This window comes from Triticum aestivum, chromosome 5B (assembly GCF_018294505.1).
Source record: "Triticum aestivum cultivar Chinese Spring chromosome 5B, IWGSC CS RefSeq v2.1, whole genome shotgun sequence".
NCBI lineage: Eukaryota > Viridiplantae > Streptophyta > Magnoliopsida > Poales > Poaceae > Triticum > Triticum aestivum.
In genome coordinates, this window is record NC_057807.1 from 424,675,366 (window position 1) to 424,747,454 (window position 72,089).

Consider the following 72,089-nt stretch of genomic DNA (forward strand, 5'->3'; position numbering starts at 1 on the left):
ACATGGTACCAAGCCAAGTTTCATTATTTTCATGAGTGTTTTGGATTTACAGGAATTAAAAAACTAAGTTTCTCAATGTTTCCAGCCCAGCCACGACGCCCATAATTTTGAATTTCATTCCCATTTCTTGCATGGAACCTAGAAATTTACCCGAGGGCACACATGTGATTTTTCAACCAACTTTGGTGCACTGGAACATGTGCTTGTATTTCAAATTTGAATTATGCACACAAAGGTGACACGTTCCCTCTCAGAACCACGAGCCTTCTTGAGAGAAGCTCCGATTTGCAAGAAGCTTATACCCAAATTTGTTCCTATTCGGCCAATTTTTTTACCACCGCATGGTACTACCATGACATGACACCATGCCAAGTATCATGATTTTAAAACCAAGTTTCTCAATGTTCTCGACCGAGCCACGATGCCCAGATGTTTGAATTTTATTCTCATTTTTTGCATGGGACCTAGAAATTCACCCGAGGACACAAATGTGATTTTTCAACCAACTTTGGTGCACGGGAGCATGTGCTTGTAGTTCAAATTTGAATTATGCACATTAAATGACCAAAAACTCAATTAATGTGTAAAAAAGGCCAAACGAAGCCGGAATGATTTCCAAAATTTAACAGGGCACTCATGTAGTTCTATGTTGCCTTTGTAAATAAACTCAAGGGGGACAACGTATATCGTTTCGCACTCAAAGGTGGCACGTTCCCTCTCAGAACCACGAGCCTTCTTGAGAGAAGCTTCGGTTTGCAAGAAGCTTATACCAAAATCTGTTCCTATTCGGCCAATTCTTTTACCACAGCATGGTAGTACCATGACATGACACCCATGCCAAGTTTCATGATTTTCAGACGTGTTTTGGATTTACAAGAATTTAAAAACCAAGTTTCTCAATGTTCTCGGCCGAGCCACGATGCCCAGATGTTTGAATTTTATTCTCATTTCTTGCATGGGACCTAGAAATTCACCCGAGGACACAAATGTGATTTTTCAACCAACTTTGGTGCACGAGAGCATGTGCTTGTAGTTCAAATTTGACTTATGCACATTAAATGACCAGAAACTCAATTAATGTATAAAAAACGACAAACGAACCCGGAATAATTCCAAAATTTAACAGGGCACTCATGTAGTTCTATGTTGCCTTTGTTAAGAAACTCAAGGGTGGGGGGGCAGCGTATATCGTTTCACACTCAAAGGTGGCACGTTCCCTCTTAGAACCACGAGCTTCCAAATCGGCCCAATTTTTTACCACAACATGTTAGTGCCATGACATGACACCATGCCAAGTTTCTTGATTTCCAGACGAGTTTTGGATTTACATGAATTTAAAATCTAAGTTTCTCGATGTTCTCGGCCGAGTCACGACGCCCAGATGTTTGAATTTCATTCTCATTTCTTCCATGGGACCTAGAAATTCAACCAAGGACACACATGTGATTTTTCAACCAACTTTGGTGCACCGGAGCATGTGCATGCAGTTCATATTTAGATTATGCACTTTAAAAGTCCAGAAACTCAATTAATGTATAAAAAGGCCAAACGAACCCGAAATAATTCCAAAATTTAACAGGGCCCTCATATAGTTCTATGTTGCCTCTATAAAGAAAATCAGGGGGGAGGCAGCGTATATCGTTTCGCACACAAAGGTGACACGTTCCCTCTCGGAACCACGAGGCTTGTTGAGAGAATCTCCGGTTTTGCAAGAAGCTTATACCAAAACTTGTCCCAATTCAGCCAAAAATTATACATATGAAAACAGCGTTTAGATTATCCCGAACATCTCGCTACCTAGACCAATAATGTACTATGATTTGAATTCAACATAAAATTGATACAAATATTTGAATTGGAGAGCGTATGGTACATGTAGTTCATAGTGAAATATGATTACTGCTATATGCATGTTTTTTGTTATCAAGATAATATTTAAATTATTGTATAACTTGACAACAATCGTATTCAAATAAGGAAAATTGATTCAAATTTAGTCCATATGGTAGACGACAATATATATGTTCACATGGTGGAGTAAAATGTTCATATATGATGGAAGATCAAAATGTACGACTACATCAATTATAAACCGCAAGGTCACCTAACGATATATTCGAATTCAACATAACGTGGATTCAAAAATTGAAATTCGAGATCATGGCATCTGTAATCATATAAAAAGGGACATTACTCTTTCTTTGGTGGGAATTGATTTGTTTTTTGTTGTTGTTGAGGGAAGTGCGAATCGATTTGGTACTGTGCAGGGTAATCTTGTTCTCCCGATTTTTTTTACATTTTTCTTGTAGTTTTTTCAATGGCATCTATAGCAATATAGTAAAAGGGGACATGACTCTCTTGTGTCTTGTATGAATTGTTTTTTTACACGTTAAGTTTGTTCTGCCGAACAAGGAATCCGCACCTTGTTATCCCGAAATTTTCAAGCTCGAGTATCTTTTGTCTCACCTGCTTTGAAACTCCCGCTTCTTCAACCCGCGCCGCGCCTTGTTATCCCGAAATTTGGACGCGCGCGAGAACTCCCTCCTCATCCGAAATCGCTCCCGCAGCCCAGACACGCGAAATCCCCCTTCTACCCCTCAGCCGGAATGAAGCTCCACGTCGCGGTGTCAAAACCGGTGGGGGTACGCTGGTAACTTACCCTACATTTCGGACAAGCGCGTCCCCAAGCTTGGCTCCCCCCCCCCCCCTCGCCCCCCCCCTCATACACCGAGGCCGCCAAAACCCGCGAAACCCCACGCTCCTCCGTCGGCCTCCCGACCGCCGCCCAGCCGGAGACCCTTCCCCGACTACGTCGTCCACCACAACAGCTCGCCATCCCTCATCCACCGCACCGGATGAGGATCCGTTGTCCATCTCGTCGTCCCGCCGGATCAGCCACCCTGTCCTCCACCTCCAAGCAGCTGCCCTGATGTTCACCTCGTCTATCGCGCCACCTTAATCCCCACTGCGCCATCTTGACCTGCCCCACCGGAACCGTAGCACCCTCACCAATTCCTCCGATGAAGCCGAGGCCAACTCGGTGCCACCAAGGAGGTTCTGCACTCACCGCTGCATTTTATCTTTTATTCGATCTCACGGGGCTGCCGGTGCTCGATACCGAGCAGACATGGCGGGTCTCCATCGACGGCGTCATCGCCGGCCACATCATCCACAGCGTCTCTCTCCCGTGCAGTTCCTTCCTCGGTGGCGACTTCCACAACGGCATTAGCTACAGCTTCTCCGGCTCTCGCTCGCGCTGCGGCTCTGTTCTTGCTGTCGGTCGCGCTGCTGCACTGCACCTTCTTTCGTTCGTGCTGCTGCTCTGCTCTTGCTCTCGCTTGCGCTGCTGCTGCTGCTGCACGACCTCCGAAAGCTACAGGAGTTGCTGCCTTAGCACTCGCTCGCGGTGCTACTGCATGACTTGCTCTCTGCTAGTGCGTTTCCTACTCGAGCATCTGCTGATTTAGATCACTGCTTCTCTGCTACTAGTGCTCGAACGCCCGAAACATCTATTGCAATGCTCTGTTACTAGTTCAATCAGTTTCGACAGTAAAATTCAGTTTTGACTATGAAGTTCATTTTCTTCAGTTAAGTTCAGAATGAACAATACTTACAACATCTGTCAGAGCGGTCGTGGCGCGGCTGATGCGTTTTACATCTAGCCCTTTTTGGTGATGTATTTTACCTCATCTGTTGCACATGATATTAGGGTCCCACTTCAGATTAACGTTGTCTGTCTTGTCATGCTTCAGCCTCATCGCCGTACACCTTAGCGGAGCTGCTCCAACGACGGAACCGTCCATCACAGCGGAGCAGTACCCTCGGCGCAGTTTCCAGAGGCCTCGGATCTTCTTCCCCGCCTCCGACAGTCACACCAGCATCATCACCATCCTCCACGTCCAACCCAATGATGCTGAGGTCCACAAGGCTATGCCAAAGAGGTTGTACACTCGTCGCATCACTTTGTTTCTCCATTCCTCTGTTCTTCCAATTCATGTGAGCCAAACACCCAGGTTGACTGAAATCCTATGTTTCCAAATGCTCTGTTTTGCACGTGCATTCCTATCCTATTCCTGTGTTTTTCCTGTCCCTGCGTTTATAGAATCCTCCAATTCTAAGGAGCCCTTACAGATTTACTTCATTTTCAGATAGGCGTCAAAGAAAACTCTGTGTGTTATGTCCTGCTCCTGCCGTGCCGTCATCCACCCCACCTGAGGTGCACCATCGACAGAAGCGTTCACTGCAGCAGAGATCCCCCCTACAGACTTTCTTTCGCCGCCTCAGATCATCTTCCCCGTTGCCGGCAGCCACGCCAACTGCATTACCATCATCGACTGAGCAGATGAACCCGAGGACTACACAGTTCCGGAAGAGAGGTCGCAGTCTTTCGTGTTTGCTTACGTTATACATCGGTTATTATTACCTGCTACTTTATCGTTCAATCTTGAGTTTTGAATTGCCCATGGGTCTCATATCGAGCCAGCAACGAATAGTATCTGTCTACTATCTGGTTCATCTGGGGTCTTCTATGTGGTTCATGTTGGGTGGGCAACAAACAATAGATGATCCGTTGTCTATATTTTTAAACTGAAGCTATAATCTACCTGCTATCATTAGTTTTGGATCCATCCACTCGTTTGCTACCATCAGTCTTGATTTTTGCATGCACCCCTTAGGCCTTACAAAATCTAACTATTTTTTTATTATGCATGTCAGATATTGTACACAATCGTACTGAACATGTAGAGAAAAGAGAAGACCGTTGCGTGCGAATATAATGTCATGCAGACGCCGCTCCATGGTGGGCGAAGTGCCCCCCCTCCTGCATTTCCAGATTGTATTCCAGAGGAAGATAACTGTTCAGATGGAGATTCAGAAGGAGCCGACCACGCCTGTTTACCACCTGAGGTGTTTGCTCTAACCTGGCATGCTGATGTTGGTCATATCATGCATATGGCGCCTTGCATTGCTTACATTATACATCTTATATGTCATCAGCTTAGTTTAGATTTGCTTTGTGTGAATGCCACCTGTTTGGTTTCTATATCATACTCCCACCATTCCTAAATATTTGTCTTTTTAGAGATTTCAACAAGTGACTACATACGGAACAAAATGAGTGAATCTACACTCTAAAATATGTCTATATACATCCGTATGTGGTAGTCCATTTGAAATCTCTAAAAAGACAAATATTTAGGAACGGAGGGAGTATATGGGAATTATGCAATGCCATCTTCTTTAGCCAGGCATCATATACGTGAATCATGCAATGCCATCCTGTTTAGCCAGTCATCGTATATGTGAATTGTATCGTGCCATATTTTTTCCATAATGTATTCCATTTGTCAACAATGTTTATACATTCATCTACTCTTCCTGTGCATCAGCCATTTGAGTCGGTCATGGGAAAATCTGGAGTGAAAACAAGGTCTTCTGAGCAGTCAGTGCTACCTGTCGATGCAGATTTCTTGCTGGTTACAGATAGCTCCTCAGAGGAGGATTCAGAGAGAGATGACCAGTCGTATCCCCCCCCCGAGGTGCATGCTCTAACTTGGCTGGGTTATATTGCTCATATCATGCATATGGTGTCTTGCATTGCCATGCCATCTGCTTAGATTAGACATGCTTTGTGTGAATGCCTCCTGTTTGCTTTCTATATCAGATATGTGAATTATGCAATGCCATGTTTTTCAGCCAGTTATCATATATGTGAATTATGCACCGCCATGGAGCCAGGCATCATATATGTGAATTATCTCATGCCATATTTTTTTCATTACGTATTCCATTTGTCGACAATCTGTGTATATTGAACTACTCTTCATGTGTATCAGCCATTTGAGCCGGTTATGGAAAAATCTGGAGTGAAAACAAGGTCTTCAGAGCAGGCAATGGTACCTGTTGAAGCATATATCTCGATGGTTACAGGGAGCTCCTCAGAGGAGGATTCAGAGACAGATGACCAGTCCTATATCCCACCTGAGGTGTATGCTCTAAGTTGCAATGTTTATATTTCTCATATGATGCATATGGTGTCTTGCATTGCTTAGTTTAGACATCATATGCACAATATTGAATTCTATCTGCTTAGTTTAGAGATCATACATGCGAGTGCCAGCTGCTTAGTATATGAATCAATTATGTCAATTATATCATGCCATCCTGTATACTTAGACAACATGTATGTGAATTATTTCATCCCAACCTATTTTAGAAAGACATCATATAGTTTTGTCATGTCATCCTGTTTAGGTACTCATCATATGTTGAATTATGCCATTATATCCTGTTAAGTTATCCATCATATATCTGAAACTGTGTCATGCTATCCTGTTTAGTTAGGCATCATATATGTGAAATTGTGTCATGCTGTCCTGTTTGGTTAGACAACATATATGTGAATTACCACATCTGTCTATCATACAATGTCTGTACGTTCAATTTCTTTTCTTGTTTATCAGCCATTTGAATTGGAGGGGGTGATGGCAGTATCTAAGGGAGCAAAAACCCGTTCTTCACAAAAGACAGTGCTACCCGTCGATGCAGATAGAACCATGGTTGTACTGGCCCACAAACTAGCCCCACCACACATAATCGAGACTCTTCCAGATTGCACACTTACACCGTTGGGCAGAGAACCAGCTACAACCCATCTAACCACAACCCCAGCGGATAGTAACCCACTTATAGTTGACAAAGCACCATGTCCACCACAGAGTACCCCCACACGAGCAGTTTGTAAAGCTACTGCAGTGCCCAAAGCACGAAGACCACCACAGCTAACCCAAACTCCATGTTTAAAGCAGAAGAGCAACTGTTCTCAGGTCAGATTCCGTAGCTATGGTCCATACTCCTTTGCTGTTGCATCACTGTATTTACTCATACCAACTACTTTCGAATTTGAAGGATCCAATTGAAACTCCAATGGCACAACAGGTATGTTTTAAACCTATTTCTTTAACTGGATTGTTGTTCTAACTTCTTGCTCTATGTTGATTTCAGTTTAAGTTCTATAAACAGTTATGTTCTCATGTGATGCACATTACAAGTGCTGCCAATGTTGTGTAGTTTCTCACACTTATATTCTGTCTATGCTGTTGTGTCTTAAAAATATATGAGTTGAACTGTGTCTCTATCTTGATTAGGGAACATAAACTAGAATGATATGGACAATACAGTGACCATAGTACATAGATATATGTTTGTTTCATGATGTTATCCTGTCCACCTTACTACTGAACCGGTTTACCAAAATGAGTTTCGTATACTACAAGCTAAACCTGTGATGTGTCTGCTTGTTTCTCTTGTAGTATGCAAACAGAATATTGGAGAAGAGCACCCCACTATGCAATGGTAGAGAAAGTAATGCAGATAAGGTTCAAGATAGTGAGACAACCCTGTTGGTCTCCAAGAAAGGTGATAAAAACGATCTTGTAGACAGTGAGAAAACCCCACAGTCCTGCGTTGATGTAGTGTTCGAGTTACTGGCCAGTACCGCTGGCACAAGCTCTTCGAACTCGCTGCCTGAATCACTTCGGCTTCTTCAGTCTCAGCTACAAGCTGAAAGGCATCAGTCAGCTGTGCTGCGGCAAGAAGCCGAAGGACTGAGGAAGTCCCTGCAGAATTCAGATGCGTACTTTCTTGTGCAACAGCAAGCGCTGGAGGATTTAAGCGCCAAACAAGAGAAAGTTAATAAGCTTGCTAAGCATCTTGCCAGCATTATGGGTACCCAGGATATTGTTTCTTGAACTCTTCTGAAGTGGTTTCAGTTCTGGACTTATTTTACTGCGGCGTTTATATGCTGCTTTGTTCCCTATATTTGCACTGGTGGCGAACTTTGATGCCCAGTGGATGTAATATGTGTAATAGCCGTGATAGCCTAGCATAAGTTGCTTGCTTATTTATTTCCTTGTTGTCTTGTTTATTTGTTTGCTTGTAGTCAGTGCAGTTATTTTTTCGCGGTTTGCTAGTGGCTGCAATAACCTATTTTTTAAAACTAGGCCACAATAACCATGGGCTAATATTTACTATAGTGACACTGGGCCTCCTACGGGCCGTAGAAACAGTGGGCCTTCTACGACCGTAGAAACAGTAGGCCTTCTACGGGCCGTAGAAACAATGGGCCTTCTATGGATCATAGAAACAATGGGCCTTCTACAAGCCGTATCATCAATGGGCCTTATACAGGCCGTATGATTGATTGGCCAAGCATGGGCCAATAACAGGCCGCATTATGGCCGTAAACGGGCTAGAGTTGGAATCGTCCGTTCATGGGCTGACCATACGGGCCATAGTTAATAGGCCATATTTGATGATGCTATGAAAATGGCCCAATGTATTAACGGACCACAAACGGGCCGACTGTAACCACAGGCTGAATTTGGCCCACAAGGAGAAAATGACAGTAACGGGCCGTAAGTAAACGAATGCTGGAAATGAGCCCAAGAATAAATGGGCTCTGAGAAGGCCAAAAGATAACATGGGCTGGAAACGGGCCAACGGAATAACGGGTGGTTAATGGGTATAAAGTGATACACTGTTCATTACGGGCCAGTTTCACCACGGGTCGTTAATGGGTGTAAAGTGATACACTGTTCATTACAGGCCAGTTTAACCACGGGCCGTTAATAGGCCAAGAGTTACATAGGGCCTCATATGGGCCGAAAGACGTCATGGGCCATACATGGGCCAGAAGTGAAAACGGTCTGGAATCATATTGGATGGCCGAGATGACACTACTGGGCCTAATTCGGATAGGGCATAACGGGCCTTGGGTTAGCGGGCTGTAAATGGGCTATATGCGAACATGCCGTTAACAGGCTTTACATGGGCCGGCCCGCCATCTTTTGACCAAGTCAAATGGGTCGGCCTTTTCACAGGAATGGGCCTCTGTTGGGTCGTGCCACGTGTCGACGTATCATAGGCACCTTCTGTCCAATGAGTGGATGACATCTGTCCCAACGATGAGCCGACACGTGTTTTCTCCAGCCAATGATGATTTTACACGTGAAAAATCTCCATTGGTCGGGGCTGTTAATGGGTTATCGAATCCAAAACCCGACCCGATAGCTTAACGGTGTTCCGTTACGGTGGATGCCACGTGTCGGTCACCCTTGATGAAAGCCCTTCTGTGACGTGCGATTTATCGTCATGGAAGAGGACACTTTCGTGATGATAATTTTGATAATCTCATGAAACACTTCTACGACAGCACAAGTATGACTATCTTGATTCTGTCATAAATTTGTCATGAATGTACATGCATGACAGAAAATGCGACCTACTGTGACAAACACGTATCATCACGGAAGTGTATTTTTTTGTAGTGGAAATTATAGGTGATAGATAGTTTTATGATAAGATAAATAGTAACGAGTAACAAGTAAACAAGTAAATAAGGTGCAACAAGGTGGCCCAATCCTTTATGTAGCAAAGGATAAGCCTGGACAATTTCTAATAATAATAAAGGAGCTCCCGAGGACACATTGGGAATTATCGTCAAGCTAGTTTTCATCACGCTCATATGATTCGCGTTCAGTACTTTGATAATTTGATATGTGGGTGGACCGGTGCTTGGGTACTGCCCTTACTTGGACAAGAATCCCACTTATGATTAACCCCTATTGCAAGCATCCGCAACTACAACAAAAGTATTAAGGTAAACCTAACCATAGCATGAAACATGTGGATCCAAATCAGCCCCTAATGAAGCAATGCATAAACTAGGGTTTGAGCTTCTATCACTCTAGCAACCCATCATCTACTTATTACTTCCCTATGCCCTCCTCTAGGCCCAATAATGGTGAAGTGTCATGTAGTCTACGTTCACATGACACCACTAGAGGAGAAGACAACATACATCTCATCAAAATATTGAACGAATACCAAATTCACATGACTACTAATAGCAAGACTTCACCCATGTCCTCAGGAACTAAAGTAACTACTCACAAAGCATATTCATGTTCATATTCAGAGGTGTAATAATATGCATTAAGGATCTGAACATATGATCTTCCACCAAGTAAACCAATAAGTATCAACTACAAGGAGTAATCAACACTACTAGCAACCCACAGGTACCAATTTGTGGTTTTGGATACAAGATTGGATACAAGAGATGAACTAGGGTTTGAGAGGAGAGGGTGCTGGTGAAGATGTTGATGGAGATTGACCCCCTCCCGATGAGAGGATCGTTGGTGATGACGTTGGTGATGATTTCCCCCTCCCGGAGGGAAGTGTCCCCGGGAGAACAGCTCTGCTAGAGCCATAGATTGCTTCCGCCAAGGTTCCGCCTCGTGGCGGCGGAGTTTCGTCCCGTAAGCTTGCCCCCGATTTTTTCCAGGGTAAAAGTGATGATATAGCAGAAGATGGACGCCGGAGGCCCACCAGGGGGGCCAGGAGATAGGGGGCGCCCCCCTGTCTCCTGGACAGGGTGTGGGCCCCCTGGCCTATTTCTTTCGCTCAGAAATTCTTATTAATTCCAGAAAGTTGTTTCGTGGAGTTTCAGGACTTTTGGAGTTGTGCATAATAGGTTTCCAACGTTTCCTTCTTTTTCAGCCAGAATTCCACCTGCCGGCATCCCTCCTCTTCATGGTAAACCTTGTGAAATAAGAGAGAATAGCCATAAGTATTGAGATATAATGTGTAATAACAGCCCATAATGCAATAAATATTGATATAAAAGCATGATGCCAAATGTACATATCAACGCGCGGCGCCTCCGCCTATATAAGCCGCCCCCAGCGCACCGGTGACGCACAAACACTCCATCGCCGACGCCCGTTCCTTCCCGTTCCCCCTCTCCTCTCACCGTCTCCAGTTCAACCAGGGTCGAGCATTTCCCAGGCGATGGTGCGGCGCCGAATGGCTTCGGTCGCCGCCACCTTCACGAGGACGAAGCTCGGCTCCTCTCTGAGGCTGAGTACCCGGTCCCGCCGGACATGCGGGTGCCCGGGGTGTGAAGGATCAGCGCCGGTGGGGTCCCGGTGCCACCATCGCCCACCGGGGTGGCGCGGCGTGCGGAGATCGCGCGTATCCGCGCCTCTCTGCCACAGGCGGCGAGGGAAGGTCCACGGTACGTCCCCGACACCCCGCTGTGGGAGCCCTACTTCCGTCGCCGCCACGCCGAGCAGCTCGAGGCCACCAACGGCGCCGTGCCCTCCGGGAGGCTCAACTCTGAAAGCCGCCGCCGATGGTGGGGCGTGCCCGGCCGCATGCTGGAGGCCATCCTCGAGCACATCAAGGGCGGCAACACGCCCAGGCTGGAGTACCCCACTCCACCGTCCTTCTCCCACCGGCGTGGGAGCTCGTGGACGCCGAGGCACATGGACCCGGGGGCGTCGTCCTCCTCGTCCGGCCGCTCGACCGGCTCTCCCTGTCTCTGCCCCGTCAAGCCGGAACCCCAGGACATGCCGGTCAGCCACCGCACCCGCAGCTCCAGCGTCCGCATCGCCGACTCCCCCCTCCCCCCCACCTCTGGACACCTCGTCCTCGTCAAGCCGAAGGCGGAGCCCGTCCTCCCCACGGAGTACGAGGCCATAGCCCGACGCGGCTTCTCTGACGAGGAGGCCCTAAAGTGGGCGCGGGACGACTACCTCCGCGACGAGATGGTCCGGCAGCGCCGAGCCCTGGAGGAGATAGCCACCGCAGGCGTGGGCGCGAGGACGAGCACGGCATGGTGATCCTCGACAGCGACGAGGACGAGGACGCCCCCGGACCGTCCAACCCGCCGTGCCAACCTGGGGAGGGGTACAACAGGGACGGCGGCCGCAGAGGAGGCGGCGACGACCACGACGACGGCGGCGACGGCGACTACACACAGTTCTACGGGCTCCTCGGCATGTAGAGCTTCAAGGGCGGCGGGTGGCGAGGAGCGGCGAGGGCGATGGCGGGCCTAGTAGTGTTTTTTTTCTATAAAATATTTTAAATATGTATGAACTCACCGAAGTTTGGTTGAATTTAGCCGTGTTTAACCAAACATCGCCCAACGTTTTCTTTTTTTTTAAACAATTAGACGCACCTGGGGGCGGCCTTGGGGCCGGCGACTAGGGACCAACTCGCCTCCTGGCCGGTTTTTTGCGCCGGCTCGCCCCCAGGCTGCGATTTTAGGCACCTCCTGGGGGGCCAATGGCTCGAGATGCTCTGAGTACTATTGCCTTCCCGGACCCTGGCCGTCATGAGCCCTGCTGGGAGAGCGTCCGTCGGACACTTTTGACTACTGGACTTGACCCGATGGAGAGGTGGTCTTGCCTACTAGGCTTCTCCGCCACTGCTGCCGCCGTGATGAGGGCCAGGCGCCACCTCCGCGGAGCGGCATCCTAGCGTGCCGCCGGGCCAAGCAGAGCGGGAGCGGGCGCGACAATGACGGCCACGCCCATCAGCACCATTTTCGTCTTCATCGTCCCTCGATCGTGGCCTGGGCTGCGCGACGACGGCCGCCGAGCGGCGCGTGCCAGTCCCAGCCTTGCCATCCTCCGTGCCCTTGGCCCAACAGAACTGGTCGTCGAGAGGCCAGTCTTGGGGGGCGCCAGGGGAATGATCTTCGAGCAGCGAGTAGTCCCTAGTGCGGTTCAGATGAATCAGCATCGGGAACTGGGGGCCACAAATGCCCTCCTCCTCACGTGGATAGCCCTCCGGCAGTGTCGGCCTTCCGCGCACTTGACGGGCGATCGATGATGGAGTAGCCGTTCGCCGTGGGTATGTCGTCCGGGGACCAACGCCAACCCCACGGGTAGACGCATGACGTGTTGGAGAGCGATGTGGACTGGCGCTCGAGGCGGTAAACCTAGCAGGAGCGGCTGATGGCATCTTGTACCGCCTCCCTGGTCCAGGCCTGCACCGGGATCCCCTCCACGGCCAGGCGGCAGTAGAACCTCCACGCGCGCTAGTGGCCGTGGGCACCCGGCGACCATGGCGCCAGCGAGAGGGCCACCCCGCGACAGGTCGCGACACCGGCATCGATAGCGACGTCCCGGTGGTGAGCGTGCGCGAAACGCACTAGGAAATCCTCAGGGAAATGCTTGGAGACGTGCATTTCCTCCCAAGGGATGTTGAGGTCGCACTCTAGGGCCTTGGCGACGAGCTGAGGGTTGATGTCTCGACGCGGCTCGGACATGGTCACCAGGACGGTCGAGGCACGCAGGTGCCGCGTAGAGTCCTCCATCGCCAGGTCACCAGGCTCTCAATTTTAGCTCGAAGATCCTGAGTTTATTCCTAGTGTCCCCTCCACTTGGTAGTCATTGTTTATGCCGGTTCACAATTACTACCTCCGTCCTGGTTTATTGGTCCATTTCGCATTTTATGCTAAATTATTTACTTTAGATATTAATGCATGTAACAAAAAAATATCATCGAAAACTATGTTCAAACACGTATCCATCGATATAATTTTTGATGGCATGAATTGTTACTTTCTTAGTCAAATCTATGGTTAAAGTTTGGCACAAAATACTAAGAGGGCCAATAAACCCATGACGGAGGTAGTACATGGTTGTCTATTGTGTGGGATCTTGTTAAGTAATGGAGTCTTAAGAGATTTGGGAATATCTAGTGATGTTTGTTAGCTATGTAGTCTTTTCTTTTTGGCTTCTGTATACCGTATCTATAATCTCTAGTGTCGTTTTTCAGCGTTTCATAACTATACACGTCTAGCTAGAATCTTTTGCAATCGATTAATAGCTCGTTCTAGCTATTTCATTGCAGAAATGGTGAGACTAGTTGAACGCATGACCATAGTTTTGCCTCCGAAAGACTGTTGAGTGTTGAACGTATTTCTAGTTAGTTCGACAAGATTTCCTTTTCCTCGCGCTGCCCTGTCAAATCTTAGTACAATTATGAAGCTAATAATTAAGGAGCATCAAACAGAATATCGACATTTAGTATCCCGTCTCCTCAGGAGACCAAAGGAGCTAGATGACATATTGACATGTAAGATCTCGTTATAATAATTAAAGGCAACAACATACTACTCCCTCTGTTCCAGTTTATAATGGAGTCAAATATATTGAAGGTCTTAGAACTTGCACGCTGCGATTAGGTTGGTACATAAACTTACAAAATACGTGATATTAGCTATCAAACTTGCGAGGATGTGCAAATACGGTCATAATTTTCGTACACAGACATATTCTCTACTTCTATGGCATGCCAGTATGGCTAGGCCCACTGTTAGTGTCTGGTGGCGATTGAGGCGAGGTGCATGTGAGGTCTTTCGTTGAGACACCCTCATTTTTTTTAATTTGTGCAAAAGACCTTCCAATAGCTGTAACGTAAACATGGTCTCCCGCTGAGACCAACCCGTCGGTGTACTACGTAAATGAAATTTGGCTGGCAAAAAAAACACCATGGGATGTCCACCCCACCTAAGGCTTGCTGTTTTTTTTTAGAACGAAGGCTCAAGGAGAGCCCGGCTTTGAATTAACAAAGCCATCAACCGGCCAGGATTACAAGATCACCAACTTACAAGGAAAGCAAGACGAGAAACAAGCGGCTGATACAGGGAGCAAAGCGAAACAGACTCAAAGACAACAGCGATAGCAAGAGCACGCCATGCTGCCGCCAACACCCTGCATGACGGCCTACACCAACCGGACAGGCTACGGACTTGAGAGGATGCACCACCGTGCAAGCTTCGTGATCGTAGCCAAACTCGAAGACAACACTGACACTCCTCTGAAACTGCCACTGCAAAGGGCCCCTGCCCTCTCATCCTGGCTCGAAGGATGCCGCACCGGCAGGCGGCAGCTCGGTTCACCCTTGAACCCAAGGGAAGACGTCCAAGCTGCGCATGAAGAAAGAACTAGGAGCAGACCTGCTAGCACAGATCACACCCTTCCGAGCACCGTCGTCGTCCGCGGATAAGCCACACCGAAGGGCAAAAGCTGTCGGCCACAGTCGCAGCAACAAGGGCAACAATGATGAGCCACCGAAGAAGAGGCATTGAAGCGCCGAGCCAAGCTGCCACCCGCCACCATCACGCCCACAACCCGACTCTCTCGCCGCCCGTGCGATCCCCGGACTGCGCCTCCAAGAAGGAACACGACACGGATGTGTCGTCGCCGCCCGAATCAGGGGACCTAGGCTTTCACCTAGCAGGGAGCGGAAGGAGGGGGAGAAGGATCCTCACCACAGCCTCCAGGGAGGGGTACAGCGCCCAGGGCGTCGCCTGCGATGTGGCTGCGCCGGCCAAGGGTTTCCCCCGGAACCAACCCCACTCGACAAGATCCGCGCCGCCGACGCCCGGGAGGACCCGGATCCGGCGATGGAAGGAGCAGATCGGGGCGGAGAGGGTGAGATGCATCTGGCGACGGCCACCACGCAGGGGAGGCCGCACACCAGCGACCGTGGACCGGTGCCTCCTCGTCCCCCGTGAGACCGAGGGCGGCGCCTCACCAGCTCCGGCCGGAGTGTCCCGCTGCCCGGGCCACCCGACGCTCTCCGCCCGGGGCCGCCGCCCCGGATGCCGAACCCTTCACGCGAGGTGGAGCCGCCAGATCCCCCGCCACCACCTTCATTGGTGTCGAGCGCACGCCGGCGCACACCTCTGGCAGCGGCGGAGGGGAAGGGGAGGGGGGAAGCAGGGGTGCGGCGGCGGCGATTTAGGGTTTCCCCCGAGTCGCCTCGTTGGAGACGACGCGGGGGCGGGGGCGTCCCTCCTACCGTCAGATCGATGAGACCTGGCTTGCTGTTTCCGATAGTATACTATTTAAGATACATATCCCTTGCAATAAAAGTACAGATTAAGTAAAAACACGTGTAACGCCTGAGATGAACAGCTTGTTAACAGCTTCATACACCCGAGAAGAGGTCAAAAAAGCACTATTTCAAATTGGAGACATGAAGGCACCTGGGCCGGATGGGTTACATGTAGTCTTTTACAAGAGATTTTGACACATTTTGGGGGAGGAGCTCACTAATGAGGTCCTCAAAGCAATACAGATGAGGAAGGTACCAGCAGGATGGAATCACACAAATATTGTATTAATACCAAAGGTAGATAGCCCAGAGGCAATTACACAGTTCAGGCCAATCAGTTTATGCAATGTGGTATATAAAATTATATCCAAAATGCATGCAAACAGGTTAAAGAAAGTACTTCCTGAGATCATATCCCCCACACAGAGTGCGTTTGTGCCTGGTAGACTTATAACAGATAATGTGCTAACTGCGTATGAATGCTTTCATGCAATAAGGAAAAAAAACTCATGGCTCTAATGGGTACTGTGCTGTCAAACTAGACATAATGAAAGCATACGATCGTGTGGAGTGGAGTTTCCTGGAGCAAATGATGATAAAACTCGGCTTTGATCCAGGTTGGATTGAGATGATAATGGAGTGTGTTTCCTCAGTAAGTTATACAATAAGGTTTAATGGTGCAGAAATGGATGAGATAATACCCACTAGAGGTTTAAGGCAAGGCGACCCCTTGTCCCCTTATTTATTTCTGCTTTGTTCTGAAGGATTATCGAGCATGTTGGCCCACGAGGAAGAGGTGGGTGGCCTGGAAGGTATTAAAGTTTGTCGCAATGCACCATCCATCTCCCACCTTCTTTTCGCAGATGATTCTCTATTTCTTATGAAGGCAAATGTGCAGAATGCAAACGCTTTGAAGAGGGTTTTAGATGTAAATTGTGCAAGCTCTGGACAGCTTGTTAGTACGGCAAAATCAAGTGTTTTTTTTCAGCCCCAATACAAATGTTGCCGTGAGGGAAGAGGTTTGCAGGAACCTTGACATATTAATAGAAGCTCTATCTGACAAATACCTTGGTCTTCCTACAGTTGTAGGTGTGGACAGAAGTGATTGCTTTCAGCATTTGATTGACCGAATTTGTCAGAGAATTAAAGGGTGGAAGGAAAAAGTACTTTCAGTCCAAGGAAAGGAAATCTTGTTGAAAGCAGTGGCCCAATCAATACCCTCATATGCTATGTCAGTGTTTAAATTGCCAAAGGGAATCTGTAAACTATAACAGATGAAATGGCAAGATTTTGGTGGGGGACAGTGAGGAGAAGAAACGGATGCACTGGTTTGCATGATGAAAATTGTGCATGCCAAAGAGGAAAGGAGGACTGGGGTTTAGAGACCTTCACAGTTTTAATCTTGCTTTACTAGCAAAACAGTGTTGGTGTCTGCTCCAGAATCCAGAATCTTTGTGTGCTCGAGTTCTCAGTGCTAAATACTATTCAGATGGGAATATATTGAATGCAGGGCCGAAGAAGGGATCCTCCTTTACTTGGCAGAGTATTGTTGCTGGGATTCAAACGTTCAAACGAGGATGTATTTGGAGAGTGGGTACGGGATCACATATAAACATTTGGAAAGATCCTTGGGTACCATCAAGTGAGTCCCGAAAAGTCGTAACACCGCGAGGATCCACTATGTTGACAACAGTGGAAGAAATAATTGATCCACATACAGGACGGTGGGATGAGGTTTTGATTCGTGATGTCTTCTGGCCGGTTGATGTGTACAGAATCCTACAAATCCCACTCAGAGTGCGTATCATGGATGACTTTGTTTCATGGCATTATAACCGGACCGAAAACTTCTCAGTAAGGTCGGCTTATCACACAGAATTTAAACACCAATTTAGGCGACAGATGGATCTGTCTTGTCCACAAGGGAGCCGAGAACATGGAAGCATGTTTGGGCTCTTCGAGTGCCTGGGAAGGTCAAGCACTTTGTGTGGAAAGTTATCCGAAGAGTTCTACCTTGTTTTGGAACTCTTGCAGGGCGACATATACCAGTATCCGGGCAGTGTACGGTCTGCCGGGTTGGCTATGAAGACACGCAACACTGTCTTTTCCAATGTGCTCGAGCCTTGGAGATTTGGGAGAAACTTGGTTTAAAAACTGAGATTCAAAATGCAGCTCTACAGGACAGATCGGGCTCCTTCACGACGAGCACTCTAATGTATAAATCCGAAAACACAGAGGGCTTACCGATGGCAGAAGTAATGGCAGTGGCTAGCTGGTACATATGGTGACAAAGGAGACAGATAGTAAAGGAGATACATATCCCACGATCGGATCGGACAGCTGTTTCAATCCGAGTCCTTGCCACGAATTTTTACCATTCACTTGCGGTGAATCAGCCTATAAGAAAACGTGATCACATGTGGCATAAACCGGGAAGGGGAGTAGTGAAGATAAATGTGGATGCGTCCTTTTGCTATGAGAATATGAACGGAGGTACGAGAGCTATTGCGCAGGATGGTTGTGGTGAATTCATTGCTGCAGCTAGCTGGTTTATACCGCATGTGACAACAGCAGAGTCTGCGGAGATGATGGCCATTCGTAATGGTTTTTACCTTGCTTCTAAGATCGGTTGCAATGCTTTCCAGATAGAATCCGATTGCTCTAATGCGGTCCAAGCGTTTAATATGGAAGAGTACTCGGGACAGGACTCAGCTACTGTATTTGAAGGAAAAGAGTTGGGACTGGACGTTGCTCATTACGAAATAATTGCTTGCCCACGTGAAGCAAATGATGTAGCTGATTATATAGCTAAATGCTCCCTCTCTAGTAGACTCTCGGAGTTTTGGGATCGCTCAATCCCGGACTTTATTTCTCAACTTGTTGTAAACGATCTCGCTATCATTTAAGAAATAAAGTTTTTTTACGTCAAAAAAAAGTACAAATTAAAGATGGGTTTTTATAAGCGAATAAAAGGAGAGCCGGGTAGAGCAGGGCTAACCAACTGAGAAGACGATAGTTGATGCCTTAGATGAGACAAAATTTCCTTTTAAACGAGGGTGGGCGAAAAAAAATCAATTTGCTCAAAAAAATATGTTACATTTATTTTGGACTATATCTTTTATCCAGATTTTAAAATTTAAAATTATTCGAGTTCAAACAAAATTTATGTTGATTTTTTCCAAAAGAAATCTACGTACATTCATTATGAACCATATTTTCCTTTATCTAGATTACTAAATTAAAAATTATTCTAATTCAGACAAAATTTCATTGAGTTTTCCAAAAAATTACATACATTGGTTTTGACCTATATTTTCTTTTATCTAAATTTTAAAAATTAAAAGTATTCAAATTCAACCAAATGTTTAGTTGATTTGCTGAAAGAATGTATGTATATTCGTTCTGCGCTATATATTCTTTTAGCTAGTTATTAAATTTACATTTATTCAAATTCAAACAAAATATTCGTTGATTTGTCCGAAAAATATACGTACATTCATTATGCACTATATTTCCTTTTATCACATTTCTAAACTTAAAATTATTTGAATTTAAACAAAAAATGCATTGATTTGTCCAAAAGAGTTTACACACATTCATTCTGCACTATACATTTTTTATCTTGATTTTTAAATTTAAAATTATTCAATTCAAACAAAAATTTAGTTGAGTTGTATGAAAATTTACGCACGTTCATTATGCACTATATTTCCTTTTATCACATCTTAAAATTTAAAATTATTTGAATTCAAATAAAGTGTCGTTCATTTGTCCAAAAAGACTTTACGTGCATTTATTCTGCACTATATTCTCTTTTATATAGATTTTTTAATTTAAAATTATTTGAATTCAAACAAAAAAATTGTTCATTTGTCCGGAGGAATTGACGATTTTTTTACTATTTCAAGTGTGATTGAAATTTTTGCAATATCAAAATTCAAAACCTTTCGTGCTAGTCTAATACGTTTAATTTGATCAGTTTGGATGTCCAACTCGGTTTGCTCGTTAGCCCAAGTCGGTGCATATAACTCACCCGCTGTTGTTGTTCGGCTGATATAGGCCTTGTTTGGTTCATAAGTTCTAGGACTTTTTTTAGTCCCAACTTATAAGTCCCAAGTCCCTAAAAAGTCCCTACATGTTTGGTTCCTGGGACTTATAAGTCCCTACAAGACCATATTACAACTATAAGTCCCTCCTTGAGAGTCTTATTTCATAAGTCCCAAATGCCCACTTTAAATCCCTATAAATCCCTCCTGTTTGGTTTAGATGGGACTTATAGGGATTTTTTTAAATCCCTAAGCCAATAAGCCCCTGGAAACAAACACCCTCATAATTAGGCATACCCCTCCGTAGCTAGCAGAAACGGATGGTTGGCCGGTTGGTTTACAAAAATCAGAATTTAGCAGATGTTGCTGGTTTGAATCCTCACAATTTTTGTTATTTTAATTGTCAATTTTTTCTCAGATTTTATCTGCACAAAAAAAAAAACAATAGTCCAAATTCATTTACACTGTTCGTTGATTAGCTGGGACCCATCAGTCTGTGACCATAGTTCACCAGCTTTTATGCATAATTAAATAAAAGTTGAGGGTGTTTTGTGTAAAAAAGATCATGCATGTCTCACCCAATGCCTCCCCGCTCTCAGCCATTGACATGTGGGCCCCGGCCAAGCTGCCCTGCCACGCATGCAGCGGATACACCCGCATACAGGAATTGTGACCGTATTTGCACACCGTTGCAAGTTTGATGATTGAAATCGTGTATTTTACAAATTTATGCATCAAACTGACCGTCACGCGCAAGTTCCAGGATTTCTGGTGTATTTACCTCTTTATAATGCGCATAGTTTTCAGCTCTTATACCAATGCATGCGCTGGAGATGTTGTTTGTACAAGACTAACCCTACATGCGTTCTGACCCATCCGGTGTGCACCCGTTGCTGCGCTTCCTGTGATTTCTGTCAAGGGTGAATTCGTCCAGGCGAGGCTTAGGCTACATTCCAGAAATATCACGTTGGCCACTGCAAGTTTCTCAAAAGTTGGATCGTATAATCGATTGTACTAGTTCAATTGCGTGCAGCGCCTTACCTTTGGTCCAAGCATGCAGGTTTTCGCTGAGAGTTCTTTTGTCCTTGTTCACGCGGAACGGGCCCACCTCCATCATCGCTCCGTAGCCAAGCGATGAGCATCCAGGACCTGCGAGTGCACCATGTACGTGTTGATACTATCTATCATCAGAGCACTCAAAGTTTCAGCAATTGAACTGAAAGCTTTTCGATCGTAACAAGGTAACCTCCATTGAGCCACAAGAGGAGTGGCTTCGCCGCCGCATCAATGGCTGCCTCGACGAAGTAGTAGAAGAGCGCCCGGCCATCCTTCTTGTCGACAGTCACGTACCCACCGTACTGATTTAAGCCGATGGTGCCGCTAGGCTGCCCTGGCAGCACATGGATCTTGTCGGCAGCCTTCAAATTGGCCATGTCATGGGCAGAGTACTCTCTGAGGCTACTGGTAGTGTTAGTGATTCCTACCCTTGGTTCATCTATGATGTTGGCATTGCTATTGTTCCATCTAGACCGGATGAACTTTCTGAGCTGAGCCTCTTGCGATGCATCTGCGTGCAACGCGGCCACGCAGATGAGGAGTAGACCGAAGGTGGTGTTCCTCATCGTCTGCTATGGTAAAATGAGCAAACTCTGTAGCTAAGATGACAAAGATGGATTCGTGGTTGGGGTTCCTATATAGAGAAATTTTAACATGGTCCCAAACGATTTGTTTAAGTAATCCATGCACATTTAATGTGTTTTAATGCGCTAGAATCTTTTTAAGTATGCCATATCTTCCTATCCCTAGAATTCATTGATGACAATATTGTGATCCTTGAGTAGTATACGATTTGTGTAGGGAAGACAATAATGTGTATTACTATTTCCCTTTTTATGCTATGATGTATTCCCTCCGTCCGGAAATACTTGTCCTTAAAATAGTTGTATCTAGACTTATTTTATTTATAGATACATCCATTTTATCCATTTCGAGGACAAGTATTTCCGAACGGAGGGAGTATTAACTAGAGGATCCGATAAGATCTTTTTGCGCAATTAAACACGGGCGTGGCTTGCCTGCTTCCGCGCCTTGCTCCCGTCGGTGCTCTCCGGACACGTGGCATACATCCAAAGCATCATACCATTTTCTTCTGTTCAAAACAATTCCGCAAATAAGACGATTAATACGAACCAATACGTGACCCAGCGGCTCTTGCCGGCGCTCCTTGACCGGTCACCGCCGATGTCCATGCCGCCGCAGGCGGGAGCCAGGACCATACAAGGGTACTGGCACGCTTCCTTGAATGTGGACTTCGCTTTCCGCATTGTGGTCCTGATGCACCTTGGAGCGACCGTTGCAAGTCCACCAACCAATGGACCGACATGACCTCATCGCTAACCCAAGCCCCGGATATAAGAGGCAACAAGTTGGAGCCAAAGGTGGACACCGGGCAGGCACAGAAAACATGCAAACCATCGACCGACCAAAGAAACACAGTTACACAGAACGAACCCAAATTAACATACACCTTTCCGGCGTCTTGCCATCTCAAAGAAATTGTGTGCTTCTTTTTTCAGGTAGTGAGGTCTGATGAGGACGTTGCAGGGCCGACCCTGCGGAGGGGCAGGGGGGCAGCCACCCCGGGCCCCCAAAATCGAGGGGCCCCTCCCCGGAGCACAGGCCTATGGCCCAATATAACGTACGATTTCGCTCAAAAAAAAAAACGCACGCACGCAGCGAGTCAGCGAGGATGAGCTAGTGATCGATTCGTTCCATTTAGTACGCGCAGGTAGAAAAAAAAAACTGATTGATCCCTTCTTTTTTCGAGAGTACTGATTGATCCCTTCTGATTCGTTCCATTTAGTATGTGCACCTCGAAAAAAAGGAATTGATTGATCCTTTCGATTGGTTCCCAGGTTAGTACGTGCACCTCGAGAAAAAAGAAACCGATTAAGGCTGGTCACAGTGGGGAGGAACTTAGGAGTAACATCACACATTTCAATACAACTTTGCTTATGTGGCACGTATTTAATAAAGAGAGAGGTTCTTGTGGTAACTAGCTAAGTTACCGGAACATCACACACTTCAAGAAATAATGAGTCTATAACCTAATAAATACATCGTTGCATGACACTACATAGATGTTCCTATCCACTATGGAGGTAGTAACATAGTCTAGGGAAGTGTGTAAGTTACTAGCTTATGTTCTTGCCCATTGTGACCAGCCTGATTCCTTCCTATTCCATCACGCACGCATTTGGCATTCACGCAGCTATTCCAAATTTCCGAGCGGCCGCCGATGCTTTGTTTCTTGGTGAATCACGACTGTGCGCTCGGAGCTTCATTTTCTCCTTTCGCCTAAAAATCGAATTTTCCTTCCTAATTCAGTTAGGTCCTCCGCCAATTTCAATTCCCGACGGCCGGCGCAACCTCGCCTTGCTCTCCGTCCATCAACGATCCGACCCTCTAAGGTAATACTTTATATTCATATTGATATTCATATACTCCTAGATGAACAGCCGGTACATCGGCAGTTTTCAACAACTGCCAAGTGATGTTTTTTTTTCTTATTGTCAGCACTGTCTTATCATGCCATCCGGAAGAAAGTATTCATTTGGTAGCAATAAAAGGAAAAGGAAAAAAGGTTTGGATCACTTGGTACAATTACAAGGCGGAAATATTCGTGGCGAAAGTGATTATCAAGAAGAAATCCTAGAAGCTGAGGAGGCTTTCCAAGTTAAATATTTCTTTTGTATTGGTTGATATGGCGCTCACTTCTTTGAAAGGTAGATTTAGAAAGCTCATGGTGTTTAAAGATACATTCGGATTATTATTGAGCTTGGGCACCCTGAAATCATTGAATGATATTGAACTTGAAGACTGTTGCCCAAAATTTGCTGAAACTTTCTCTTGTGATGGTTCATGAGATGTTGAGGTTCTTAGTTTTTAGTTGAAGATTATGATATTCACTTTGCGAGATGGTGTAACATCTGCTATGGAGATTTTCGGGCATGTCAAAGAAGTTGATTATCATCCTAATATCTCCATTCCATTCCTTATTGCATCTTATTTACCGTGCCAGGGTTTTCAAAGTTGAAATTACTGAAGAACTATCTGAGGTAAACAATGACTCATAGAGGTTAAATAGTTTGGCAATATTATGCAGCGAGAACAAATTATGGGATGATATTGACATCGACCCCATCATAATTGACTTTGCATCATGAAATCTTAGAAGATAATTTTAAGGTAATATGCATAAATTATTTTGTGCATACTGATTTTGGCTGCATTTGAGTGTTATCGATAATATTTCATATATATGTGTATTCATTTTTATTGTTATGACATTTGTATTAAGGGCCCCGAATTTTAGTCTCGCCCTGGGCTCTCAAAATCTCCGGACCAGCCCTGCGTTGCACGTCATTGCCACCCGCTGCCTTTGTTCGGATGCTGAGTACTCTGGCCTTCCAGGACCCTGGCCGTCATGAGCCCTGCTGGGAGATCGTCTGTCGGACGCTTTTGACTACTGGGCTTGACCCGATGGAGAGGTGGTCTTGCCTACTAGGCTTTGTTGTGCCCTCATTCAAGCCCCGTGGTTTCAATTAATCCTTGCGCTCATCTTTTGGACGTGATGGTACTGTAGGAGATATGCCCTAGAGGCAATAATGACAGTTGTTATTTATCTCTAAGTTTGTAATTAATGTTTATGTTCCATGTTATAACTGTGATGGTCCTTGAGCAATTAATCCATAAAAAATTAGAGGAAAACTCATGTGCATGTGTGAAATAATAAACGGCAAAAGATATTCCTAGTCGGTCCTCTAACACTACCTCAAGTGATGCGTGATGGCCATGTTTTCCTAATCACCGGCATGACTATTAAGAATTTACAAAAAAAAAATGCCAAGCAAAGCATCTCGTTCAAAAATACTTGTCGGACCATTGACAACATCAAAACAGGCATGCATTGGCACACAGTCCATCTTTCCAGTACGCTCGCGTTTCACTTCCTCCATCACGCGACTGACGAACTCGACGCGGCTCAAAGAACCACGTGCAAAGCCCGACCTAAACACGGCTTCAAAACTCTACAAAACAAACAAATCCAAGAAATCTAGTGGGCAGAAGGGTGACACCACAGCCAAAGATAAACAGAATACGAACACAAACCTGAGGTGCTGCACAAAGCAAATGGAGTGATGTACACTGGCAACGCCGAGAAAACTCAAAGCCGCCGGCGACGCCGCCGGTGATGAGTAGGCTCGAAGAAGCCTCTGTAAAATGAAACGAGAGAAATGCCAGTGTGCACCACGTCTGACAAACGGTGTAAAACAATAAATTTATAGAAAAACTCACCGACTTAGTAAAAAGACTAAAACGACCTGACCCGGCTTACCTTAACTCTGATAGGGGAGCTCCTATTCGGCGCATCAGGTGCTCGGAACGGAGCGAGCGCACCCCCCCCCCCCTCCCTTCGTGCCTATATGGGCCGGCGGATGTAAAAAAATGTTCATGAATTTAAAAAAATTCATGATTTCAAAAAATGTTTGCAAATTCAAAAAATGTTCATGAATTTGTAAAAAATGTTCATAATTTCAAAAAATTATTCTTGAAATAAAGAAATGTCCATGATTTCAAAACATGTTCTCGAATATTCAAAAACATGTTTATCCTTTAAGAGAATTTTAACAAATTTAAAAAATGTTCAACATTTCGACAAAATGTTCACGAATTTGAAATAATGTTCGTGAGTTTTAAAAAATGTTCACAATTTAGAAAATATGTTCATGAATGCAGAAAAAATGTTCATGATTTTAGAAAATTTTCATGATTTAGAAACAATGTTCACAGTTTTGGAAAAAGGATAACAATTTCAAAACATTATTCGTGAGTTTGAAAAAATGTTCATGATTTCAAAAATGTTCATGGTTTCAAAAAAATTCATGATTCAATAAAAATGTTCACGAATTTGCAAAAGCAAAACCTCAATTTAAAAAAATCACATATTTAAAAATATTCATCATTAGAAATAATAAATTTAAAAGTTTTTTAAAAATTGAAAAACAAGAATAAAAATGATAAAAGAAAAAGAAAAAGGTAGAGAAAAAAAGGAAAAGGATCAAAAAAGAAAAATACAAAATCGAGAAAAGAAAAAGAAAGAAAAAACGAAAGAGAAAAAAAACAGAAAACCGGGTTGAGGGAAGGTTCTAGAACCTTCCCAAAACCGGTTGGGATGAAACCCCGAATGGGCCGGCCCACAGAAACAGCAGCGGGCGAGGGGGGTACGCGCTATGTCGCTTGGCAGCGACCTACGCGCTATATAGGAAGCGCCCTCGGATAGGCCAAGCACCTCACGAGGTAGCGACGCTGGCCTGAATCGGGCTCATGCGAACGTGGCAGCCATCCCAGCAATGTACAGGCGACATGCATGCCGAGCGAGGAAGAAACATGCAAAGAATGCACATGACGACCCGGCCACACCAGCAACGCGCAAACACTGTGCACCGGCCTACCGCGACCAAACCAGCCCGACACGGGGTGAGACACAGACAGATGGGTCCAACTCGTGCTTTATGCATGGGCCAGTGTGCGAAAAGGTTCCCGTGAGCGCACCCTCCATCGCCCAACGAAGGGGCCGCAGGATCGCCCTGTAGTCCACCCGTCGTAGAACACCCAGATGGGTGGACCGGGTCCGAGCCGTCCGGGTAGATCTGATGGCTCAGAGAGGCCCTCCTGGCACACCATCAAGAATGGACGGTGCGGAGGGCTCGCTCTCAATGCACGCGCCAGCATGGAGCGGGGAGAGGATGCCAACGGGGCGGGGGGGGGGGGGGGGGGGAGGTCGGCCAGGCAATCATGCGCGCAGCCATGCTTGCGGTCGCGCCCGACGGCGCCCAATGGTTATAACCCCGGGCACGCGGGGCGGTCTACCCATCATGGATCCTCTAGCCTGGTTGCCCGGGTGCAAGCCATCCGGGCAAATCAGACAACACACAATGTCCGATGCGACTGGACAAACCCGACACGCTGCTCGGGTGGCCCCACGCGATAGTCGGCTCACATAGGCTGGCCCCATGCGCCCACCGGTGCACACAAGCCCAAATCTGGCCTTACACGCGAGCCGACGTTGCGACTGCAACCCGGCTCCCGCGCCTGTCACGACCGGACCAGCCCTACGGGGCGAGGAGCCCGACAGGCAGGCCCGGTCAGGCGCTCGCGTACGAGCGGGGGCACACCCGACACCGCTCAATGACGATGGCTCCATCCATCATGCACCCTCTATCCGGGTCACTCGGGCACAAGCCGTCCGAGCAAATCGGACAACTTGTGCCGCCCCGAGAGGCTCTCGGGCAAGCTAACCGTAAACGGACAGCCAAAGGTCACTCTCCCCCGCGATGAGCCAAGGGTGACAGGTACTATAGCATCCTTTATAGAACTAATAAGGGTATTCCTACTAGTGAAGTTTGCGACTGCGGCGCTTAAGCATTTCATGCATGATTTCTACTCAGTTCACATATCACTGCCCCTTTTAGTGCGGTGGGAGACTTCCATTCAGGAAGGAGCTGACCAACATCTGCGCTCTCTCGGGCTCGTAGGAAGGTACCATGTGCCCGGCTCCCCTCACAGTTGTAAACACCAACCCACCGGTATATCCCTGAGCATACCCTCAAACCGATTATCATAGTGGTAACGAGCAAACAATTGCTAGCAAATCAGGACATGCAGTAATGTTCAATTTACCTCACCATTTACTATCCATGGGGGCCATGTAGTGGTGGAGCTTAATGTGATTTGAGGGAGGGCTAAATGAGTCTTAAATAGAATTTAGGGGGCTAATCTAGCGTAGTATGTTGAATTTGGTGCAGATAGTGTCAATTATTATGTGTTTATGTAAAAGAATAAATTTGGTTGGGGAGGGGGGGGGGGGCGCTTTGGCCATCATTAAGAGCAAAATTTATTTTCGCAAAACAAATACTCAAGGTATGTGTGACTCCTTATAATTCAATGCTGCTCTCTTACATAGCGGGTGCGGTAGAGTGTTCCTTCATATGCATCCATGCAAGCTGGTGCATATGTGTCATAGGGATCAATGTTAACAGGATCATGGGCCATAGCATATTACAGTAGGCATGATTTGTCATCTGGCGGGTCTAAATTGCAGTTCTTGGTGATATTGGCCCACACCTCGTCTTATATCACACTATGGATCCACAGGTAGTCAATCTCCTCCTTACCATTCATATTGTCATCAAGGTATGGATTACCAACCATTGTTGAGATTGTGGATCGGGATGGTGGCTGCGATCTGCGGCACATAGTGGCCATTGAAGTTCTACCCGGATGTAGAAGGGGCGGCTTTTGTACTACGAGAACCTTATGAGCCAGTCAACCAGTTAACGAGGAAGAAAAATGTGTCATCTCCCGTCCTCTTGTTCCCTCTCTCGCCGTAGTCGGAGGTCGTTGGAGTAGGAAAACCTTACACCAGCTGGCGATTCCCGGAAGAGCACGTTGGCCACTACAAGATCTCACAAGTTGGATATATAATCGATTTGATCGTACAATATAAAAATGTTGGTAGTTAAGTTGCCACTATGATCGTCTTTTCTCATTCACATTATAAAAACAGCATAGATGTACCAAGGGTAGATGAACCAAGTAGAAGAAACATTCATCTATCCTGGCAGGTGATTGTCTAATTTCGAAAGATCTAACAACCATCGTCTCATTCATATTCTCTTGTGCTTCCAGTTCATATCTCTTTTGCTCCCCATAGGCCACAAAATTGCGCTAAATGCCTCCGTTCCCTCGAATCTCCAGTTTTATTAGCACAAGTGCCACTCACTATATAAAATATTTCCTTTTTTTCATAAAACATAAATTTGTCAAATTTTAAATTTCAAATGAGTTTATATATTTTTTAATTATGTATGTTGCACCCAAAAAATCCGAAAACATTTATGCACATGGTAGTAATTGTGTGATGTTGATCTGCAAAGTTTCGACTTCAAATGTTCTTTTATTTTGAAGAAACAAAAAAGAGATGTTTGCTTGCACCATTTTGATGCAAAAATGGATAGTGAGGATAGAGGTTACACTCGTACGGTAGTACAATCAGAACTTTCCGGTTCTTCCCGACTTCGGATAAATGAATTCCTAATCACCAAAGTAGCGATTGTAAGCACGCTCATGAAAGCAGCTTGCAATAAAGATCAATATTTTTTTACGGTATATAGACTTTATTCCTTGAATGATCGACATATCGTCTACAAGGGAATGAGAAACAAAGTCAGGGATTTCGAAGTGTCCCAAAAGCTAGAGGATCTAGTGCTAAAAGAATTTTTTGCATGTCCACCCACCACCTCATTAGTTTCATGGAGACCGTGCACATAACATACTTTTGTAAAGTCAATGGCCAATTTCTTGCACTCCATGATGATTGCCACATCCAAACCGAGATATGCATCTATTTGTTGCACTTATTCCGCTGCAAAGATGCAGTCTGATTCAACATGTAAGATCAAGTACAATAGTGGGTTATACGTCTGCTTACATGGCACTTTTGCCTATGTGGAAGAGAGACAAGCAAAAAGGAAGGGAATGCAAGAGCAAACCTCTACACGTGCTCCTAGGTAAAATGAGTAAATGAGAGGAAAGCGAAAGAGAGAGTGAAGAAAATCACTAGGCTAAGAGCCAACTTTATAGCCAACCCTATTATATGAGTCACTGGTATTGCTAGCTCTTGATGACAAGGCACTCTTATATAGCTAGTTGCTGGCCATATTATTAGCCATGCTCTAAATTGTTGCACCTAATATTTTCCGTCAAAAACATGCCATTCCTAATCATAATCATCTTTGTTGCATCATTAGTATAGTTTACCAACCATGAAGTTCCACAACCCAGAGGTTGGAACCAGGATGTTGTAGTTCTGGTTTAAATGGAGGTTTGATAACAAGCTATGTAATGCTCAATTCTCCTCACTTTATGTAACTTGTTGTTTTGTTTCCTCCTACGACGCAACTCCTCCGTAAACTTTGTAATAAATTGCATTTTGGGCACTTTTGGGTGCACAGGTTGAAGAATGTTTTCTCTGCCATTTCCGGGTATACCTAATTGTTGAGAGGAATAATGTTTCCCAAATGATAAGTGCCACAAGTTAGGTGTGTGGCACTCCGGAAGGCAGTTGTAACAAACTAGAGGTGCCATAAATTTGTTGTATATTCAAGAGCCCGTGTCCGTTTGAAGAGGCAAAAGACAGAAAAAAGAAGTTCCTTGCTAAGGCAACACCATATCTGGATGCATGACACCACAATTCTTACTTAGGTCCATAATACTAGTGTCCCTTCTCATAGAGTGGAAGCGTTCCTTTCAGGAACGAGCTGAACAATATCAGAGCTTTCTCAGGCTGGAAGTAAGGGACCTGATGACCAGCGCCCCTCACAGATGCAAAAACCAAACCGCCCGTGTATGCTTCAACGTACCCTCCAACCTGCAAAGATTTATCAGTGTCAGTCAGTACAAACAAACAAGTGAAAACTGACTAGAACATGTAGTCATGCTTTACCTCTTTGTTCGCGGTCCATGGGCGCCACGGCTCCGTGATGGCGACGCCAAGGTCATGGATGGAGTACCTCGTGGCGGTAAACGGGCACACGGAGTCGAAATCGCCGCTGAAAACATATTACTATTTGTTACCCACACACTTTGGCAATGTTAGGTGCGTGCTTGCAGTTGCAGTTCAGCCTGGGGTTGGCATGTTACCTACCTGAACAACCACACATGCAGCCCCTGGCCCATGAGCCATTTGAGTGTTGGCACAATGGACGCCGATGAATCTTTCCAGTGCAAGTCCCTGCACAATCACAGTAGTGGTAAGTGGAGTGAGTGGATGCTCACAAGAGTATTTATCTTGGCCCCAATTAAGCTAACTCTTACGTGCAGCCTGCCCACTTGGTCGTTCTAACATGTAGAGCCTTTTGCACCTCAGGATCGTTGAGGTAAGCATCTATGTAATAGCCGGTGCATGGATCATACCCCGGCACCTGCACAATTTAGAGCGGATAATTTTTTTCAGAAATTAGTTATTCGAAGGAAGTGTGCTACGTGCATATATATAATTTGCCACTATCAGAAAAGATGTACTCCAAAATATATCTTACATTGCGGCTGGGGTAGTATTTTCCGTTGGGCGCGTCGATACAAACAGGTCCGTAAATGTCGAAGAGGAGAGTGTTAGCAGTGTCATATGCGGCCATGGCGTCAGAGCATGCGCTTCCATCCGACAGATTGAAATTGCAGCTCTTGGTGATGTTGGCGTACACCTCGTCTGATATCACGGCGTGGCTCCACAAGAAGTCCATCACCCCTTTCGTGTTCATGTTATCATCAAGATATGGGTTGCCCACCTAACCAAGTAGAGATCCACAAGCTATATCATACGATCTTCACTAGGAAATAAATGTGTTAACTGTTATGAAATGTATGTTTAACTAAACATAATCGCGCGTACCAAAATACCCTGTAGGTTTATGGAAGTGTTGTGACTCAAGATGGTGGCTGCGAGCTGCGGCACGTAGTGGCCGGCGTAGCTCTCCCCGGAGATGTAGAAGGAGCGGCCTTTGTACTCCGGGAACCTCTCGAACCAGCTGACGAGGAAGAGGAACGCGTCCTCTGATGTCCTCTGGTCTCCGCTCTTGTCGTAGTCGGAGGTCGTGTTGGAGTAGGAAAACCCGACGCCGGCAGGCGATTCAAGGAAGAGCACGTTGGCCACTGCATGCACAAGCATCAAAACCTTCACGTGTCACGTGTGGGTCGTCCGTAGAAAACCGTTAGCGGTTGTTGTAATGTTGTGACTCCCTAACCGTTGTTCCAGGCGTGCTCGTTTGTGCTGAGGGTTCTGTTGTCGCTGTTGATGCGGAACGGGCCCAGCTCCCCCATTGCTCCGTAGCCGAAGGATGAGCATCCTGGACCTGCACGTCATGGAAATATATCACGTACTGCGTCTCAAAAATGTAAGATCATTTTTGACACTATACGCAGGAGCGAAGCTATGTGTATTCCCTAAGGAGACACAAGTGCATCTCTATGTATGCATGGCCGAACCTCCGTTAAGCCACAGGACGAGCGGCCTCGTCGCCGCGTTGGTGGCCGCCTCGACAAGGTAGTAGAAGAGCGCGCGGCCGTTCTTCTCGTCGACGGTCACGTGGCCTGAGTACTGGCTGAAGCCGACGCCGTTGGGCGGCTGCCCCGGCAGCGCGGCGATCCTGTCGGCATCCTTCTGATCGCTCTGGTCAGAGACAGAGTGCTCTGCTCGGAGGCTACTGGCGGCTGTAGTTCCTATCATTGGCTCATCTACGCTGTTGCTACTGCTACTGGTGCTAGCCCTTTTGGACAGGATCAACTCTCTGAGTCGAGCCTCCTGCGACGCATCTGCGTGCCACGCGGCCACGCAGATGAGGAGAAGGAGGCACAAGGAAGTGTTGCTCATGGTGTTTTCTGAAGAAAATTAGCAGCTGCCGTCGCGTCCACGGATATTTGTGTGGTGTTTCGAGGTGCTTATATAGGTGTAATGTAAGGGAAATGATTGGAAGGAGAATGTTTTGACGCGATCAATCAATCAGTGCTGGAGCCTTGAAAAGTTCTTATGACCGTACTGAGACAAAAAGGAAAAGGAAAGAAAAACAGCATGCCTGTGGGCTGTGGCCATTGTTGCTCAATTGAATACTGCAGATGCCGGCTGTATGTTGTCCAGTTATAGTTTGTACCCAAGCTTAGAAAAGCTTACAGTTAGGAGAGAGCACCACTTGGCATGCTGCCCTGGTGATGTATGAGAGTTTCCCTATGGGTGCACTCCGGTGTCATTATACGTTGCCAGTGGCAGAACAGTATTTTACCAAGGTTACACTTTGGCGCATGCTGCTGCCATTGCTACTAGGGATTAGTCCTAACTTTTGATTGAAGAATGAGAACGATGATCACTTAGTTACAAACGGTTAGTACTATTGAATAATTAGCAACACAAATCATACATCTTTAAGATTTGAACAATTAGGTCACTATAATAAATCCTAACATCATCATGTTTCGTGTCTTACCCGTCCTTGTATCTTTATAGAAAGAAAAAAAACCTATATCCTTGTATAAACTAGCATATGATGAACAAGTGGGGATATTCATGTGCGAACTAGCGGAACGTCTTGCCTCGCTCAGGCCGACGGGTTCATGTTAAATAGATGGGGTGCACCTTCCATAACAGCGCATACATGTGATTTAGATTACAAGCTTGGAGATCAAGAAAGGAGATAGAGATAAGAGGTTACATGAGATAAACATGATATTCTAACAACCTAACTATCTCAACTATCTCCTATGAGATGCGCCTGTCATGTCGCGTGGCATGTTGACGTGTTTAACAATTCCAACATGCAGTCCTGAGAATTGCCTTGTTTTCATTCTGCTCGTTGCGCAAATACAGTATGATCAAAACTCAAAGATGTTCGTCCGGCGCAAACCAGATGTGCTATTCACTCTATTCTTTTCATGTGAACACCATACAACCCTTTTCAGCACACAAGTGTTAAACCATATGACTATGGCCTGAATATATCGTTATCCGCACTTCATAGTCATGTGTAAGCAGCGATTTATTTATAGAATCCAGCATACGAATCAGAACACACAGTAAATTAACATCTGAGTGCCGAAATATCTCAATTCAGTTTGGGACGTCACCCAGGCGGGAGCCTGCCCTTGAGGAAAGAGTAGAGAAGAACAAGGGCTCTCTCTGGCTGATAGCTAGGAACCAGATGGCCAGCACCCCTCACCGATGCAAACGTGAAGCCTCCCTGGTACTGCTGAACATAGCCTCCAACCTATAAGCCACCGGAAACCCATTAATTTCATCTCAGGTTCAAGCACACATCATATCTGAATTTTACTTAATTAGCTCTCGCTGGTGTCTATTTCTGCACAGCGGTTAATTACCTCGACGTCCGGGGTGTACCAAGCGCGCCATGGCTTGGTGACGGGCAAGTTGAGATCCTTGACCGAGTACCTCGTCGAGGTAATCGAGCATGTGGAATCCAAATCGCCACTGAAGAAAGATGGTCGTTCTAGTTAAAAACCTCAAGATAGATATTTTATTCTGCTCAATGCTCATTGTGCATGTATAGAGTAGTACCTATAGACCCATACGCTTAACCCACGTTCGACTAGCCTCCTGATCGTTGGCACCATGGTAACTGGGCCGGGGTTATAATGGAAGGGGACGCTGGAAGAAACGAGAGTGTGGTGCATATTAGCTGCTGCGCACAAGAGAGAAGAAAAAAAAGGTTGGGGTAGTGTAGCAGCAGAACATTATGCAGATAGATAGAGTATATATACCTTGTTCTTGGGCAAGCTATCCAACTTGTGTTGGTGCGGGCGTGCAGAGCTTCTTGCACCTCGCCAGTGTTCAGGTAAGCCTCGACGTAGTACTCCATGCATGGATCATAGCCAGCCAGCTGGCAAATCAAAAATTGTGGACACTGTGACTGTCTGACTGGCCATAGAAATCAGCAATTCTTATTGGGAAAGAGAGTTGGAGAGTAGCCAAGGGATCGCATCATATCTATCTTACATAGCCTTCGCGTGCTGACGGAAGGCAGATCCTCGGGTCGTATATGTTTCGGGGATAGATGCCGCCTATGTGGAATGCCTGCCCCGCCACAGAGCACCACCGCCCGTCGTCTTTCGGGGTGAAGGTGCAGTTAGCACGGATCCCGGCCCAGATCTCGTCGGAGATCAGCCCGTGGCTCCATAGAAACTCCAGATTCCCCTCGCTGTTCTTGTAATTGTCAAGGATCGGATTGCCGACCTAGATGTAATACAAACGAAACATGCATATGCATGGCTACCGCAAAAAACCCAATAATTCTGCAAAGTCACATGCGAAAGGCTTACGAAGATGCCGCGGAGGTTTATGAAAGTGGTGCGGTGGAGCTCGTTCATGAAGGTGATTACGGTGGCAAGCTGCGGCACGTAGTGGCCACCATAGCTCTCGCCAGCGATGTAGAAGTCGCGGCCCTTGTACTTGGGGAACCTCTCCAACCAGTTGAGCAGGAAGACGAATGTGTCCTCGGCAGTTCTCTGGTCGCCCCGCTTGTTGATATTATCCGGGTTGTTGCTCGCGTAGGAGAACCCCACTCCGGTTGGCGACTCCAGAAAGATCACGTTTGCCACTGCACATATCTAATCAGTTCAGTGTATCTACTCTGCTTAGAAGCCAGCTCCACTTAACAACTTACGGTTGTTCCAGGCGTGCTTGTTCCTCCTCAGAGTCTTGCCGTCGGGGTTCACTCGGAACGGGCCGAGCTCCATCATGGCGCCATACCCCAGCGATGAGCACCCAGGCCCACCGTTGAGCTAGAGGATGAGCGGCTTCGAGGCCGCCTCATAGGGGGCCTCGACGAAGTAGTAGAAGAGCTCGCGGCCGTACTCCTTATTCACCGTGACATAGCCGGCGTACTGGTCGAAGTTGACTCGCGGAGGCTGGCCGGGCAGCGCGGTGATCTTGTCGGCCGCCTTGGCGCCTGCCAATGGGATCGGGCAACGCGTGGGCAGGTGGCTGAAGCTGCTGGCGTCGGCCCATGGGACGTTTGCTTCCTCGGTTACGTTTGCATTACTGGCTCTGTCAGCTTGCCTCTTCTTGGCCGTGGACTCCATGAACCTCATGAGCTGATCCTCCTGTGAGGCATCTGTGAGTGATGCGCCGAGCAGAAGGAGCAACAGGAAGAAGGTAATGGTGTACCTCATCATATTTGCCTCTGACTTCGTTATCTTGTGAAAGATAATTCTGCTGTGGTGGGTATATATATAGGGCGGTGATAGGCGCCGGTGCGCCGGCGCAACTTTCGGCCGGTCCACTCAGAGCCGCACGATCTGGGCGCCCGTAACCGTCAGATCTGTCCCGCATCCCCTTTCTTCATCCTCCCCACACGGGAAAAAAAGAGGAGAAAAAAACAGAGCGCCGCCGCTGCTGGCGAGATCCCGCACGCTGGCCCACACTGCCCTCGTTTGGACCACCGCAGCTGCTCGCTGCCGCCGGCCGCGGCCTCACCGCCGCCGGCGAAGCAAAACACCACCCGCCTTTGTCGCCTCTCGCGTTCCTCGTCGGCTACACGAATGCAGCTCCGTACACGCGTGATTGCAGCTCTGGTGGAGGCGGTCGCAACTCCGATGGCCAACAGTCGCCGGCCGCAAACACCGGTCGGCAAGCTTGCAGTGTACCTCGCCTCTGTTGCTGTCCATGGTTGCAGCACTCTGGTGCATCATCCATGGTTGAAGCAGAAAAAAATGCCGGTTCCAGCATAATCGAAAGACGGTGGTAGCATTTTTTAGGCTGGTTCCAGCAAAAACAAAACAAAAACAAGGGTGACAGCAAAAAATCCTGATGCTTCCAACAAGACTCTGGTAGTAGCAAATGGCATCTCCAACAGTAGCAAAAATCAAAGATAGTTGCAGCAAAAAAAGCCATCGCCCCCGTCGACCAACACCGCCGTGGGTGGATGTAGCAAAAATTATCTTCGGTTCCAGCAAAATCAAAATATGGTTGTAGCAAAAAAATGATGGGGAAACAGAAGATATAGTTCGCATGTCACGGAGATGGATGTAGCAAAAATCAACAAACACTGGTAGTAACAAAAAATCAAAACGGTTGTAGCAAAATGGTTTGTCGGTTGCAGCAAAAATCAGCGTTGTAGCAGATTCTTGGGAGGGGGAGGGGGGTTGTGGTAGCAAAAACGTGGGCCGGTTCCAACAAAATCAAAACATGGTTGTAGCAAAAAAATCAACGGTGACGAGAGGAGGGCAGTGATTGTCTGAGCAGACGACGGCGACGAGAGGACACGGTGACGTAGGGAGATACTGCAGCCACGGTCGCCGCGAGCTGGAACCGGCTGGCTGGTGAGCTGCAGTCTTATGACAGAAGCATGGCGCGGCCGTGGGACGAGCGCGGTCGGCACGGGTGGCCGGCGAGTAGGAGCGGCAAAACGGCAGCAACGGTGGCTGCCGGCGGCGACGGGAGCTTGCAGTGGTTCGTGAGCAGCCGGAAGGAGAGAGAGAAAAATCATGGCTGTGGAGTCTCGGCCAAAGGTAGAAGAAAGAAAAAAAAGGACCAGGGAAAAGGATAAGGATGGGAGAGCGGGCGGTTGTGCAAGCCCCACCAGATACACGTGTCTTACTCGAGGGTTGTTTTCGTGGACGCTGGGGCCAGCCTGGCGCGCGAACCGGCGGAATTTTTAGCCGGTGCGCCGGCCCCAACCGTTTCCCATATATATATGGGGCAGCTCAGGAGTTTGGTTGCTATTTCGCTCTTCTCCACCCAGTACAAATCCACGAGCGTACTGCTCAGAGGCTTATGGTTACTAAGAAACTAACAAGTTTGTTGCAATTAGTACACCACTATGTCTATTGTGACCAAACTGCTTGGTGCCAAAGTATCTGGTGAACACTGCTATATTTTCTTGTAGTGTAGCTGCTTGTTTGGTTTGGATTCTCCGAAGAGAGTTCTGAGTTTACATGGAGCGAAAGGTCAAAGTGAGACGATAATAGCTAAGTCTGAGCGGTGGGTTAACTCAATGTCTTACAGCCAATTTACTTTGACTAGCAAAAGAGCCCGTGTGTTGCAACGGGACAGAAAAAATACACGCTCTTAACCCAATGACCACGACTCGAGACCCTGATAGGTAGACGTTCTTTATTTAAAATGGCATCACATTTGTGTTCCCGACGGTGGTCTCACTGCTCACACAACGAAAATGCATTTGAATGTGGTCAGTCCTAAGGCGTCTCTCTCTCTCTCTCACACACACACGCGCTCGCTCGCACGCACACAATCGCTCAGAATAAGATGAGAAAATTGTTGTTTTTTCCCGCGAGGTTTTTCTGAGTTGTGTATGCGTGGTTATCAATATTTTTTTCCCACTCAATCTGTTTTAATGTGTGTTTCTTTGCAATTTGGATCGCCGCCGGTGCGAAAAAAAAACAGACCGTGCACTATAGATTAAGTTTGCACCCAAATTAATAGTTTAGAAATATTTAACAGCTAAAAGTAACAGCATATTTAGATTCTACACATTTTTCTAATCAAATTTCATATATAATGTGTTAAAATCGGAGTTACGGTTTAAAATATATGGATAATTTTGTTTTAGATAAACTGCGGATTGATTAACCGAAAGGTTATGGGGTTTTCTGTTAAAATACAAAAAACGATTCGTATGACTTAAATATGAACGGCGGGTTGATTACCTTAAATCTCAAGGGGTTTTCTAAAAAAGTTAAAAAAACGGTTCGTTATGACTTATAGATGGACTGCGGGTTGATTTCAACAAACTGTAGGGACTTTTTTGCAAATAGGGGTGAGGACGACGGAAACCCACAGCGCTTTATTATTAGGTAGAGATTAAGACCAAGCCTCTGGAAAGTCTTCTTTAGTACAGATGGATTGTACATGGTACTTTCTTTTTTCTTTTTTTCACAAAGGAAGTGTCCCTCCTGGCATCTGCATCCTTTGATGCACACGGCCATAATTTATTAAAGTTTATGCAAGGTAGTGATGCCATAGAAAAACCAACATACAAAGTATAATTAAGACAATGACAACTTTGGTAAATCTATTAGTATATGATATGCAGAAAACGCCTATGACTAAATTGACTTCTTCTGCATCCACGCCTTCAAGAAGGGATAGCGCTCTCACGCACCATCGCCATGTCTGGCCAGGACAAAGGATTTTCATCTGGATGCGAAGACCAACCAATGAAGGCCAGAACATTGGCATGGAAGCCTTTTTTGACGAAACCTCGTCAGAGGGTGGGGAGCTCCCCCATTTGCATATAGAAGAAGAGAGTTGGTCCGGTTAATAAGGGAAACCGGACCCAAAAACCATACATGCATCGGTTAATTAAGGGAAACCGGCGAAGACCACACACAGCGGACTAGCACTCAAGGGACGTCGTCCAAGCCAGATACAAGGGTGCCGAGGCATGGAAGCCTTCAACAAGGTAATGACGTAGTTCACCACTGTTGTGGCAACCAGTGAAGGTTGCACAATGAGTTTTCACTCTGGACATGAAGCGGTGCTCCAAACAACATTTTACAAATGGATTATCCAATAGTTGCATAAGCTAGTACCCCACAAAGAACCACCATGGTGTCCACCAGAGGAGTCCAGACGTCTTTCCCGACACCTCCTCCCAACCATGCACCAATGAAGCACATGCGCAAAGGTGTCATCTAGCCAACCACATCACGAAGAGGAGTGTCCTGCCAGCAATGACGAGAGGGGGCAGTGGCACTAACGGATTGGTGGACGTCTTACCGCCTATAACACCACCACTGTCGTCGAGGAGACATCCTACTCGTCAGTGGCGGATCTAGAATTACAATACGGGGGGTGCCACTCAGAAAAAAAGAAATGCGCAGAGCTCAAAACTTAAGTGTAATGCAAACATCGCAAATTTACATATTGTGACAATTATGAAAATGTCAAAAACGTACAAGATATTACCTTGTTTGACTGCTAGAGACTCTGTACATCCTTCTTGGTGTTTATTGCAGCTGAATTTGCTCATCCATACAAGATATGAGATAATAAGTAACTAGTATTTGGCCAACAAACAATACATTGAGCATAAGAGCTTGCATATTTGCATAAGAAGAGAATAGAAACAAGTGTATATACCTACCGGAATAGCAGCCAAGAGCAGGCACGCAACACATCAGGTCCCTCTGACCTCCATTCGTCCTTCTCTGCACAGGAGGAACAAAAAACAGCCGCAGCACAGTAGTTTGATAATTGATCTCCATTTCTTTCCACTGCCCAGAGAGGTGGAGTAGGAGTTTGATGTCCGCTTCCTTCGGCGAATCTGTCGCCAACTCTAACAAGTTATTCTTGAGCAGTCCTTGCCTCTTCTCGAGTGTGCCCTTCTACTAGAGCAGTAGCAGACGGTGATGACGACGGTCCTACTTTTTGCACCTTTGCTTCTTCATGCTTCCGAAATAGAGACACTATGGGATTATCTCTCTTTACATCTCAACTCTCAAACAACAGTTTTTGGATCAACACAAGGGCCAGGGGGTCAGGCAACAATTCAATCAAAAATCACAAAGGGGAAGATTCTAATGTACAGATGTATGTACTGTACTTACACTAGGTTGTAGTCTTGTATAGGTTTAGAGAGATGGAGATTGGAGTCGGAGAGTGAGAGGACAGCACGCCGAAACGCGCCCAGCCGGCAGCCGCCCACGCCGGTCGCCTCCGCCCTCTGGTCGGCGACCGCTGTCCCCGCCGGCCGCCGCAGCGCTGCAGCGGTGCTGGCGTGTTGCTGCCCACTCCGCAACACCACGCCGCCGAGTCTAGGTTTCAGACTCTCACAGTTCTGTCGATCGAAAGGGGGTCGATTTTTTTTTTGAGAAAATCCAAAGGGGGTCGATTAGGACTTTAGGAGAAGTCTGGAGGCGTAGCTGACTATGTCCAGCCCAAGAACGTGAAGATGGGTCAATGGGCTTTAGGAATAGATGGGCTGCTCAGTTTATTACCTCTAATACATATGGAATTCAAATAATTATTACTATAGGTAAAAAAGAACTAGGTACCCCTAAAAAAGGTTAAAAAAACTAGGTAAAAAACACATTTCTTTAGGGGTTGCTACTGCTACTCGTGCCGCGCATCTGGCTGATGACACCGTGCCATCCATGCATGGGCCATCCGACCGCTTTCGTGCCAAACCAATCGGCTAGAAACAACACATGCACCACCAAAGACATGACGTGTTGTAGCTGACACAGTCGTCGAGCCCCGGAATTGAACATGTGTTCAGTCAGAAAAAAAATATACAAGCTCTCCCTTTTTCGGATGTAAATGTATGTTTTTAATTAAGTCATCGATATTTCTTCGGATGCACGCCGTATCACATGCAAATTGCAAAAAGAGTATCATATAATTAATATTTGTAAATTGTGATTTCTGTTACTTGTAGAGGTATCTACATATGGTTGGGACATACATTTGTATATATTGTATCTTTTCTGCTATTGTATCTTTCCCTGAGCCCCTGACGCGAACGATTGTTACGTTTGGGTGACTCGAACAAGTGAACGGCGTCATTCGTTCTGAAAGGTTCTAGCCAGCAAACGATGTGTTGCGCCCTTTGCTCACACATCTCTAGAAGATTGCCATGTTATGAAGAGCGAGTGGCCATGCTACAGCGTGTTGTGAAGAGGGAATTGCCATGTTGCAATAGATAAAACTTGACATGTGTTTTGGGTTTGCTATGCGGTGGCACACAAAAATGCCATGGTATAAAAAGGAGAATTCCCATGTCTAGCATTTACCATGGTACATCGTAGAATTTTGCCACATGATCATTGATTTGCACTACTGCAATTGTCATGCTATAACAGGGAGAATTGCCATGTCAACGAAGAGGAAATTACTCACACTTTTGTTTATTGCCATGCTGGTAGAAAAAGATTATCATGTTATAGCAAAAAGATTTACCATGGTACTACAAAAAAGATGCTACACATGTCCAGGAATTGCCATATTACAACAGAAAAAAAATGTCATGTTATGCAAAGAAATTGCCACACATATTTTGGTAATTGTCATGCTATGTAGAGAAGTTGCCATGCTTTGGACTTCGCGGATGCAGGTCTTGTTCTCTCTCCAGGGGGGGGGGGGGGGGGGGGGGGGGGATGGAGCGAATGTTAGGGTCGTTCGCACTCAGAGGCTCATACGAGCAAACAATACACCCACGAGGATTGCCACGTATCACCGCGTCGAGATTCGTTCACGGGATTGGACTCACCACAAATTTTTCGCTCAAAAAATCTTTCCCAGAGAATGTTTGCTCTATAAAATTTCTAATTAAAATATGCAAATAAGCCTCCACGTATTTTCACATAGGTTTAATTATGTAAATGTAATGTAGGTACGAAGGACACGGCAGCTCCTATGGATGCGTACCTTGGTCGTATTTGATGGGGTCCATCCTTGACAAATCTGACTGTCTTTCAGGATACATGCTAATATTATGAAAATGAGATAATAATGAAGTTGTTTGGTCTGGTAAAACAAAGTGAAGAGCAGTTTAAATATTATTGGATGTGTCCACCGAAAAAATAATAGTAATGGATGGATGGCTAGGTCAAATAGTGAATTGCCCATGCCAGGCGCCAAACCGCCTGATATGGGGGAGAATTCAACCACCTTGTCTACCACGTGACATTCGTGTGTGTCGTTGGATCAGCTTCTCGGGCTCGTCTCTGTCCTTCGCAAATCGCATTCCTTGCGCTGGACGCCTTGCTACGCAGCAAAATCCCTCCCCCTCCTACACACACATGGATCCACCAGGAGGGTTAGTTGCAGGTGTCAATCCCACCATGAGTTGCAATCACCACAGGACCACAAAGAAGTAGCCATGCATTGCAACCAGTGATCCCCTGCAACATCGGCGATGCTCGTTGAAGCATGCGATGGTCTCGCGCCTTTTATCTTCGGGGGTGGCTTTGTAGTATCGGCGCTCATTGAAGCACCCGGTGGTCTTACTCATTGTAGCTCCGAGAGAGGCTTTGCAACATCGGTGATCCCTGTTCCCTACTAGATGTAATCTTTGACGACTATGAAATTAAATAGCCCAAAGGTCATTGAAGAATTCACAACTAGCTGAGTGTTGCCCAATTTCCTTATAGTTAAAGTCAGAACCAAGGCTATGAGCACTAGCGTTGATGGTTTTGATTAATAGCCTACAGGCTGAAAACTACACACGTTTATATGAGGCATCAGCCGACAGGCAGGAGTAATAGCCACCAACTTGAAGTGTACTCATAGTTCTCCGCCATATTGTTGGACGGTGTTTGTACTTATCCAACGTGTATTAAGCAATGCACTCTTATCCCATGTTATACCGACAAATCATGGAAATAGCAAACCAGAGGCCTTAATGGCTTTACACCGTCAGGCCGAGGTATATTGGAGGCAAAGAGGCACCATTAACTGGACTTTGAAAGGCGACTCTCCCACCGCGTATTTCTTTGCCATTGCTAATGGGAGACGTCGTCGATGCCTGATTGACAGTCTCATCATCAATAACACCAGGGTTTCAGATCATAACCAGATCGTGTCCCACGTAGTTGAATTTTTCTCCTCCCTCCTTTATGCTAAGCCCGAGGTTGGGTTTAGGCTGGCTCACTCCTTCTGGTCGGTCCAGGAGCAGGTTTCCAATGACGAAGGCCTTAATGATTCCCCCTTCAGACGAGGAGATTTTTGAAACAGTTTGTACTGCTAACACCAATTCGGCCTCGGGCCCTGACGGATTCTCCATCCCTTTCTTTAGGAAATTCTGGCCCCAACTTTGGGGCCTCCTCCTTGCAATCATCCAAGGTTTCTGGTTGGGAACCGTGGATATCTCTCGCCTAAACTACGCTGTCCTCACTCTCATACCTAAAGTTAAAGGGGCTGACAAGATTTCTCAGTTCAGACCTATTGCCCTCATCAATAACTTCGCTCAGTTTTCGACAAAAGGTTTTGCTACTAGGCTATCCCCCATCACTCACCGTACCCTCGGTCCTTTCCAATCGGCCTTTGTCAAAGGCATGTTCATCCTGGACGACATCCTATGTTCGCATGAGATCGTCCATGACTTGCGTGTTCGTGGTACTAGAGCGGTGATCTTTAAGCTTGATTTTGAGAAAGCTTACGATTCGGTCAGTTGGAACTTTCTTTGTCAGGTGTTGCTAGCCAAGGGCTTTGATGGGGCTGTGGTGCACAGACTTATGCAGCTGGTCACAGTTGGCCACACCGCGATTTCGGTAAACGGGAATATCAGTAATTTTTTCACCAACCGCAGGGGCCTAAGGCAGGGTGACCCGACTTCCCCCTTCTCTTTAACTTCGTGGCTGACTCTCTCTCCCACATCCTGACTCAGGCTGCGGCTGCTGGCTATATCACCCCTGTCAGCTTCCATCTTGCTCCTAGTGGCATATCCCACCTCCAATACGCGGATGATACCATCATTATTGTCGTGGAATTGTCACGGAAGATGTCCTCTTGCAAGGACTTAGTCGCGAGGCCAACGCATCTATGTGGTAGCTTGAGAGGGGTTGGGCGAAATTGAGAGATGCTAGGCGGATCATCACACAAGACGAGGATTTAGACAGCTTCGGGCCCCGGGAAACATCATCCGAAATAGCCCTACATGCTGTTTGAGGCTAGGTCTCATTATGCTCATCGAGAGTCGCCGCATAAGCCGGCTCCCCCTTTGTGTCTAGACCTAGATATTGTTTCTTGTTCCTTGTCCCTCTTTGGGGAGCCCTGCCCCTCCTTATATAAGTTAGAGGGGCGGGTTACATGTGGAGTCCAAATAGGATTAGGACTAGCCTATCTTGTACTACAAGCCGGATACAAGTTCGGGTCTTGATTCCTTGTAAGCGAGATATTCCTCACGCCTTTCCTCTTAAGCCGACATATCATAATCGTAAGCCGGCCTTCTGGGCCTTGAGCCTCCTGGGTCCCCGGGTCTTGTCGCTCCTCTGATCCGCTTGCCAGGTCACCCATAAGTCGCCAGGATCGGGCGGGTCACTTAGTGTGTCGTCCAGTCAGGGCGGGTCATTAGTGAGTCGCCAAGTCCGGCCGGGTTATACTTCCGGCCGGGTTACACCGCGGGGTATATCCCCGACATTAGCCCCCAAGTTTAGCTTGGATTTATCCATGGTAAACTTATGCTGCAAAATAAACACAAGAACAAATTTGACAGGTTGTGCTCCGGGTTAAGAATTCTTGTAAACCGGCACCTGAACATCCTTAAGTCCTTGTCGTTTCCTTCTTCTAGAAAATCAGGGTCAATAGGCCAGCTTCACAATCCATTTGCTTGTAGAAGACATATTGTAAACAAATAATCCATTTGAGTCGGCTTCCAAAGCACCGACTTAAAAAATATAGGTCTTGAAATACTCATCTGATTTTCAACCGGCTTAAAGATGTAGATCTTGCCGAGTTATAATTTCCAAAATCTTCGGGTTATAAAAGACTGATGATGTCGAGTCATAATTGTTGTTGACACTGGGTCATGTAGTTGATCTTCTTGATTTACTCAAAGCTGAGAATTTGAAGATGTTCTTTCTTTATATGCATAATACCTGTAGCCCCTAAGTCTTAAGAGGAGAACATAGTGATAACTTAAGATTTGCTTCAATATAAGTGTTGGAACCTTAAAGAAATCTGGGTTATTCATCTCAATCATATAAACTGAATATTCCACACATGTAGCCCCCAAGTGCCGGGTTGTCATGCTTGCAGCAACCTGGGACTTGTAATTGCTTTATGCTCATGAAAACTTCAACCAGTGTAGCCCCCAAGGGCCGGGTCATTATGCAATAATGAGCAGGGACTTTGTAGATATAACCATATAAATTTGAACAGCAATGTGTAGCCCCCAAGGGTCGGCTTAGTAAGATAATACTGAGCTGGGACTTTATATATACTTCATTGAAAATAATATCATATGATGTAACCCTCACCATGGGGCTCGAACCCACGTCCATAAGGTTAAGAGCTTTGTACTCTACCAACTGAGTAGTGGACCTTTCAATATAATGGATTAAGACTTGTGTACCTTGAATTGTTGACAGGAGCAACTGGTAGCCCCCAAGGGCCGGCTCATTACGATGTGATGAGTCGGGTCTTCAATGAGGTGAGCAAAAATGACTTTGCATTAGCCCCCAAGTGTCATGTTGCATGCTTACAGCGACATGAGACTTGCATATTTGATGTAACCTCAATTTGAATAATATAGCCCCCAAGTGCCGGGTCGTAAGCCTGCAGCGACTCGGGACTATTCCTTCCATTGTAGAATAAATCATATCCATTGATAAAAATAATAGCCGTTGCGCTAAAGCGACTTTGAAAACCTCAATCATAGCACTGGTTATTGATAATCACAATAGAAATCCAGCCATGTTGGCTATTCGAGATTTGAATAATATAATCCGGTATGAAAACCTCAATCATCAATGTCATCATGAAAATCCAGCCAGTTTGGCTATTAAAGGTTTGAATAATATAATCCGGTATGAAAACCTCAATCATCAATGTCATCATGAAAATCCAGCCAGTTTGGCTATTAAAGGTTTGAATACCTCATCGGTTGACAAGTAAATCCGGAGTTTAAAGACTTGGCGGCTCTTGGCTGATGGCAATGTAATACGCCTCCATTTGTAAGCCGGAATTTTTATAACCCTGCAGCTTATAGCCTTTGAGAAAAATCCAGAACAGATCATCATTTTAAAGCATGAACTTTGGTAATGATCTTGAACTTAATCATTTATATGTCATATTTCTGCAAATCCTCCAAAGAGTTTAAACAACACATGCCCTGGTGACTTAACGTAAAAAACCAGGGCGGGTAACCACCCAAATGTAGTCTTATCCTGCACACAAGTAGATCACAAGATCCCTATGATCCTTTGAATGATACCGCCGGCTTATGTGACCCGGACAGTGAAGTTGATAACTCAACTTTGTAAGAACCGGCACATATGATATTTGTACAACTCAAATACTTGCGATTGTATAAAAACAAATAATTTTTTTGAGGTTTCTGATTCGAATACGATCAGTAAACCGTTCCAAAGGGGTTAAACTAAGATTCGAATACGATCATATAGCCCCCAATGGCGTTGGCGATGCCGATCAAAGTGGGTATTGACAGCTATGTTTTCTTTGGTTCGAATACGACCCATGTTTGAACAGGAAGCCCCCAAGTGACCTTAAGAGTTGTTTAGCGACGCTGATTCGAATACGATCCACGTCGATTCCCAAAGGGGTTGAGCTATGATTCGTATACGATCAAGAAGCCCCCAAGTAGGTTCAGTAGTTTGCTAATCAAAAGGGTATCGACAGCTATGTTCTCTTTGGTTTGAATGCGACCTATGTTTGAACAGGAAGCCCCCAAGTGACTATATAAATTTTTGGCATTGCGCCGATCAAGAGGGTACTAATAGCTATGCCCGATGAGCGGGAAGCCCCCAAGTGACCATAATAAAATAAGCCGTAAGGCAGGGTACCTATGTTTTGAACCGCGCATCATGGCAGCAAGCTCTTTTTGGCACCCTTTAGTCTTTCTGAGAACTCGAACTTGCGAGAGATTAATTCTTTTTGAACCGGAAGTTTAAACCGGGTTTGAAAGCTTCAAAACTTTGTGAGAGATAAATTTACCTTGAATCGGATTTGAGAGCTTCAAAGCTTTGTGGTAAATAAATTTTCCTTGACCCTGTTTTTAAACCGGATATTAGAGCTTCAGTGCTTTATGGGAGAAAGATGTCTCTTGAACCGGATTTTTAAACCGGAAGCATCATTGTGAGCCAGAATTTCTCTGACGGCCTTTATCCTCCAAGGCCGGGTTATCTTTCCCTTCAATAACCCAGAGTCCTTGAATTCATTGAAACTGGCTATTTTTGCCGAGCCATACCATTGTAGCCCCCGAGTCTCAAGATGACTCGAAGTGTCGGCTTGAGATTCTCCATATTTGACCATAGCGGAATGTGTATATCATTGGCGTTGATAGCACGATGTGAATCCACAGAAGGTTGATGTGACTGCGGCGGGTTATAAATGATCCCGTATGAACCGTGTCAGCAACTCGGCCAATGGCTCCTTCCAACTGGCTGTTTGAAGTTAACCAAACCGTAGTGCTGCGACTTGTGCGCCTGCCCATTGAGCCATCCAGTGCAGACGGTGGCTAATAATACATGATAATTTGCCTCCAATTTGTTGGAAGAAAACTGGGCTTCCCAAGTAGTGACTTGCTCATACTCAATAAACAACTCATGCAGACAGGTGCGGCCTGATGTGTTGATGTAGACCAGGCCACGAGAGACGAACGATAAAGACGACCGCAACATCTAAGGCGGCACAGACAGATAAACCGGCCGTGGCGTTGTAAGCCGGTGCGGACGGGCAAATTGTCCTCCTTGTTGTAAGCCGACGTGGTCGCGAGAGACGGCCACGGCGTTGTAAGCCGGCGCAGTCGCGAGAGACGGCCACGGCGTTGTAAGCCGGTGCGGGAGTCCGTTGAGTAACGACGACCACCTGTGCCAAAAGATGTTGGCGTGCCTCCATCTCCAAATATCACTTTTTGTCATAGATAATTTCTGCATAGACAATATTGCAGACCAAGGCAAAAAGATAAACTTGTTTTTTGACAAAAACAACATGCGCTAATAAAATAAACTTAGATGGATATCACCTATTTTGTTTGGATGATGGATGATTCATTCAACATGAAAGGGGCGGCTCAACGCAGCGAGGGTGGCTCACATATGTCCATTGGACAGCTTGTGTGAGCGGACATGGCTTTGATTTGTTGATATATATGTCGGAGTGAACCTGCGACATTTAGAAGACGAAGCGGACGCGTGAGTCGGCCGCGACATTGTAAGCCGTGCGGACAAACGAGTCGGTCGTGCGCGCGGACGGTTGAGTCGACGCGGGCACGGTCAGATGAACCGACTGCAGGTGTGGTCCCGGTGAATTGATGTAACCCGGACCACGAGGGCAGCGGCTCATACACATGTCCTTCGAGTAGCAAGGCACAGACGAACGCCAGTGCAAAAAGTTGCTAACACGTGCTGCACCCCCGTGGTATAACACCAGCTTTGTAATAAATAACCTTGTCCTGCAGATGACAACACTGTATGGCAGAGTTGTTGCTTCACAAAAAATTTAACAAGCACTAATAAAAAACGAATTGAAAGGATATCACCTGGTGCATTGGTACGACAGATGATCCGTACGCAATGTCCGTAGATAACTTCTGTTCTTTTTAACAGCGCAGGGTTAATCCGCCTGTCCTCCCACCAAGCAGGTACCCCAAGGCGGAGGTGACGGCTCACGGCAAGCGCGGGTCAATGAACCACAGCGGCGGCTGAGTTGAGGCCGCTCGGGGCATTCAGCGACCCGGAGCAGAGGCGGTCGGCGGCGTCCGGCGACTCAGCGTGCGACAGCTAAGGGGGCCCGTGGCAGCGAGACCCGGCAGGGCAACCGCCACGTGACGAAACCAGCTCAACACAGCAAGTAGACGACTCAGCAGGGCCGAAGCGGTGCATTTGATAATTTCTGACTCGCATGATTTGATGTCCACGCGCTAGATTCCATCGTCTGTCTTTGCTAATCCCTGTCTCTTTTCTTTTTCTTTTGACCACTTGCGTACTAGCCATCACATCTAGTACCAAGACAGACCTTTTGACCACGTGGTAGCTTTCAATCCTCTTGGTAGTATATACGCTGTGTATGAATTTTGCAAAGGCCGCTTCAATCTGGCCGCTCCCTCATGTAGCAGTTTTAACCAATAAAAAATTTAGAGCTGCAGATCAACCTGACCATCACGTGGCAGCGTACTAATTGAAGTAGTACAATCGCTACTGTTGTCTCGTAAAAACAGAGGTGTCTTTCCGTTGTTGTGCAAGCTTCCCGTGAGAACACCGCGGGACCGATCCCCCTTGCATGTGCTGTGTATCTAGCTTGATCCATTGGAGGAAAACAAGGAGCTACGGCGACTTAAGGCCGAATTTCGTGTTTTTATCCTTTTTAGAAAGGATTTCAGGATCTGACCCCTGTTTGAATTTTTTTCGTGATTTGACCCTTTTGCTACCGCCAGGGTCTACGGCGGTAGGGTTAGATAGCCTACCGCCACGGCCCATGGCGGTAGGGGTGCGACGGAGGGGGACGGCGGCCGTTTGATTGTGCTGACGTGGATAAGTACCTACCGCCAGGAGGCCTGGCGGTAGGCTGTCCAAACCTACCGCCAGAGCACCTGGTGGTAGGGTCCTGTCTCAGTGTAACGATTCTGTAACGAAGAATTGAGTTGCCCTGGCGGTAGACTGTCTGACCCTACCGCCAGGGGCCTTGGCGGTAGGGTCTTGTTTTTTCAGTGTAACGATTCTGTAACGAAGAATTGAGTTGCCCTGGCGGTAGGCTGTCTGACCCTACCGCCAGGGGCCTTGGCGGTAGGGTCCTGTGTTATGAATTTAAGTTCATTTGCTTGCTTCTTTTCAAATTCAATATGACAATAATATTATAGCAATTTTCACAAATATGACAACAATATCACAGATCTCAAACAATTAAACTTGGGCATCACATACACATTAACAAATTTGAAGTGCATAGAACATTTCAAACGAACTTCAACTAATTAGTAAACGGAGTTCCACATAGTTTCACAAATAGCAAACACATAGATCCACAAATAGCAAACACATAGTTCCACGTAGCTTCATAACCACCCGAATAGTTCAATCAAATGAAGTTCAACGAAACTAAAAGAGCCAACTATCGAAGAGCATAATCAGTTGCTCCTTCCCCTCTTGGAGGTACGGTCCTCGTTACTCTTTGAACGATGCTCTTCGGTGTTCTTCTTGGGCCGTCGAGGAACCGGTCTCTGGAAAGGGTCCGAACTCAGCAAATCCTTCTTCTTCGGATTCCTTTTCTTCGGCGGCTGAAATGCTTGAGACGTTTGAGTTGCTGGAGGTCCATAATCTTCATCGTACTCCTCCTCCCCGTTGCTCTCATCCTCCTCCTCCCCTTCTTCATATATGGCCTCCTCCTCCTCCTCCTCCTCCTCCTCCTCCTCTCCAACCAACCTAGACGACGAGGGAGCATGGCTCGATGAGCCGATGATACCCTGTGTGGCTACAGGCTGATGAGCTTCAACTGACCCAGCTCCAGCACACCCAAGCAGCCCTACAGCTTGCGACAACGCTGCACGAACTTCTGCACTCACAATGAAGCAAGGTCATAATAAGTTCAGATCGATTGACTGCAAGTGAACAAGATGCATCTGTTCCGAGGAGACTGAAATTGTACCTTCATCATCCCCCTGACTCTGGTCTCAGATTGTACGCTCCCGGGAAGATGACCTAGTGCATCTGAGGCTTCAAAGATGCATCTGTTCAGCTCACCGGACTGCAACGGCATAAGTCAGTCACGTTGACGAATAAAATATTTTAAATACGACCGTCGGTTCAAACGTACCACTCTGTTGATGAGGGGTGCAAACTCCCTAAATCCACTGTGCATGTCTCTGATGCCGGTCTGGTATGCCTGTTCATCGGGGTCAGCCCACTCCAGCTCTGCGATGTCTTCCGCCGTCCATCGAGGCCTGAGACGAAGACGGTGCTTCTGGCCATCATCGTACCACCTCATGTGTCGGCCCAGGTAATCATCCCAGTTAGCCACTCTCCTCTCCACGTCTTTACGCCACCTCCATCGGTCCCACTCCGTCACATGAGTCTTATGCTCCTCTCCCCAGTTTGTGATCGACTGATTCTTCTGCCGGCTCATCCTGCAAGGCATAAGCAACAAGAATCATCATAAGCGCAATGAGATCATCATAAGCAACAAGAAACATGATAATCTCACGGAGAACAAAGAGCTCACAGGTGTAGCGCGTGGCCGCCGGTATCGGTGGGCTGGCCCGGTGGGGTATGCTGATAAATCCCAAACTGCGTGGCCACGCGTTGTGGCAAATGCCACTCGACGGCGTACACACAGATCATGGGCACGATGCACCGCCAGATACCACGGTCCGCATCGCACATCACGTTCAGATCAAAGGCCCACTCTCGTTCTTGTCGATACGGGCACCAGATTACCTATTACATATACCTTGGTAAGTTCGCACTCTCGGTCAATAGCGGAATCAAAGAGAAAGGTGTTGTGCGAGTTCATATACCTGCGTATGCGTCAAAGCGTCCAACTCGTTGGTGTAGGTCTTGTACGAAGTCTTGTTTAGGCCCGTGTAGAGTTTGACAACGTCCCACTCGTAAGATACGGTGGGGTTTCGAGTCTCGTCGCCTTCTTCGCCATAGTCTTCCCATGGGCGTCTTGGCAACTTCTCCGGACGCCCCACCGGCAGCCGCTCCCACATCCAAATGGAGAAGGCCCAGACAAAGCCACCCATATTGGACTTGTCTCCCGTCCTCTGCGTTGCGTCGTCAAGCTGCAAAACATCAAATGAGGATCAGATGTAAGAAAATGTCATGGACACACTTTCGTAGGTAGGTACGCAATTAGACACTCTCTTACCGAACGGTATAGGTAGGCGAGAGATGCCGTCCCCCAACTGTACCATGCATCCCAGTCCGCTAGGAAGAACATATACGCCCAGTTGGCAGAGTTCCCGGAGCTGTCTGGAAACACGACCTCCGAGAGAATATACCATAGATAGGCCCTCGCGTACAACTCCACAGTCGCCTCATCTGCGCCTTGGGGGCATGTCCTCCGGTGCTCCGAGTGCCAGGGCAACGGCACACTGGATGTACGGTTACTCTTCGCACCGGGGCAATCGCCGATGAGGGTGGTGACCCTCTCCTGCCAGTTGGCCCTCTCCACTCGACCGGTGACTGCATGACCCTCGATCAGCATTGCAGTAATCATCCCCCAGTCCTCTAGGGTCACCGTCATCTCCCCGCATGGCAGATGGAAAGAATGGGTCTCCGGTCTCCAACGGTCAATCAGAGCTGTGAGAGCCGCGTGGACAAGCGTCGGCGGCTGACGCTTGAACTGCAGCACGAAACCCAACAGACGGGCTCTCTTGAAGAACGGCGCGTAGCGCTCGTCGTAGTCCATATGCCCATGAACCCCGTGACCCCTCATGCGCAGTGGCTGGAGCGTCTGTTAAAAAGTGAACGCCAAAAAGTTAGGAAATCATTTTCATCAATCCGAGAACTTTGATCAATTTTTTTTCATATCACTTACCTCTCCATTCTCTATGAAACGGGCACGATGACCCTTGTCGAATGCCCAGTCCAGCATGCAGTACCGTGGGCCGATGTTGTCCGCAAGAGGTGGCTGCCTTAATAGAGTTTCATAAACAAAAGCACCATAAGCATAAGCATACATAAACAAACAATGAACTCAAATCATATCAAGATCAAATTTTAAGCATATTCCTCCAACAACATCTACTACACATGATGGATCAAATCATATCAACATGCATCATATAAAAAAAACCTCCAACATACATTATAGCTTCATATTTTTAAACAAAATTTTCCAAACAATATCTTCATATCATCATATCAACATGCATCATCAAACTAGGGTTCATCCCTTTATCAACAATACATCATAATTTTTTAACAAAAAAAATTATGAACTAGGGTTCATCTTCACACTAACATATGAACTATTGATTAGAGTACATATCCAATACCACTACTTACTAAAGAACTAAGAACTACAACTACAATCAATCTTAGGTGAAAAAAATCAATCTAAGTTCAAAACCATGAGGGATTTCAAGCAAATAATGCGTCGAATCGGTAGCAAGTTTGCAAAAACTAATTGGAGAGATCGGAGGAGCTTACGGATCTCTCCTCGGGGCCATCTCGATCCGCCAAAACGGTGAAGAATCGGTGAAGATCCAAGAGGGGGAGTGGAGGAGATGAGAGAGGGAGAGAGGGGCGACTTGGGGGAGAAAGAAAGGATAAACTGCCGACTTGGGGGAGGGGAGGGGTGAGGAGAAGGGAAGGGCGCGGTCTCGGGCGAAATAACTGCCCCGCACCCTACCGCCAGGGCCCCTGGCGGTAAGGTTAGACAGCCTACCGCCAGGGCCCATGATGGTAGGGTGCGACGGAGGGGGACGGCGCCGTCTCCGCGTGCTGACGTGGATAAGTTTCCTACCGCCATGGGACCTAGCGGTAGGCTATCTAACCCTACCGCCAGATGCCCTGGCGGTAGGCAAAAGGGTCAAATCTCGAAAAAAATTCAAACCGGGACCAGATCCTGAAATACTTTCTAAAAAGGGTCAAAACACGAAATTCGGCCGCGACTTAACCACGGTGTAGGGCTGCTTCGCGTCGGTTTCGGTGTATCCGCGATGACTCGATGCTGATCCGTTTGCTGCGTAGACTTGGTAGAAAATATCGGTGGTGCATGGGCCCATCCAATAGCTATACGGAATCGATCTGACGACCACTGCGCGGACTGATTTTTGTAGAGACCACCTAACAGCGATCGGATCCGGCCATCGAATCCGTAGCAAAATCATCAACGACTTCAATGGATTCCTGCTGTATACTTTGTGTGCGGCGGAATCACTCCTGCCAATCTCGGCGACTTACGTCGACGACCGCACGCCTTTGAGATAGTGCGAATCCTTTCGCAATGACTCTCCTTTATCCAAAAAATTGCGAACTTCTCGATCCTTGAAAGAGATCCCTCCAAAAACTCAACACCACTGTGCGCAGGCCCCACGGTGGGCGCCAACTGTCGTGGAATTGTCACGGCAGATGTCCTCTTGCAAGGACTTAGTCGCGAGGCCAACGCATCTATGTGGTAGCTTGAGAGGGGTTGGGCGAAATCGAGAGACGCTAGGCGGATCATCACAGAAGACGAGGATTTAGACAGCTTCGGGCCCCGGGAAACATCATCCGGAATAGCCCTACATGCTGTTTGAGGCTAGGTCTCATTATGCTCATCGAGAGTCGCCGCATAAGCCGGCTCCCCCTTTGTGTCTAGCCCTAGATATTGTTTCTTGTTCCTTGTCCCTCTTTGGGGAGCCCTGCCCCTCCTTATATAAGTTAGAGGGGCGGGTTACATGTGGAGTCCAAATAGGATTAGGACTAGCCTATCTTGTACTACAAGCCGGATACAAGTCCGGGTCTTGATTCCTTGTAAGGGAGATATTCCTCACGCCTTTCCTCTTAAGCCGGCCTATCATAATCGTAAGACGGCCTTCTGGGCCTTGAGCCTCCTGGCCCCCGGGTCTTGTCGCTCCTCTGATCCGCTTGCCAGGTCACCCATAAGTCGCCAGGATCGGGCGGGTCACTTAGTGTGTCGTCCAGTCAGGGCGGGTCATTAGTGAGTCGCCAAGTCCGGCCGGGTTATACTTTCGGCCGGGTTACACCGCGGGGTATATCCCCGACAATTATGGTGGAACTTAACAATGAAAGTGTGGCTCACTTGAAGTTCCTTCTCTTTTGCTTCGAAGCACTTTCTGGTCTCAAATTAAAATTTTGCCAAGAGTGAAGTTATCATTACTGGGGTGTCGGACGCCGAGGCTCTTAGAGTTGCTCATTTACTAAACTGTTCCCTGGGCTCTTTCCCTTTCAAATACCTTGGCCTCCCGATCTCCCCCCAAAAGCTGTTGGCTAAAGATTTCGCCCCGGTCGTCTCGAAGGTGGGCAACCGGGTGTTGCCATGGAGAGGCCGCTACAACATCCAAGCTGGCAAGGTTGCCTTAATAAATGTCTGCCTCTCCTTTCTCCCCATGTTTTTGATGGGCTTCTACCTCCTTTAGGGAGCGACCCACACTGGGTTTGACAAACACAGGGGTGCCTTCTACTGGAATTCGGCGGACAACAAGCGTAAATATAGGATGGTGAAATGGAAGCTTATTTGCAGACCCGAAAACCTTGGGGGGTTGGGCATTATTAACACTGTTGTCATGAAAAAATGCCTCATCATTAAGTGGTGGTGGAAAATCATGTCCCCTACGGAGGCCCTGCTGTGGCTTAGCATTCTCAAAGCTAAATACTTTCCTGAGTCTAGCCCCATGTTCGCGCCGGCTTCTGGCGGCTCCCAATTCTGGCAAGACCTCGTCAAAGTTTGTCTGTTTTTCTAGTCTCTGGTCAATTCGTTGTCAGGAATGGCAAATCTACTCGCTTTTGGTTAGATTGGTGGTGTGGGGAGGCCACCCTGGCGGTGACATTTCCGGTTTTGTTTTTTTACTGTCCTGACCCGGAGATCTCAATCTCCGAGCTCTCGGTGAATAATTGGGACTTGGACCTTCGTAGGACGCTCTCTCCTGAAGAGTTGGAAGATTGGCATTGTCTTATTGCTTGCTTCCCTCTGCTCTCGGAGGAAGAGGACTCGGTGGTCTGGCCCCACTCTGCCTCTGGTCGCTTTTCGGTCAAATCCTTGTACGCTAAACTGATTTTGGGCACTCCTACTTCCAAGTTCAAGTGCATATGGAGTGCCCGCGTCCCACCTAAGATCAAAAATTTCCTGTGGCAAGCTTTTTGTGGGAAGCTTCCCGCAGCGGACCAAATCCGGAAAAGGAACATCCCCTGTTCGAATAGATGCACCTTGTGTGGGGAACTTGGAAACACGGAGCACATTTTCTTCCGGTGCTCCTTGGCTAAATTTGTTTGGTGCTGCATCCGCTCCTGGCTCCAGGTGTCGTGGGACCCCTCTTCTTTCGAGGATCTTAGGGGATTGGTCAATGGTTTATTTGGGAATTAAAAAAAAAGGGTCTTCTGGGTTGGGTTTGCAGCGATCTGTTGGTCGTTGTGGATCACTAGAAATAAGTTTACCATCGAGCATATCTTCCCAGCTAATCCTGCTGATTGCTTATTTAAAACTGGAATATTCTTGCAGCAGTGGAGATCATTGACTAGGGATGCTAATTTCGAGGCCTTTGATGCTATGGCGTCCAAGATTCGGGCTACGGCTTCGTCCTTGGCGCGCAGACAACGCGAAGATTCTTAAACCATGGTGTCTCCTTTAATCGTCTTATTTCTGGCCTGCGTGCCATATCTGGCTGGATAACCATGTACCTGAACTCTTTTTCTTTGTCTGTCCTGTTACTGTGTTTGCTTGGATGTTGGTTGTGCTACTCTGCCTGATGGCTTTATTTATAAAGTCGGGCGTATACCTTTTTTCTAAAAATGAAAATGTGGTAAGGGGAAGCCGATTGGTATTCTACAACGACATCTATCTATGCGACAATGATCATGAATATCCTATTGTATAACGTAGCATATGCTTAACAAGTGGAAATACGCCGAGATTAAAATTCGAACATGCTTATCCGGCAGAAGCATTTACGCTTTTCAATGTGAACAACATTACAACTTTTTTCATAAGCACACAAGGGTTAAAACCACATGACAAATGGCCTATCCATACATCGAAGTTTGTGTGTAACCGATGATTATTCTGTGGATGGAGAGGGAGTCAATACAACATTAATCAGAACACACAATAAACAAGTGAGCGTCCAAATAACACAACTTAGTTTGGGATGTCAGCTGGTGGGAGCACGCCCTTGAGGAAAGAGTAGAGAAGAACAAGCGCTCTCTTTGGCTGGTAACTAGGAACCAGATGGCCAGCACCCCTGACCGATGCAAACGTGAAGCCTCCCTTGTACTGCTGAACATAGCCTCCGACCTGTAAACTACCACAAACCCATCAATTTCATCACAGGATCAAGCACACATCATATCTGAATTTTACTTGTCTCTTTCTGATGTCCATTTCTGAACACCCGTCAATTACCTCGCTGTCCGGGGTGTACCAAGGGCGCCATGGCTTCGTGATGGGTAGGTTGAGATCCTTGACGGAGTACCTCGTCGCGGTAATGGGGCACACATCATCCATATCCCCACTGAAGAAATCGTGGTCGTTCTAGTTAGAAACCTGAAGCGCAGCTACTTTATTCTGCTCAATGTTCATTGTGTGCATGCATATATAGTACCTGTAGAGCCATACACTTAACCCACGCTTGACTAGCTTTCTGATGGTTAGCACCATGGAAACTGGGCCGTCGTTATAGTCCAAGTCCAAGCTGAAAGAAATGAAGTCGCGTAGTGCAAATTAGCTAGATCCGGGTGTTGCGCTCAAAGGAAAAGAAAAAAAAAAGATTGGGAAGACGTGCTCTGTAGCAGGTATCGTGTGTAATATACTGTAATTTTTTTTGCGGTAAGTAATATACAGTACTTACCTGCAAGCTGTCCAACTTGTGTTGGCCCGGGCGTGCAGAGCTTGTTGCACCTCGCCATTGTTGAGGTAAGCAAGGACGTAGTGGTCGATGCACGGATCGTAGCCAGCCAGCTGAGAAATCATAATTTGCAAACACGTACTGTGAATGGCCAAAGATTTTTATTTTTTTGTTCTTATAGCTATCTTATGTAGCTGTTTTTTTTTTGAGTACATCTTATGTAGCTGTTCGAGTAGTAGAAATGTTTGCATTGCTGCCCATAGAAATGTTTTATTTTTATTGGGAAAAAATGATCGAGACTAGCCGATCGACGGTGTGATCTTACGTAGCCGGACGAGTGGTACGTGCCGTCGCGTTTAGACTTAAGGCAGATCGGGGCGTATATGTTGTGGAGATCGATGTTGCCTGTCCGGGGCTTGCGCGACGCCACGAAGCACTGCCAGTCGTCTTTCGGGGTGAAGGTGCAGTTTTCACGGATATTGGCCCACCCCTCGTCGGAGATCACCCCGTGGTTCCATAAGAACTCGAGGCTCCCCTCGTCGTTCTTGTAATTGTCGAGGTATGGATTGCCGACCTACATACATATAACGCCACGAGAAATGGATATGGGTGGGTACTTTGCGGGACAAAAAGAGGTGACACATGCGATCAAACTAGGTACTTGTACCTACCAAGATGCCGCGGAGGTTTATGAGAGTGCCGCCGTAGAGCTCGTTCATGTATTCGATCACGGTGGCTAGCTGCGGCACGTAGTGGCCCCCGTAGCTCTCTCCGGCGATGTAGAAGTCGCGGCCCTTGTACTCGGGGAACCGCTCCAGCCAGTGGAGCAGGAAGAGGAACGCGTCCTCGGCGGTCCTCGGGTCGCCAACGTTGTTGTTATTGTTCGGGTTGTTGCTCGCGTGGGAGAACCCCACGCCGGCCGGCGACTCCAAGAAGATCACGTTGGCCACTGCACATCGTGTAATCTTGTCAGTTCATTAAGCATCAGCGATCAGTGTAGCTACTCTGCTAAGACACTTACGGTTGTTCCAGGCATGCTTGTTCCCGCTCAGGGTCTTGCCGTCGGGGTTCACTCGGAACGGGCCGAGCTCCGTCATGGCGCCGTACCCCAGCGACGAGCACCCGGGCCCACCGTTGAGCCAGAGGAGGAGCGGCTTGGAGGCCGCCTCGTAGGGGGCCTCGACGAAGTAGTAAAAGAGCTCCCGGCCGTACTTCTCGCTCACGGTGACGTAGCCGGAGTACTGGTCGAAGTTGACCCGCGGGGGCTGGCCGGGCAGCGCGGTGATCTTGTCGGCCGCCTTGGCGCCCACCGGTGGGCTCGGGCATCGCGTGGGCAGGTGGCTGAAGCTGCTGGCGTCGGCCCATGAGTCAGGTCCCTCAGGTGTGTTTGCATTACGGGCCCGTGAAGCTAGCCTCTTCTCGGACTTGGACAAGATGAACTTCCTGAGCTGATCCTCCTGGGAGGCATCCGCGAGTGATGCGCCCAGCAGAACGAGCAGCAGGAAGAAGGTAGTGGTGTGCCCAGCCATTTCGCTTGTGATTTTGTGATCGTGTGAAAGATCAGTCTGTCTGTTGAGGTGTATATATGGTGTAATCAGTCAGTCTGTCTGAATAGAAGCATGCAGCTCGGATTCTCCAAGGTTGTTGCCTATACTTGCCGGGTTTGGATTCCCCGATGATAATTTTTGAGTTTACATGGCGCGAACGGTCAGATCAGACGATGATAGCTAACCGTATAGTACATCGGGCGGAAGGACCCAACTCTAGCCGTGGGTTAAGAATGCCGGCGGAAGCAGATTTTAACATAATGGGCTTACTGCCATTTTACTTCGATTAGGACCAAGATGGAAATGGTAAATGTTCGCTTAGAAAAAAGATGTTTTATATTCCAGGCATCCTGATGTAAACGCACTTGATTACGTCATCACATTCCTTTGGACGCATACCATAGCCAAACTGCGAAGAGTATGTAGAGCATTTTTAATCGATCCCCTAAATTTTTTTGGAAGAGCAAAATGAGGAGTTCACCACACCTAGCTGAACTCTCAAATGTTTGGGGCATCTTTCACGTCGACTCTCAAACCGCCTGCATACGCCTGGATCACGCTGTCTGGACCGTGAAAGTCATCCAACGCGGGCTTGTGTTGATCCGCAGGACGGTCTGAACGCACTTTCTCCCGTAAATTGGAGACAAACGTGGGGAGTTTTGCGGGCGTCCGGACAATAACCACTCCCGCTTTTGACCATCCTGACCCCTCGTCCCTCGCCCGCGCGCATTCTCGCCCGGCGCCAGCTGCCCGCATTCATGCCGTTGTACAGCGCGACGCTGCACATTGAAGACGGCTCAGGGCAGACGCGACCTCTCACTGCCTCCGTCATTGAAGTGGTGCGCCGGTTGAGGGCATCGCCCGCGACACGTCTCCGGTGTCCGTGCCTATTCAATGCTGATGACGTGTTACTGGACATGATGGATATCTACCACGCCCGTTCAATGCCCCGTCCGTCCGTTTGCCGCCGTTAAGCAGGCTCGTCGGCCGAGAAACCAACTCTGACGCCGCACATTGACACACCCGGACGCATGGCCTCCCCGGAATCCGGTACTTAATGGCAGCCACACCCGGCTAACTCCACGTCACAACACAAGCCTCTCCACATCCTTATCCATTGTACGCATCCGCCATGACTGCAGGAAGCGAAGCTCTGTGGGAGACCCTCTCCACGGAGATGAAGCACGAGGTAGCCGCTCTTGCGGCCGCTTGGCAGAGCCGGCGTGCTAGGCGGATCGAGGCTGACTTGCCTACCAGCTCGCCCGAGGTCTCCGACGACACCGCACCGGAACCCGCGCCTGTGCACGTCGGCTTCATCATGGAGTAGGCGCAGACGCAGGTGCACTACAACGCCGCCATGGCGCCTATGTCGGTGTTCCAGCAGGCATAGGAGGAACAGCGGAACAACCTGTGTCTCCTACAGTAGCACCGGCTGGCGGAGGGCCAGAGATCGATGGCGAGCACGAGAGTGAGGAGGGCGTGGCGGCCTGGCCACGGTGAACCCCAACTTCATGGTGGAGCAGCTTGCGATCTACTATACTGTCCAAGCTCAAGCCGCAACTCGCCAGGAACCGGTCGCCGCGGAGGCGCGGGCTATCATAGAGGAGAACAACACCAACCGCTCCTCTGTTGGGAAAAGTAGCATGCAATTTCAAAAAAATTCCTACGCCCACGCAAGATCTATCTAGGAGATGCATAGCAACGAGAGGGGGAGAGTGTGTCCACGTACCCTCGTAGACTAAAAGGGGAAGTGTTTGCTTAACATAGTTGATGTAGTCGAACTTCTTCTCGTTCCGACCGATCAAGTACCGAATGTACGACACCTTCAAGTTCTGCACACGTTCAGCGTGATGACGTCCCTCGAGCTCTTGATCCAGCAGAGTGTCGAGGAAGTAGATGAGTTACGTCAGCACGATGGCATGGTGACGGTGATGATGAAGTGATCCACGCAGGGCTTCACCTAAGCATCGGGAGAATATGACCGGAGACGTAAACTGTGGAGGGGAGTGCCGCACACGGCTTGGAACAATTGATGTGTGTTCTAGGCGCCCCCTCCCCACTTATATAAAGGAGGGAGGGGGAGGGAGCCATCCCTAGGCGCGCCCAACTAGGAGGAATCCTACTTGGGCTCCTGGTCGGATTTGCCCTGCCTTTCCTTTTACCGGAGGGGGAAAGAGGGGAAGAGAGAGAGGAGGAGAAGGAAAGAGGGGGGCGCCGCCCCCTCCCCTAATCCAATTCGGCCTCCTTCAATTGGGGCGTGCCACACCTCGTGGGCTGGTTTGCCTCCCTCCTATGACCCATATAGCCCATATCTTCCCCAGGGGGGGTTCCGATAACCCACCGATACTCCGATATGTACCCAATACATTCCGGAACACTTCTGGTGTCCGAATACTATCATCCAATATATCAATCTTTACCTCTCGACCATTTCAAGACTCCTCATCATGTCCGTGATCTCATCCGGGACTCCAAACAACATAAGGTCACCAAATCACATAACTCATATAATACAAATCGTCATCGAACGTTAAGCATGCGGACCCTACCGGTTCGAGAACTATGTAGACATGACCGAGACACCTCTCCAGTCAATAACCAATAGCGGAACCTGGATGGTCATATTGGCTCCCACATATTCTACGAAGGTCTTTATCGGTCGAACCGTTATGACAACATACGTTATTCCCTTTGTCATCGGTATGTTACTTGCCCGAGATTCGATTGTCGGTATCTTCATACCTAGTTCAATCTCATTACCGTCAAGTCTCTTTACTTGTTCCGTAATGCATCATCCCACAACTAAGTTATTAGTCACATTGCTAGCAAGGCTTCTTATGATGTGCATTACCGAGAGGGCCCAGAGATACCTCTCCGATGCCCGGAGTGACAAATCCTAATCTCGATCTATGCCAACCCAACAAACACCTTCAGAGATACCTGTAGAGCATCTTCATAGTCGCCCAGTTACGTTGTGATGTTTGATAGCACACAAGGCATTCCTCCGATATCCAGGAGTTGCATAATCTTATAGTCGGAGGAATATGTATTTGACATGAAGAAAGCAATAGCAATAAAGCTGAACGATCATTATGCTAAGCTAACGGATGAGTCTTGTCCATCACATCAATCTCCTAATGATGTGATCCCGTTCATAAAATGAGAACACATGTCTATGGCTAGTAAACTTAACCATCTTTGATCAATGAGCTAGTCAAGTAGAGGCATACTAGGGACACAATGTTTTGTCTATGTATTCACACATGTATCAAGTTTCTGGTTAATACAATTCTAGCATGAATAATAAACATTTATCATGAATAAGAAAATATAAAATAACAAATTTATTATTGCCTCTAGGGCATATTTCCTTCAGTCTCCCACTTGCACTAGAGTCAATAATCCAGATTACAAAGTAATGATTCTAACACCCATGGAGTCTTTGTGCTGATCATGTTTTGCTCGTGGAAGATGCTTAGTCAACAGGTCTACCACATTCAGATCCGTATGTATTTTGCAAATCTCTATGTCTCCCTCCTTGACTAGATCTCAAATGGAGTTGAAGCGTCTCTTGGTGTGTTTGGTCTTTTTCTGAGATCTCGATTCCTTCGCTAAGGCAATTCCTCCAGTATTCTCACAAAAAAATTTTATTGTACCCGGTGCACTAGGTATTACACCTAGATTGGATATGAACTCCTTCATCCAGACTCCTTCATTTGCTGCTTCCAAAGCAGCTATGTACTCCTCTTCACACGTAGATCCCGCCACGACGCTCTGCTTGGAACTGCACCAACTGACAGCTCTACCATTCAATATAAATATGTATCCAGTTTGTGAGTTAGAGTCATCCGGATCAGTGTCAAAGCTAGCGTCCACGTAACCATTTACGACGAGCTCTTTGTCACGTCCATAAATGAGAAACATATCCCTAGTCCTTTTCAGGTATTTAGGATGTTCTTGACCGCTGTCTAGTGATCCACTCCTGGATTACTTTGGTACCTCCCTACTAAACTTATAGCAAGGCACACATCAGGTCTGGTACACAACATAGCATACATGATAGAACCTATGGCTGAGGTATAGGGAATGACTTTCATTTTCTCTGTTTCATTTTCTTTGACTAGTCCATTTTGAACTTCTTCAAAACTTTATCAAGGTATGTGCTTTGTGAAAGTATTATCAAGCGTTTTGATCTATATAGATCTTGACGCCCAATATATAAGCAGCATCACCGAGGTATTTCATTGAAAAACCTTTATTCAAGTATCCTTTTATGCTATCCAGAAATTCTATATCATTTCCAATCAACGATATGTCATCCACATATAATATTAGAAATGCTATAGACCTCCCAATCACTTTCTGGTAAATACAGTCTTCTCCGAAAGACTGTATGAAACCATATGCTTTGATCACCTCATCAAAGCGTATATTCCAACTCCGAGAAGCTTGCACCGGTCCATAAATGGATTGTTGGAGCTTGCACACTTTGTTAGCACCTTTAAGATCGACAAAACCTGCTCGTTGCATCATATAAAACTCTTCTTTAAGAAATCCATAAAGGAATGCAGTTTTGATGTCCATTTGCTAGATTTCATAATCATAAAATGCGGCAATTGCTAACATGATTTGGACAGACTTAAGCATCGCTACGGTTGAGAAAGTCTCATCGTAGTGAACTCCTTGAACTTGTCAAAAACCTTTTGCAACAAGTCGAGCTCTATAGACAGTAACATTACCATCAGCGCCAGTCTTCTTCTTGAAGATCCATTTATTCTCTATGGGTCGCCGATCATCGGGCAAATCCACCAAAGTCCATACTTTGTTCTCATACATGGATCCTATCTCAGATTTCATGGCCTCAAGCCATTTATCGGAATCTGGGCTCATCATAGCTTCTTCATAGTTCGTAGGTTTGTCATGGTCAATTAACATGACTTCCAGAACAAAATTACCATACCACTCTAGTGCGGATCGTGCTCTGGTTGACCTATGAGGTTCTTATTAACTTGATCTGAAGTTTCATGATCATTATCATTAGCTTCCTCTCTAGTTGGTGTAGGCATCACTGGAATGGATTTCTCGGATGAGCTACTTTCCAAATTGAGAGATGGTACAATTACCTCATCAAGTTCCACTTTCCTCCCACTCACTTCTTTTGAGAGAAACTCCTTCTCTAGAAAGGTTCCATTCTTGGCAACAAAGGTCTTACCTTTGGATCTATGGTAGAAGGTATACCCAATTGTTTCCTTAGGGTATCCTATGAACACGCACTTCTCTGATTTGGGTTCGAGCTTATCAGGCTGAAGCCTTTTGACATAAGCATCGCATCCCCAAACTTTAAGAAACGACAGCTTAGGTTTATTGCCAAACCACATTTCATATGATGTTGTCTCAACGGATTTTGATGGTGTGCTATTTAACGTGAATGCAACTGTCTCTAATGCATGACCCCAAAACGATAGTGGTAAATCGGTAAGAGACGTCATAGATCGCACCATATCTAATAAAGTACGGTTACGACATTCAGACACACCATTACGATGTGGTGTTCCAGGTGGAGTGAGTTGCACAACTATTCCACTTTGTTTTAAATGAAGGCCAAACTCATAACTCAAATATTCTCCTCCACGATAAGATCGTAGAAACTTTATTTTCTTGTTACAATGATTCTCCACTTCACTCTGAAATTCTTTGAACTTTTCAAATGTTTTAGACTTGTGTTTCATTAAGTAGATATACCCATATCTGCTCAAATCATCTGTGAAGGTTAGAAAATAATGATACCCTCCACGAGCCTCAACACTCATCTGACTGCATACATCGGTATGTATTATTTCCAATAAGTCATTAGCTCGTTCTATTGTTCTGGAGAACGGAGTTTTAGTCATCTTGCCCATGAGGCACGGTTCGCAAGTATCAAATGATTCATAATCAAGTGATTCCAAAAGTCCATTGGAATGGAGTTTCTTCATGTGTTTTACATCGATATGACCTAAACGGCAGTGCCACAAATATGTTGCACTATCATTATCAACTTTGCATCTTTTGGCATCAATATTATGAATATGTGTATCACCATGATTGAGATTCAACAGAAATAGACTACTCTTCAATGGTGCATGACCATAAAAGATATTACTCATATAAATAAAATAACCATTATTCTCTGATTTAAATGAATAACCGTCTCTCACTAAACAAGATCCAGATATAATGTCCATGCTCAACGCTGGCACCAAATAACAATTATTCAGGTCTAAAACCAATCCCAAAGGTAGATGTAGAGGTAGCATGCCGTCGGCGATCATATCGACCTTGGAACCATTCCCGACGCACATCGTCACCTCGTCCTTAGCGAATCTTCGTTTAATCCGTAGTCCATGTTTCCGGTTACAAATATGAGCAACCAAACTGGTATCAAATACCCAGGCACTACTACGAGAATTAGTATGGTACAGATCAATAACATGTATATCAAATATACCTTTGTTCACTTTGCCATCCTTCTTATCCACCAAATACTTGGAGTAGTTCCGCTTTTCGTGACCAGTCCCTTTGAAGTAGAAGCACTCAGTTTCAAGCTTGGGTCCAGCTTTGGGTTTCTTCCTGGGAGTGACAACTTGCTTGCCATTCTTCTTGAAGTTCCCCTTCTCTTGAAACTAGTGGTCTTGTTAACTATCAACACTTGATGCTCCTTCTTGATTTCTACCTCCGGAGCCTTGAGCATTGCGAAGAGCTCAGGAATAGTCCTTTCCATCCCTTGCATATTATAGTTCATCACGAAGCCTTTGTAGCTTGGTGGCAGTGATTGAAGAACTCTTTCAATGACACAATTGATACGTCTCCAACGTATCTATAATTTTTGATTGTTCCATGCTATTATATTATCCGTTCTGGATGTTTAATGGGCTTTAATATGATCTTTTATATTATTTTTCGGACTAACCTATTAACCGGAGGCACAGTGCCAGTTTTTGTTTTTTTGCCTATTTTTAGAGTTTTACAGAAAAGGAATACCAAACAGAGTCCAAACGGAATGAAACCTTCGCGATGATCTTTCTTGGACCGAAAGCAATCCAGAAGACTTGGAGTTGAAGTATAGAACTCCACGAGGAGGCCACGAGGCAGGAGGGCATGCCCAGGGGGGTAGGCCTGCCCCCCATCCTCGTGGGCCCTCGTAGCTCCACCGACGTACTTCTTTCTGAAAGTGCAACTATCCCTAGGTGGTTTTGGTAATTCATAACAACATATAGCTCATTGAGCTAATGCTATTCCAAGACTATTATTTCAGGAAAGCTCAATGAATGGCATGGCATGGATGATGAAAGTGGATCCCTCAAAATATCAAGGACAAAGGATTGGCTCAAGCTCAAAAGCTCAAGACTCTTCATTTTACATTTTAGTGATCCAAGATCACATTGAGTCTATAGGAAAAGCCAATACTATCAAGGAGGGATGATGTGTTGCTTAATGAGCCTCTTGCTTCAAGTGCTTAGTGATATGATCCAAACACCCTCAACTACTTTCTCACATCCTCATATGACCTAAACCCAAAGTCAAAATCGGTCACACCGATTCTTTCTATCTGGCGCTACCGAGTTCAAATGTCATAGCCACTGCCACAAACCCTAGGCAAATCGGTCTCACCGATAGGGATCTCGGTCTCACCGAGATGGGATTGTAATATCTCTGTTTCCCTTCGTAACGTTTCGGTCTAACCAAAGTGAGCGATCGGTCCCACCGAGATTGCAATGTAAACTCCATGTTTCCCTTTCGTAACATTTCGGTCTCACCGAAATGAGCGAATCAGTCCCACCAAGTTTACCTGACCAACTCTCTGGAAAGCTTATTACCAAAATTGGTCTCACTGAGTCTGTGTAATCGGTCTTACCGAGATTACATTATGCCCTAACCCTAACCATATCGGTCCTACCGAGTTGCATGTCGGTCCCACCGAAAACCCTAACGGTCACTAGGTTTATTAAATCGGTCCGACCGAGTTTGTTGATTCTGTCCCACCGAGTTTGGTAAATTGTGTGTAAGGGTTAGATTTTGTGTGGAGGCTATATATACCCCTCCACCTCCTCTTCATTCATGGAGAGAGCCATCAAAACAAACCTACACTTCCAACTTACCATTTCTGAGAGAGAACCACCTACTCATGTGTTGAGGCCAAGATATTCCATTCCTACTGACGGTGTCCTGGACTAGGGGGTACTCAACGCGGCGTCTCCCGATCAGTTGGATTGGGCCGAGGATCCCCATGGCCATATACTCATGGGCCATCCGGACAGTTGCCGCATACAAGGAAGATTCCACAAGACTTGGCGATCAAGACAAGGACTCCTCCCCCGCCGGCGTATTCGGCTAGGACTCTTGTTATCCTAGGCCTCTGGTGCATTATATAAACCGGGGCCAGGCTAGTCGATAGATATATACAACAACAATCATACCATAGGCTAGCTTCTAGGGTTTAGCCTCTCTGATCTCGTGGTAGATCAACTCTTGTACTACCCATATCATCAATATTAATCAAGCAGGAGTAGGGTTTTACCTGCATCGAGAGGGCCCGAACCTGGGTAAATATTGTGTCCCTTGCCTCCTGTTACCATTGATTCTAAGACGCACAGTTTGGGACCCCCTACCCGAGATCCGCCGATTTTGACACCGACATTGGTGCTTTCATTGAGAGTTCCGCTGTGTGATCGGCGAAAGGATCAATGGCTCGACTGCAGGTCAACTGCGACGTCGGCTTCTTCGTCACCAGCTCGACTGGTCACCTTGGTTTGACCGAGGACTGCTCCCTACCTCCGATCGTCATGTTCGGATGAAGGCCTTCATCAACACCAACTCCGATCTCTATAAAGATCATGGAGGAGTCATCCATGGAGCTCGGGGGCTCAACGCCAACATTGCCCTCAGGCGACCGTGCTATTTTTCTGGACAGCAAACTTGTATCCGCCGCCACCACCTCCTCGAGTGTCGTTTAAACGATTACTTCGATGGAATTATGCGGAATTAAGTCTACAACAACCCTGCAAAAATTTCGTCGAGTTCCGATGGAGGAATCTCCGATATACCGGAGCCCCGTTGAATCTGGACGAGAATCCAGATGAGTTTAGGGCGTGGTAACCAACATCTAGCTCGGATGTCCTTTGGAGGATCCAACCGTTGATTTACTGCGGAATTCCCATATCTACTACCTGCCAAACATTCAGCTCGATCCGACCGTCCAAACTCCGGGAAACTTCTGATTAGTACATCACTTTTTGGATCTGTTTTCTGCGCGAGAACGAATCCGACCCGAATTCATCTCCTTTATGAGCGGGATCTCGGACATCCTTTTCGAAGGAAGTTTTCGCATGGGGTGTTGTGTTTTATTCTCAAACACATCCCAGTAGTATTAAAAGTATTATTGCAATACGAACTTCACCGTCGCGCCGGTGTCAAACCAGCCCGACAACATCACTCCACGGCGGCCGACCTACGTTAGACACATCGTCGCTTTGTTGAGCCGAGCTCAATTTCTTCGGATCATCATCTCGGCCAGCCGAACAATAGTTCGGCATCGCGAAGGATAAATCATCACCAACATCGCCGCCCCATGGATTACACGGAGCGGGCAAACCTACATCGCCACACAGTCACTTCATCAAGCCGGCATCGACCACGTCATGACCTGCATCGCTGGACTGGGGGCTTCATCATCTCTTCATCAACCTACTCCGGAGACTTCGGCGTCGCTGGCCGACCAGCTCCGTCACGTTAGCTGGACCGAGGGCTTTGCCTCGGCGAGCCAACCTTTTCCAGCATCGCCATGCCGTTGCTTTATCGCCCATCAGGCGATAGGTGTGTGGATCGAGTCCCAATTTTGGGAATCACCTTTCTTCGGATTGCTACAACAAATAAGCCAGGTGCTATTAATCCTAGTATTTTTTGCTTGTTAGGGTTCATTTTTCCCAATGAGTTATTACTCTGGTTTGTCCGTCATATGTACGCAGGTCTATCAAATGGTGGCCGCATTAACGACGGTCGCATGGTGGTTCGGTCAGTTTCCGTACATAGTCCGGCGAATGCCGCATCCGGAACTCGAACCGACCTGTGAATTCAGGCCTTGCCATGCATTTACCGCATCACGCCGCCGCCCAGCATCGACATTGACTTCGGCGCCAGGCCATATTTCTTTTATTACTCACTTTGCATAAATTATTTGTTATGCAATGATTTTTTTTATTTTTAATTTTATTACTATTATCTCCGGTTTGCACTATTTTTTGTGCACAGGAAAATGATCCAGCCGGACTATATCCTTTGGCGTCAGCTCGGCTGGACGGGGGGCTTCGTCAACATTTCATTACCCCATGCCGGGGACTTCGGCATCACCGTGCCGTCCTGGATTGACCGTGCTATGTCACCACTTCGGAGTGCCGAACTCTTTGCTCCGCCACCTCGGGACCGGCTCGGGGATGGAACCTTGTCCTGCATCAAGCTCGGACCACGTCATCAATACCAAACACATTAACCAGCTAAGTTGTCTTCATGCTCAAAGTTTTAAAATTTTAACTTGTGTTCGGCTCGGCCAAGCATTGTACTTTTTTGGAAAAAAGTTCCTTGTAAAAATTTCTTTGTTCAAACTTTGTTGTGACGCGAAAATTCAAATACCCCATTTACTTGGGGGCTTCCTTCATGAAGCTTCTTCCTCTTGCATATGGTTATACTTGTACGGCTTCGTTCCTTGTTCGTGTATTACGCCACAATATGCACCATATTGACTTAAGCGATTTGCAAGCTGGGTTGCCTGGCTCCTGTGCTTACCCCTACGTTCCCGATTGTTCGGCTAGGGAGTAAAGGGAGCACCTCTACGATTGTCACGATAGTGTCACCCGAGCCGGACCTCAGACTGGGTGAAGCCGAAAGCTAGCGCTCTTATTGTTTTCAATCATGGTCGGCACACAATGGAACTCATGAGTACAAAGAATCTATTGCACAAGTCTCATAATAACAATGAGCACCGAAGAAAGGTATCAGTGGGGGTACTATTTTCTTCGAAGATGCTTCTTACTCTTTGCAGTAATATAGCATAAGTTCCCTAAGCGCGCTTTGTCTGTTACAGCCTTATGGCCTGATTGCCTGGTTATTGGAAACACCGTTGATATTCTCGACAGATGGAGTACATACCACTTTTCGGTCCTTGACCGAAGAGGGAGAAGCCGACGGTCGGTTAAGACGCGTTTAAAGTTCGCTTGAACATAGATATGATATAAGTACTTCGGTACATGCAATCATTCTCTTACCCAAGTCACTTGGGGGCTCTTAAATTTACATGAGCCATTTTATGGTAAGTGTTTTTCTTCTTAGTCGTTGCAAAGTTTTTATTATTATTTATCACTCCTTTTTTCGACACAAGTGTGCGGTCACTAGCCGGGGAGCCTAATTTCTCTCTCAAAGCCGCTAGAGTTTAGTTTGCTAAACTGGCCTAGTAAGAAGTACTCCGCCTTCGGGATAGGAGGTTGAAGCCGTAGGCTGACCCGCTTGAAGTTTTGAGATAGGATGTGTCATGTTAAAGCACGACAGAAGGACCTTTTTTTTTCTAAAGTCCAATTTTCGGATTGGCACCGAACACTTGATCTAGTCCGGACATTAACCTTTTGAATAAGTTTTTTGGCTTTTCGAGCCCCTGGCACTTTTAAACTATTTGTGTGTTTTCAGCACAAGTCTCGCAGTGCAATGCCGGACAACTTTAGAGATTCGGCAAAAACATTCTCGGATATTGCTATATATGCATCGGTTTCGAATTGTGTCTTCGGTCAATAGTTGGGTTGCCCGGCTCCTGCACTTTCCTCCTATGTTCCACTTTGTTCAGCTAGGTGTGAAAAGGGAGAACCACTATGATTGTGCTTCCAGCTCACATGGTTAAGCACCTCAGTGGAGAAAGCCGAAAACTGACTGTCACAATAAGCGTAAACTGGTCGGCGATCCGATGACGGCATTAAACGACAGGCCATTCATAAACAATGGCCGAAGTGTTTACGGCTTGACCTCGACTGTCGCCGAACACTACCGGGGGTTATTAGCGGGAATCCCAAACTAAATCCTCGATATTTTGCTCTTACATTGGAGCTGAGGTTTCATGATCATGCTTAGCATGACAACCCAAAGAAAGGAACCGATAGCGGGACTATTTTCTTTGGAAGACATTTCTTCTATTAAACAGTAATATAACATGTCTCTTCGCATACCTTTGTTTATAAAACCGTGTGGCCAGATTGCCTCGTTTGTTGTAAATCTTTGCCCTCATAAAGGCTTTATAAAGTAGGACAAACACTCCTCGGCTATTGGCCGAGGAGGTGGAAGCCGATGGTCGGTTAACAAAGTTTTGTACAATGCGGATCCGAGCATTAATGACGTAAAGTACTTGGATACATAGAGTCATTACACATAGTTTGTGATTTTACACAAAGTTTTGTATAAGGCTCGGGGGCTACTGGGCTTCGGGCTTATTATTTACAAATATTAAAGGGGCACATCGATCCCCTGATCTCGTGTTGCCACCCGACCAGTGTCTCGGGGGCTACTACATTGCCTGTTCTATGCAGAAAATTTTAAGTGCAATACAGTTTCTGAGGAGATTTTGATCCTCTGGTTGGTCGGCCGCACCCAACCTGAGTCTCGAGGACTGAGCACGACGCTTTTTATGTCCCGAAGTATTCTGCCGAGCTAGGACATGATCCTCAGACCGATTTTGCAAATCAACCTGAGTCTCAGCGGCTACGGGGATCAGCGGTCTTATGTCATCCTTCATGTGCATCTCGGGTTTTAGACCGATACCCACCTTGAGGGCTACTGGCTATGTATCTCGACAGAGAATAAATTGCACCAATCAAAAATATTGACAAAAATCGGCCCACATTTGGGGAGGTGCACCACCTCGGAAGCAGTCCGGCATAAAGCTCGGGCGCTAGTGGCTGGCTCCATAGAGGGCATTTCTGACATTAAGCTCGGATAAACTCCTTCAAACTTCTTTG

At 46.7% G+C, this 72,089-nt stretch overlaps 2 protein-coding genes and 1 pseudogene across 2 annotated transcripts; all 3 read right to left on the bottom strand.

Moving 5' to 3' along the window:
- Positions 1–30,081: 30,081 nt before the first annotated feature.
- LOC123114831 (serine carboxypeptidase 1-like) lies at positions 30,082–32,235 on the bottom strand. The gene is made up of 8 exons (XM_044536227.1): positions 31,851–32,235; positions 31,610–31,717; positions 31,258–31,517; positions 30,908–31,153; positions 30,684–30,790; positions 30,514–30,600; positions 30,313–30,418; positions 30,082–30,237 (listed from the first exon to the last, which is right to left on the bottom strand). The coding sequence occupies exons 1-8, from the start codon at positions 32,233–32,235 to the stop codon at positions 30,082–30,084; spliced, it is 1,455 nt and encodes a 484-aa protein (XP_044392162.1).
- A 1,006-nt stretch (positions 32,236–33,241) lies between these two features.
- On the bottom strand, positions 33,242–36,871 carry LOC123116297 (serine carboxypeptidase 1-like; annotated as a pseudogene).
- Positions 36,872–56,808: 19,937 nt separating this feature from the next.
- On the bottom strand, positions 56,809–59,043 carry LOC123116298 (serine carboxypeptidase 1-like). The gene is made up of 6 exons (XM_044537276.1): positions 58,536–59,043; positions 58,186–58,463; positions 57,840–58,088; positions 57,518–57,627; positions 57,073–57,181; positions 56,809–56,964 (listed from the first exon to the last, which is right to left on the bottom strand). Exons 1-6 carry the CDS (start codon positions 59,041–59,043, stop codon positions 56,809–56,811), a joined length of 1,410 nt encoding a protein of 469 aa, XP_044393211.1.
- Between the last annotated feature and the right edge of the window lie 13,046 nt (positions 59,044–72,089).

Coding starts and splice junctions, on each gene's coding strand:
- LOC123116298 (XM_044537276.1), bottom strand. CDS start 59,043: ATGGCTGGGCACACCACTACCTTCTTCCTGCTGCTCGTTCTGCTGGGC. Junction 58,089..58,185: donor TAAACCTCCGCGGCATCTTG/GTAGGTACAAGT, acceptor ATATGTATGTAG/GTCGGCAATCCATACCTCGA. Junction 57,628..57,839: donor CGTACCACTCGTCCGGCTAC/GTAAGATCACAC, acceptor ATGATTTCTCAG/CTGGCTGGCTACGATCCGTG.
- LOC123114831 (XM_044536227.1), bottom strand. CDS start 32,235: ATGAGCAACACTTCCTTGTGCCTCCTTCTCCTCATCTGCGTGGCCGCG. Junction 30,791..30,907: donor AATACTACCCCAGCCGCAAT/GTAAGATATATT, acceptor TAAATTGTGCAG/GTGCCGGGGTATGATCCATG. Junction 30,238..30,312: donor CATGGACCGCGAACAAAGAG/GTAAAGCATGAC, acceptor AAATCTTTGCAG/GTTGGAGGGTACGTTGAAGC.